Below are 72089 nucleotides of genomic sequence, written 5' to 3'. Positions count from 1 at the left end.
GACCAGGAAGCAATATGAATTAAAGCAAAATTTTATCATGCAGAAAGAAAATGCTAAATCAAAACAAGGCACGTAAGCAAATAAGCTTCCATACCTTTGGATTAGATAATCGTATGCATAAATTAAGCATTAGAGGAAACAACCTATTTATCATTGGATCCTGAATGCCTCATTTAGTACAGTTCTACAACAGGATATCAGCAAAGGAAGTACATTGTGTTTCAAGTGTTTTGAACTTGTAGTCTCTCATGGAAAAACATTTGAAACAAGAAACCTAGATGGACAGAAGCATTAATATTGAACAGTACTAAATTAGCAGTGACTGGGATACTCAGAATAAAGTCTAAAAGTTCTACTACTGTCAGGAGAAGAAAATAGTCAATCTCTTAGATTTCCAATCATTATATTGCTTGCATCCTGTGTAGCACTGTACTTAACAACTTGAAGTATACAACATCTATTGCAGTCATCAATCACTTTCATTACTTGATTAATCTAAATGGAAGTTCAGACATTCTTATAGCACTGTTTTCACGAAGAACATCTATCGCATAAGGCATTCAACTATGTTACTGGTTTTCATGGGTTGAGATCTTGAAAATCACCACCAATGGTGATTTTACCAATATCCACCCTCATCATGGTGGTACGGAGCACCACATGGGGAGTCCTTTTAGGATCCTCTCGAGGGCATTTGGTACCACCTTTTGGGCTCCCACAAGGGCATTTTAGTAACCACCAGGGCATTTTGGTGGTACAAACATGCCTCCGTACAGGATGTGTGGTGGATATTGAAAATCACTAGTTGTGATTTTCACTATCACCTGATCCCAACCAGGTTTTAATAAGAAAACAATACATTATTATGTAATCTCAGTAAAAAGGGGGGGACAATTTTTTGTTGCCACATCTAAAGTATTTGCTGACTCTTACCAAAAGCGCTTTATTTTATTTTTATATTGCCCTGCATACCCATGGCAATGCACACATGGTAGCATCAAAGTTGTCTGTAGCCGTTATGCTCTCATCACAAATGTACCAATGCACTTGCTCATGGTAGCAGTCCTACAGAAATCTGATTGAGGTGAACTACCATGTGATGCCCATGGGTAATCCTAAGGGACTGAAACTCGTTTGGTTTCTCTTCTTTCTGTTCACCAGCTTAGTCACAAACTTGCACCTTGATTGGGCGTTTGATAGCTTCGGTTCTCAAATCCAAGGGAGATCCTAATTGGAGAAAAAATGATCTCTGGAGTGCAACATGACAAATTTGCATCTCAAATCCTTAAAAATTGAGGATTTGAGATATCACTGTTCCAAAGCTTCGGATCTTTGTGGTTCCCGCACCACATCAGCATCTCCTCACACCACCTCAGATCCTTGGATCTGGGATCTGAGGCCTTTAAACACATCCTAAATAATGTATAATTGGAACCAGATTCATGAAGTGGTTTTCATCTGGTTCAGTATGCAGAACTGCAGCCAACATAATAAGTAGGGAAGCGTTTGGAGGTCAATTACACCCACTTACCCAAGCTGGGACGTAGTATTATGCTCCATTAGCAATATCCTAGCTTGTCCCATTTATCTAGATAAGAGTAAATTCATACATACCAATGAATGTGGCAGGCAATGCAGGAAGTCCATTGACTAACACTGCGGCAAACTTATGGCAAAATGGGGAAAAAAAAGAAGGAAAGGCAGAGACAAACATCTATCAAATTCCTCTGTTATACACAACTAAACGATGAAGCTCAGCAACACGATAGAAGTGAAAATCAAACTGTTCAAGCATCAGACATGAAAAAAGGGTAGCAAAATTCCAAATCTATAGCCAATGAAGATGGTAGATTGTACCGTAAAGCCCTCCAAAACCTCGAAACCTTCCGATTTCTGCTCAAAAATTCCAAAAACCATCAGAAGCCCGAATGGAAGCAAACTCTTACACATGAAAAACATGAATAAAAATTCATACATTGGTACCAATGGATCCGCATTTTCCCGCACAAAATCATCAACCCTGCAAATGACCAACATGTTGGCTCAAACCCAAAAAATAACTCCACATCACTAAAAAACAGAAGCTAAAGATCAGAATACATAAACCGAAATAAGCATATACTCTTTGCAGCATCGAGAAGCAGGCGGAAGTCCGCCCATCGACAACAGATCCTCCTACACAAACCAAATCCTTTTCACACAACATGAAACTAAAAGAAAGAAAAAAACCAAGAAAAATAAAAACCAAAGCATCGAAACTCTAGAAAGAATAACCGCTGAAACCAATAACAGAAAACAAGAAACACTAAGAATGGGATGACCTCCAGAAAACTGATCTCGCGGCTCAGCACCTGAACCTGCTTCTGCAACCGGTATTTTCCGTACAGTTCAGGGTGGGAGGGTGGCGACCTGGGTCGCGGCGGCGGCAGGGAAAGGGAGGCGGAGGAGGGAGGAGATAATACGGCGATTTCTTCCGAACCAACCACCATTTTCGCCGCTCCCCTCCCCTTATCCACCGAGAACAAGAAACACTAAGAAAATCACAAAATAAAAGGGGCAGAAGCAAGAAGAACAAGGGTGGAGAAGACGATGATGATGGCAAAAGAGAAGGTTGTTGAACTTTGAAAGGCAGTGTAGGATGATTGCTGCAAAATCAAAGGCTGCCACGTCTGCAGCTGCGGTTGCAGGACTGACTGTTGCCTGCTGGGACAGGACGCATTTGCCGTCATTCGAAACGTTCACGAGAAAAGAAAACCTCCAAAACCAAAACCCTGGGATTGCCCTGAACGGTTTCTGTTCTCTAATGACTCCGAGCGATGCTTTGTGTTCTAGCATCGTTGAAACCCAAACAAGCAGCACAACTTTTTCTTTTCCGAAAAACTCTCAGCTCCGTACGGCCGAAAAGTCTAGGTCTGAGGGGAGGAGCAGAAGGAGAGGCTGATTCTCGTTCTGTTTCACTTTCTGTGCCAACACGCACTCTCCAGTGCATGGCTATGTGGGGTTTCGTGCAGTATGTTCATTTATGGGTCGGAACTGTTTAGCACCTATCATTTAGCATATTTCAACACCTACCAATTAATCATATAGAGTAAGAGAATAGATTTTTCAGGTTTTTTATTTTCGTTTCATTTTTTAAATTCTGACATGTGATCTATGTACTTGACTTTGTAGTGATAAGCTCTTGAAGTGTCCGATTTCGATACATAGGTGGATTTTTATAATGTTCTAAAAATCAACAGTATCTTTGTAAAATACATGATCTAGGTGTGAATTTCTCGATCATGCCCAACACATTTAGAAAACCCTATTTAACACATCATTTATCATATTTAATTTAGCACCTACCTATTACTCTATATAAATAGATAAATGGCTAGGTGTGAACGTGTTTTCGGAGTTTTGATCACATAATATATTGGGCATGGTCAATTTATGAGAAATTGGCACCTCGATCATGTGTTTTTGATGAAAAAAATGATATTTGGAGCCTCAAAAATTTACAAAGAATTTGAACTTTTGGTTTTTAGAACCTTATAAAAACCCACCCATGTGTTGGAATCCAATACTTCAAGAGCTGATCCTTATTAAATCAAGTACATAAATCACATTTGTACCATGGAAATTTAAAAACAAAACCAAAAAAGTCCTAAACAAACTTATTTAGCATGTATCATTGAACACCTATAGTTTGACACACCCATATAGTGATTGGTAGCTACAAAATTTGTAGTCAAACCCATTGACCATCCATTGCGTGCGTTTATGGATGGCCAGCGCAAAACAAAACAAAAAATCATGTTTTTGATGAGTTTGTCTGTCAAAGAAGCATTAGAGGCGATAAAATTATTGCCGCTAATGCTCTAGGCAGAAAAATGAGCATTAGCAGTGACAAAAATCACCGACAATGACCTTTAGCGGTGATTTTTGTCACTGCTAGTGCTCGTTTGAGTATTAGCAGCGACAATTTTGTTGCCGCTAATGCTTCTTTAACAGAAAAACTCGATGTTTTTTTTTTTGCGTGTGACCATTCATCAACATGCATGTTGGACTGCCTGCACGATTCACCGATTTAGTACCTAAGCATTTTACATTTACCAATTTTTCTATATATATATATAGAGAGAGAGCGCTGGTGTTCCCGTAAGGCTTAATGAAGTTGTTCCTTATTGATAGCGGATCGTGTTAGGGTTGTCCCTATGGCAGCACCGTCAAGATGGTTGGATGTTGTTCATTTTAAAATTAACTGGATCCAAGATGATATGAGTAGAGTAAGGATGGTGATAGATTTAGGATCAGGGTGAGCTCAGGGAAGACATGAGGAGCGGAGGAGTGAGAATTGATTAACGGTCTGCTTCAGGAGAGTTCCTTGATAGGCATATCGAGACCTCTTGTATATTTTGCAGAGGCAGGGGCTGAAAAATTTAACCTCTCTTGAGTAGTCATTATCCAGCTCTAACTGTTTGAAAATCCAATGTGTAATGGGCTTCACTATTATCCTGGTAGTGCATATCTCAATGGCCCACTAAGTGGGTCATTGAATTCAATGTTAAACCCATTTGACCACACTGAATCCATATTAGTATCCAACATATAGATCTCACTTGAATTTTCAGTCCACGGGGGCTCCACTCATTTGGCAAAGGTGACTTTTGAATGTTTATCGATTGTTGCCAGAATCAAATCCATCGGTTTGAATCAGCCGATTTCAATAGTTTCTTTGGTGATTTTTTTTTAATATTTAGTTGAATCAATTTTTTTTTATATTAATTATAATTTTGTTAGGTGTATGATTGTTCAGACATTAAATACATATTTTAGTATTTGATTCAACTTATAAGTTATTGTTTGCTTTTTTTGTATTTTAATGATTATTTTTTATTTTAAATCTAACAATTTAAAAACGCCAATTCAAAGGAATTCTGAAATGACCATTATATGAATCATTTTGAAATACTATTCGATAGAAACCAATTTTGACAACATTGGTCACGAGTTTGAAAATTGCAGAGATGCATCCCATGCAACCAGGCCGTTACATTCAATCCTAACCATCCAACAAAACCCTCTAGCTGTTGATTGGATAGCTACAATTGAATGAATGATGAAACCCATCCTATTTCAAATGATGGGATCCGTGTTCCATCTAAGGGTTCCACCCCATGACTTGATCTGCTCTCTCCCCTCTTCATCGAGATCTCGCCCTTGAAAAGAAGAAAAGGAACTGGGCATAAGTTTTCGGGAAAATGACCCGACACCTATCGTACCAATCCTGTTTCCCACTTTTGCTTGTCATAATTCGTAGTTCTCCTCGTGTTATTATTTTTAAATACTAAGCAGTGGTGGGGCCACCCAACCGAACCGTTAGTAGGGGGGCCAAACGGGTGAGATTGAATTCGGATCATGTTAAATCTGGATCATAATCCGAATAGTGGACAGGAAACACGAATAGGGATCAGTACCGCAAGTAGATATGATATAATAGAGTTGGGTATGGATTGATTTTAGATAACACTGCTAGATCTGATAAAAAAAGGTTGAGAACAAGGGGAGTGCAAACTGGAATTATTTGGTTTGGATATGAATTAGACCCGAGTGCCAATCTCAACATGAGCCCGCATCTGAATCCATAAAGTGGGAAATAGGAACTTCATGTTTCACCCAAATCATGTAAGTCTCTCTCTCTTTATATATATATATATATATATATATTATATATATATAAAGAAAAGGAAAATTGTCCAACTAAAGAAGGTCCAAAATCTACAACCAACGATTATAGTACATCTCCATTTCTCCGATGCATGTTTTTCGAAATGCATGTTTTCCGAAATGTGAAAAAAATGGATGGCTCAATGCATTTAAAACTTTGCAGTACAAAGTATTGTGTGCCTTTGATTTTAAGGCTAAATGATAAAATTACAGTATATAAAATCTGATCGATGAAAAACTAGATCGTTAAAGGAGAAACGCCACGAATATCATCGATTGTACATTTTTGGACCTTCCTTTGGTTGGAAGGTCACCATTTTCTATATATACATATATAATCACTAGAATATGAGAATTGAAAACATGAGAACTAATGTGTGAACAGTGAATTTCATGATTTTTTTGTTCTTTTCTCTTGAATATAACCACACAGTGTGATATGCAAGATTGGTTTTGTAAGAACCCACTCTTGAATCGTCCTATTTTGATGCATAAACTAGATTTTTTTAAGCCTTTAAAATCAATAGCTCATAATCTTCATAAATATTCGCATTCAAAAATCACATTTTCATCCCAAATACAGGATCCAATAGTTGATTCCTACCAAGTTCACCATGCCAGGCAAAAGAAGTGTTGAAATGCTCATATTTTTAGTTCTCATGCTTTATATATATATATATATATAGAGAGAGAGAGAGAGAGAGAGAGAGATGAACATATTAGGCCTCATTTCTCATTTTGCCGCATTCTTCCTCATAGGTTTTAAGTGTTTTTTGATATATTTGAACCACTAGATGTGTTTAGCATGCTCAATTTAGAGGGAATCTACTCTTGGATCATGTTTTTTTGATAAAAAAATATATTTTTATAAGCAAGAAAAAATTGGTGCCTTCATGGCCATTGATTTTGGATCACCTAAAAAACTTGTATGCTGGTCATATTTCGGTGATCCAAAAGCCAGTTTTCACTAAACAAAACCTATAGATCACATCTACGGTGTTAGATGTGAGAAAAATATTTGAAACTATGATTTTCGAATGGGCCTAAGAGACATAGCGAAAAAGGGGGCTTAAGGAACGCATTATATATATATATATATATATATATATATATATATATATATATATATATATATATATATATATATATATATATATATATATATATATATAGCCACAAAATATGAGAACTAAAAATATGAGCATTTTTAAGTTTTTTTTTGCAAATCCAATAACGTAGATGTGCTTGGCATGGTGAACTTGGTAGGAATCAACAATTAGATAGTGTCTTTTCAATGAAAAAATACTATTTTTGAATGTTTGAATATTTATAAAGATTATGAGCCATTGATTTTAAAGCCTTAAAAAATCTAGTTCTTATAAATCTAAGTATGTAGATTACATCCGTACAGTTAGATTCAAGAGAAAATAACAAAAAATCCATGAAAATCATGGTTATATATATAGATAGAGTAACCCGTATCATCAAACGGATAAAGTGTCCAACACAAATCAGACACTTTTTGCGCTGCTGCTGTGCATACGACCTTGTTTGACGCCTCTGGCTGATGATACATTGTTTTGTGTGTATATATATATATATATATATATATATATATATATATATATATATATATATATATATATATATAATGTTACTAATGAAGGTAAGGAATTAAAGAATAGCAATCACTTTTTTCTTCAAAATTTTTCAATTTTTTTATGTCAAATGTTAGAGAACATGGTATGTTTAGTAGGAAACTTGTTTTGAATCATGTGATTATGACAAGTAATTAGGTTTTTTAAAGGTATCCAAATATCAACGGCCCACAATGTGCCAAAATTTCATAACTCTAAATATCATATTTTTACATCCCAAAAGTCTGATCCAAGCTGAACGCATTTATGAGGTTAGATTGAGTCTATACAACTTCCTATGATTTTCTAGCAAATTTATTCCTTCGTTAGTAGCAAAAAAAAAAAAAATATATATATATATATATATATATATATTCTGATTTCACTTCAAGTTTCATATCTATGAATAATGTGTTTGATTCAGTTTTGAGGTCCAACTGAATCCTATCCATTTGATCTCTCTCTCTCTCTCTCTCTCTTATGTACTTTGAATGAGTAAGTGGGTCTCAAAAAGTCCGGATATGGATGCCTTTTGAGTCACTTGGCTTCCACATTCACATAAAAGTGACGGACACGGTACAGTTTGGTTATAAGTTGGATGTATGTAAGTTAACCCGTCCCCACTTTAATATCTATATTCTTTCAATACAATACACGTGTTGTAATGTAATTGAATAGGATTGGAATTTTAGTGTGGATTTGACTAGCATTTCTATACGACTATATCCACATCCATTTCTAACTGGGTTTTACTTCACAAGTATAAAATAATAAAAAATGTTGTTAATGTAATAAAATCCCAACATTGTGATTTTTTAATATATTACGATAAAATCAAGATATTTCCAAAATGTTTTTTTATCTTTGTCACTACGGCTCTACATTGGCATGCTCATGTGCACTCCTATAAACCTTCCATTTTGTCACAAGTGTAAAATAATAAAAATTGTTGTTAACGTAATAAAATCCCAACATTGTGATTTTTTAATATATTACGATAAAATCAAGATATTTCCAAAATGGTTTTTTTATCTTTGACACTACGGCTCTACATTGGCATGCTCATCTGCACTCCTATAAACCTTCCATTTTGTCACAAGTATAAAATAATAAAAATTGTTGTTAATGTAATAAAATCCCAACATTGTGATTTTTTAATATATTACGATAAAAACAAGATATTTCCAAAATGTTTCTTTTATCTTTGTCACTACGGCTCTACATTGGCATGCTCCTTCCATTTTGTTACAATGGCATGACACAAACTACTCATGACCTCAAGGGTTTTACCAACGAGTGGCCAGCCAATGTGCGGTAGGTAACGGAGACTTTAAAAAAAAAAAGTTAGAAAACTTGTTATGGTAGTTTGGTAAAAAAAAACATAAAAGTTTTCAAATGCTAATTAGCGACGAATTTTTTTTATCGCGACTTAGCGACGGATTAGTGAGAGAAAACTCTTTGTCGCTAACATTCAAAATATTTATGAAATTAGTGACGAAAAACATTCCGCCACTAATCCATCGCTAATTAGCGATGGATTCGCGATAGAAAAACTACGTCTCAAACATCGTCGCAACTTAGCAATGAAAAACTTTCCGTCGCTAAGTAGCGACGGATTAGCGATGGCATTTTTTCATCGCCAAACATTACAAAAAAAATGCTAATTAGCGAGGGAATTTTTCCGTCTCTAATCCGGCCCTAATTAGCGACAAAATTAGCGAGAGAATTTTTTCGTCCCTAATTACCGATGGATTAGCGACAAAATTTTTTCGTCGCTACTTTTTTATTTAAACCAACCCATCTAGGGCGCAAAATTTTCCCTCTCTCTTCGTGCGAAATTTAAACCGACCATTCGATTAAAGCGTCGGACGGCATGCTTCTCTTTCAGATCGTTCGGCTTCCCTCAGAAGCCTCGCAGGTGACTGCCGAAATCTGAGGTCGTCGAGGTTCGTCGGACAGGAGAACTCTCGCCGGAATAACCGGCGATCTGCAGCTCTCCATGGGCTCATCACCGAAGCCGTGAATGTTCCTCAGCTTCAGCAGGGAGGAGGAGGAGGGCTACCATGGCAGTTACGGCGCGTCTATGCGACGCCCTCCATCTCAAGGGCATCTGCACTCTCACGGAAGAATCAAACGGTGGCAGGGAGAGGGCAGAGGGATTGGTCGTCTGCATCCCCGTCATCACTGGATCCTATGCAGATTTAAAGTGGTGCCTCGTAGGTCTGGCCGCGGTCGCACAGTGCGAAAATGCTGTCAATATCCTTCCTGTCTTCTACCGCGTCGATCCTTCCCACGTTCGGTGCCAGAATGAACCCTTTGAAACAGTGTTTCGGGTGCACGAGGTCCGATCCGAAGGGAAGGAGGTGAAGGGTTGGAGGGAGGCGATGAGCGAGATGGGTCAGATCGTCGGATACGTCCTCTCCGATGCCGACGATGAAAGGTGCATGCACCTCTCTCTTTATCTGTGTATCATTATGGATGAGATACAACTTTTGCTTTTCTTTGCAGTGGCGGGCCGGGACGGACAAGTAGGGAACCAGGTCGAGAGGGCGTCGGAGAGCACGCCGAAGAGTGCACCAGTTCTGTGCAGAAGGCTCCACAATGGCTGTGTGGTGAGGTACAAGTCCGGCCTATTACTGTCGGAATACCGTCGGGTAGGGAGCAATTTTTTTTTTAAATTTAGCAATGGCTTGGCGACAAATATTATCTGTCGCTAAAATAGCGATGAATAATGTCCGTCGCAAAACCAAATCTATACTTATTTAGCAACAGACTCACGATGATTCATGTCTGCCGCTAATCTGTCTCAAATTAGTAATGAAATTAGTGACATATAAGTTTTGTCACTAATTAGCGACAAAAAAATTATGATGGATGCTATCCATCGCTAATTCATCATCATTCCGTCGCTAAACAGTTTAACAATGGATTAGCAATGGATAGCGTCTGTCGCTAATCCATGGTTTTCTTGTAGTGTTTTCTTTCAAAAATATTAACCCCTCACTTATGCGGATTAGGTCTGACTGAACAGGGAAAGTGCCCTGCAACCGTTAGAATTGTTCGCAACAAGAGAGGCTATGGATGAGGCACGTGACTGTTTGGCCAAAGCTGTCAAAAGAATGAAGAAGGCAGCTGACTGAAATAGAAGGCCCTTAGAGTTCAAGGAAGGAGACTCGGTGATGCTTAAGTTGACCCCTCAGATTTGGAAGAAAATCAGTAGCAAGTTGGTGCATCATGGCTTAGTTGCGAGATATGATGGACCCTTTAAAGTGCTTAAGAAAATCGACACTATGGCTTATAGGTTGGAGTTACCTTCAAAGATTAAGGCGCACCAAGTTTTTCATGTAAGTTTTTTGAAGCCTTATCATGACGATGGTGAGAAGCCGACACGAGAAGTGTCCAGTCGAGCTTCACAAACATGAGTGTGTAATTTGATCGGTAAGTAGATTGAATCCTTGGCCATAGGTGGAAGGGCAATGGCAAGAAAGCTCAGTTTCGTGAGTTCTTAGTCAAGTGAAAAGGTTTTTCCCGAGACTGAGAATAGTTAGGAGTGTGATGCTACTCTTTGAAAGTTTGAAGAGTTAGTTAATTCCTACCTAACTAGCTCAACAGGGACATCGAGCTCGATGGGTGGGGGAGGCCTGTAAGACCCGAATTAAGAAATAGTAAAAAACCGTAGGGAAGCAGTTTCGGCGATGCACGTTTTGGAGGACTCAGAGTGCGGGAGCAGTTAGTCCCATTCAACGGAAGATGTTGCGGGCAATGGCGCCAAGTCACGTTCAAATGTGACAAACACGTGACCGATCGGTTCATCGGCCATGCCTCCAAAGGAGTCGGAGGGTGGGAGCGGTTAGACCCATGCAGGCAGAAGAAATTCGGTTGAGGCAACATGTGAAAGCCTCTCCCCCGAAGTATGCGGCTTCGGGCGGGAATAATTTGAACGAGGCAAGCAGGCTGGAAGCGAAACTATCAGACGTGTGGCAAGTACTGTGTTGTGGGCGGAACCGTTAGGCGAGCGACAGGTGCACTATGTGTGGAACCGTCAAACACGTGGCAAGAGTGTTGCAGGCGCAACTGTCAAACGTAAGGCAAGTGTGCTGAGTGCGGAACCATCAGATGCACGGCAAGAGTGCTATGGGCAAAACTGTCAGACGTAAGACAAGAGTGCTATGGGCGTAACCGTCAAATGCACGACAAGTGCGATGCGGGTGGAACTGTCAGACGGTTGCAAGCGGGCTTCGTGCGGAATCGCAAGACGTGCGACAATTGGACTTCAAGCGGAAGGAGTTTGAGCGAGGTGAGCGGAGACCTCGCCCCCAAAGCGTGCGGCTTCGGGCGAAACTGCTGCGGCGTGGGGGTAAGTCGGTGTTGAGTGTGGCATGCACGAAGTGCATTCAACCCTTCGGTAAATAGAAGGGTGGGCTTTTTAAAGGAGGCGTCCGTCTCTTCGAAAGGGGAAGAAAAATGGCTTGTAATTGGCTAAGTGTAAAAAGGTTCCCATGAATAGAAAAAGAGGAAAAAACTATCTTTGAGGAAACTTCGATGTATCCTTCTACATTGGTTGAAAATGGTCGTTAAGTCTCTGCAAGGTTCTAGAAGACTTAGATCGTGCAAGCTTAAGTTAAATTTTTTTGCTTGTAACACCTACCATGGTAATGACAGGTGACAGAGAATTAGGGTTCGATTTTGGTGAGGGAGCCTAAAAAACGGCTACCAGATTCAATGAAGTGGTGGGATCTCCAAATTAAGAACATTTCCCGGGCTTATTTGTGTGTGTTGACTACAAGCCAGGTATGTGCGAAAGTGTTATGCAATGTAAGGTCGACTTTACTATGATCTTCTTGCACCCACGCCCTTGTTCTTGGCGCTCAAGGAAAGTTAACAAAAGGATCCAGCTTACAAATTTTTGGGACTCAAGAACTAAGCAAGGAAACAAATATACAAGGCCAAAGAGCGGTTTCGTCTAGCAATAAGCTAGGAATACAAGCTTAAAAGTTTAGGTCTGAAAACCTTATTTACAGATCTTTTTTAGGCCCAAGAATTGATCACACAAAACCTTATAGACACAATATTCAATGCCCAAAATATGAGAACAAACACATGCAAATCGAGTACATGTGTAAATGTGTGGTTCAGTTGGCCGAGCCGCATGCTTGTACGGTGTGCAGGCTATGTGCGGCTGCATGCAGTGCAACGCTGTGCGCAGGGGAGGTTGTGTGCTTACACATCACACACCTCAACCGTGTTGTGCGCGCATCAAATGATCTAAACGATCCTGGGTTGTGAGTTTATCCCTTTCACGGGCTAATTTTTCAAGGCCAAATTTTTTGCCTTTCAAGCCAAGGAACGCCCGTGCGGCACTAGGCCTCATGGCCTAGTCATCCTCACAGCACGTGTTTCCCACACGTAAACTTCTTACCCAGCGGAACGTCAACTTAGCAAACTCTTCTTTTCAAGAAATCCTTCCGAACATGGTCCATCGTGCATCTGATCTTCACTTACGTGCATAACTGTCCCATACCAGCTAGCACATTCAACCGTCGAGTCAAACATGCCTTACTACTCCCACAAGCAAGCGTACGTTGACAAGAGTTGAAACATGCCTTTGCAGCACTACCGACTTAACCAACATCCAACACGGGTCATGAGGAGCATAACACATCCCAAAGCCTTTACCGATGCATGCCATGCCTCCAACCAACATTGCAAGCCACCTTTCCTCAATTTCAGCCATCCGAGCCAACAACGCACGGATGCCTTAGCCTCGCGTGCCATGGAGCATATAGCGGCCCCATGGGCACGCCCCAACCATAACCTCACCACCGAAGGGACAAGGTCTTTCGACCCCCAGTCCGAAGACCAGTTGATGATTCCATGCCATAGCGAAAAGCACCACCCAAACTCATTTGCTGGCGTTGTGCACTCACTTGCACAACCCCGTGCCACCATGCATGGTTGGGACCGCACCACCGCACCAAGAGTCGCCTACCCGCGCACCCAAGGCCTTTGCCTATGTCCTATGGGGGATTTGCACTACACACGGACACCCCCATGTACTCTCAGTGCTGCCCGTGCGATATAGGGGGTGCCTATGCCAAGCGGTTGTAACATGTGTCAGACAACTCAAACAGAAGGTCCCCTATATGGATGTTTTAGGAGCCAGGCCCCTATCAGCAAGAGGAACCCGAATAACACTTGGAGAACCATAAATTTTTCAACTTCCGAATTTTTCAAATCCGCCTTTACCCACGCGTTCCCCATAGTCCATTTACACGGTGAATCTTCGATCTTGACCCCAAACAACTTCAAATGCTCGTTGGATTATTGCCTCAAAGATTGTGCACACAATTGTGCCCACACTGCGCACATTGCTGCACATGCTAAGCCCTTACCAAGCTCACCGCAACCACGTGCCACTGCATGCTGTGCTTCGCACGCCACATGCATCATGCACGACAATGGTCTGTGCAACACGCGACACCACTGTTATGCATGTGCATTGAACTCTGCACACATGGGTTAGGCCTGTTTGCCACAGAGCTGGCCCGACTGCCTCATGCACGCCGCAACCAACCAATCCATCACTCTTGAGGCACTTCCACCGCACTTCACACACGTTCGTGCATCTGTTGCCACATCTGCACTGCACCACACCTGTGCACATGCCACACTCCTTGCACAACCCTGTGCCACACTCCAGCACAGGATACAATTTGTGGCATGCACGCACCTCTTATGAATGTGCACTGCATCCTGCCAGTGCACATGTCACACACTCCTTCCACTGTCCAGTGCCAAGTTCAGGCACATGACGCAATCAGTGACATGCACACACCTTTTCAGCACCTGCGTTGCACCAACCCGTGCATATGCCACACCCCTTTGCACAGCCCAGTGCCAAGCTCAGGCACAGGGTACTATCAGTGGCATGCATACGTCTCTTCAACCCCATGCACCGCACCAAGTCCCATACCTATGGCACGTTGCAAGGCTCTCCGAGATTTCGTGTGCAACAATTCCAATGCCCAAAAGGCATGTTGGCGCCTTGTGTGCAAGCAATGCGAGCTGCACTGCTGTTGTCTGTGCCTTTGAACGGGTATTGGCATGCGGGCTGCTGCTGTGGCGTGCCTGCACCGGTTCTGCTGTGTGCGATGACACACACAGAATGTTGTGATCTGCGGCCTGAGAACCTCCCTCTGGTAGGCACCTCCTGTGTTGTGGGTATTGTTGCCTCCCACCGTACATCCAGTCCGAAATAACAATTTTCGCGTGCGCAGGTCAAGTTCCTCCATGCCTTGAGATTGTTCATGAAACAGTGGGGATAGGGATGACAGTGGACCGGCGTGGGGGCAGGGGACAAGGTGTCCACCCCTGCCCCATCTCAAAATTCTGCCCTCCATCTGTAGAGAAATTAAGATAACAAAAATATGCGGAAGCAATATAGGATCTAACAAAGGCACAATCAAATCACAACACAAGGGTTTACGTGGTTCGGTCAACACGACCTACATCCACGGGGCACGGAGAGAATAATCCACTATAATAAAAGTAGAGAGTACAATGTAGAGAGTACAACGTCCAATAGCTTGCCCAAAGCTAAAGATAATAACAACAAAGAAATGACAGGAAGAAATGAATACAAGATTACCTCTCGGGTGCACAACCCAAGTCAAAGCCCACACCACAACCAACACCTCTCTCTGAGGATCAATGCGTGGTGACGAACCTTCTTCCTTCCTTTACTTCTTTCTACTCTCTCTCTCTTACTCCTCTCTCTGCACACTTCACACAGCCACTCTACCCTTATCCTCTTGCACACAACCTCTACACCCCTATTTATAGATGGCATAGAGTCTTCTAGATATGAACCTCCTAGAAGTGAGCCTTTTAGACTCATTCCAGAAACCGAAGAGGTTTTAACTCTTCAACTTCCTGCATTAATGGGAGTTAGGTGGCTATTCCACTTCCCCACATCATTAAATGAGGGGATAGAGCTAACCCTTCAACTTCTTCTGCATTAATGACAAGTGGGTGGCTAATCCACTTCCTCATACCATTAATGAGGGATAGGGCTGGACCCAACACCATCCCCACCTCCATCGCTGCACGGGTCTTTATTTTAACCTCCATCCCCATTTCATGTCCTCTTTCCCCAGTCCAAACAGGGCGAGATGGGGGCATGGACTTGTTTTTCCTCGGTCCGCTATCATTCGTAAAGAGTATTTTAGCATTTTATTAACAGAGATTGGGGACAAGGTCGGATGGGACAAGGCAGGACTGGAGAAAGTGTAAGTCCATCTATGCCTCCATCCCTGCACGAATTTTGATTTTAGCCTTCATCCCCGTTTCATATCCTCCATCTTCGGTCCAAAAGGGGTGAGGCGGGGCGGGGCCCCGTTTTCCCCCGGTCCACTGCCTTCCCTAAGTGGGGATGATGATGAAAATCTGGTTCAAGGGAAGGAAGTGTTTGGGGGTACTCATCGCTTAGTCAGTCGTGCGCCCATGCAATCTTCAAGGCTTGGCTAGGACAATGTGTAGACTGCAAGAATGATCTGCGGTCATGCTCCAACTGTGGCTCGTTGAAACCTCGACCAATTGCCGGATGTGCAATAAGCTATGATTGCTCTCTCCAAAGTCGTTGAGTTCATCAAGAATCCTATTTGACCCAAAAGAATCAAGAACAAGAGAAAGAACCTCTCCTAAAACCCATAAGGTTTCAATTCATTACTCAAGACTTCAAAAACTCCCTACTACAACATAGAGCTCCTTGGCTTACATGGACCTACCGACGGTTGTTTTGCCAAAAACATTGGCTTCCATAGACTTCAAAACCATTAATGTTAATCTAACTAAATCAAGAACTAACCCAACAAATAGAAAAATCTCTACAACTATGATGTGACAACATACTCAGCATGGCCGGCTCCTCCAACTCAACACCTAAGTGGCACACGACATCTTGTCATGTGTTGCGTTGGTTAGCAAGTGCCCTCAACTGCGTTGCACTTGTGTGTGCAATGCATATGGGTTACATCATTTCACCATGCTTCTCTATCCTTTGTCTTCAAAGATGAAATATGAAATTTTTTTAAGTAAAACTCACCTTCTTCCGTGAACGAAGATCTGATTTTCTCCATTGTTGTCCCATTCAACCCTCAACCTCCTCACAAGTTGTCTTTCTTTTCTTATAATCTTGTTGTATATTATTCTTATGGGTTGCATTCCCTTTTCCAAGGGTACCACCTCCTCTGGTGGCTCCCCAATGTGAAGTTTAAGTGGGGAGACATGAAACCCTTGAATTTTAATGGTAACTTCAACATGTACGCGGCTTGCCCTATTTTGGCTTCAATTAGGAATGACCCATAATATTTTGTTACTAATTTAGAGTGCTTTTGTGAATGCATACTCCTTGTTTTGTGTGCCCAACTTTTCTTAAGCCATACTTATTCACTGATACCAAACTCTCAATCTTGCCTCCCGTTTGTTAAACAGAACCTTCATTATTTTTTGTGCTCGTGCTATGCTACTCTTGAGCAACCTCAAAATTTCGTCCCTCATTTTAAGGCAAAATTGATCTCCTCTAATTATGAACTCCCATGCTCATATGTAATTGGATTGAGAGGTGGATATTTGTAGAGAGCTTCAAAGGGCATCATCCCAATATAAGAATGGTGGATGGTGTTATATGAATAATTGGCCCAATAGAGGAAAAATTATCCAACTTTTTTTGGTTTAGAACTCGAAAAACATTGCAAGTAGATGTCCATCATCTTATTTACCACCTTGACAGATTAAGAGTTCTTTCTTCATTCTATGAGTGGTGATGCATGGCCGTTCTTAGTTAATGGAGCAATTTGTCTAGTTAAGTTTGTTAACAAACGAGACTTCAGCCTGCCAACTAGCTAAGTGGAGGAACCCCTCCACAGCCAGCTTCTTAGAATCAATTCGCTTCAGAGGTGGATGAAAGTTACGGATCCCCACTAAAACATGAGCCTTTTCAATCCCCAGCGAACCAGACTTTTTTTTGGTAATTTTTTTTTTGTTTATTATGATTTTATTGAACTTTTGTAAAAAGAATTGACCGATTCAGCTCAATTTGATTAGAAGATCCTGGATCCATCGATTCTCTGAACTTTTTTGAAAATCGAATTAGTTCAGAAATCGATTCTGACAACATTTTTCTGCACCTCTGCTGTAAAACTTCCAAGAGTTGATATGATAATGGTTTGGTGAAAATGTACAGGAACCCATCCTTACTTCCCAGGTCTGTGTACGGCCAATAGTGTACTCTGTTAAAAATTACTGTAAAAGGGGTTGGGGATAGTGGGTAATTTAATAGTGACAAACTGAACAAGATGCCAAGGGAATTGCACATATCTTGAGACAAACTCAGATTATTTGGAAAGCTGCCCTCCTTCAGTTTTCCAGAATAAGAATACTTGTTAAAAATAAATCAAATGTACTAAAGTAGAAGCACCTTCCAAGAACCATCGTCACTAATAAATCATCAACACTCTCTCTTTCATTTTTTCTTTTATGATGCAGCGGCTTGGCATGCAGCTCCACCACTACTGGCCATCCATGTCAACATTTTTTTTTTAAAGAAACATCTCAACATTTGTCTAGATGGACAATGAACCCATCTCAAGACATGTTAAGATGGATGGTTGTGAGGCAGACTGTTGCATGCCCATCATTTCTTTTTTGGCTATGTCACTGGCACATTTTTTTTTTGCTATGACCAAGAACCCACACCTAAGTGAGGGAAACCCCGGGTGGGGCTCCACGACCACCTTGCCTTATGTGGCCCACCTCTAAAAGCTAGAGACACACCTATGTGCCAGTAAAGTTTGATCCGATGTCTTCATCTCAGCACTCTCACAACCACCCTGCTGCATATAATGGCGAGTCTTTTTTTTTACGACAAGAAACTCTCAAAACGTTGAACTCTAGTTACCAACTGGGGTTCCGCTTGCCTGGCAGGATCTGTTGGTTCACATCACCTTGTGTTGGGATGTTGCAAGTTCGAACCCTAAATGGTATAGTTGTATGACTGGTAGGGGTCTGCGTAACCCCAGCTTCCTCTGTCAAAAAAGAAAAAACAATGAGCTCTAGTTGGCTCCATCATATAGCTTAGACACCATGTGAATGGACTAGCCCGCAATATTGTTCTGTACCTATTGCTGGTTTGATTCTAACGCCACGTGGGAAATTGATACGTGGCATTCAGGGGTCGCGACGCTTGCCCTAACCAACTGGACAACCTGGATATGGAATCCCATTTCACAAATATACTTTCTATTTGGAGTCCAGATCAGGTGCCATACGAGGGCATAAAATTTTGTGCCTTATGCATCTGGTCGCCCTCCATCAGGTCTTGGGCCCCACAACTGACAAGCCCTATCCCCAAGATGGATGGTTATCAGGTGCGTGCGTAAGGCACAAAATTGTGTGCCATCATATGGCACCTGATCCAAACTCTTCTATTTGAGGTGTTAGTTACTACAATTCCACGACTAAAACCTAAGAGGAAGCAACATGAAATTCGCTGGATTGTAATAAATCTCAAACTGCAAGATAGTCCCTATTTTCCCTCCCTCGTTTTCTGTTTTTTTCTCAGTTGTATCTTCCATTTATTTTGCTTCATAGCTATCAAGGAATGCCAGTTTTCTTGCTAAGGGTATCCATATCTTAGTGGCAATACAAATAAATTGCAGAAAGAGAGAGCACTAAGTGCTCCCCCAAAGGGAAGCAGATCAGGTCATGCTGAACATGAGCTTTTTTGCTCATGCCAACATCGTGGCCGTCCGTTTTGTATTTTGAAAAAGTCAAAAAGTCAACAGAACAGTTATATGCTACGTGGCATTCATCCAAAATGCAAACAGACGGCCACGATGTTGGCATGAGCAAAAAAGCTCATGTTCAGCATGACCTGATGTGCTTCCCCCTGAAAGAACATAAGAGGTCAGTCACACTACAGGAAAGATTCGTAAGCCGAAGAAAACCGTAGGTTAAAGCCTTTAATAGTTCCCCCGATAGGGATGTTGGTATAGACCATAGGCCACACTTTCTCCCTTAGCGTAATTAGGGCCTGTTTGGATTCATGGAATCCAATTCCTCTCATTTTCCCATTCTCTTGTTTGGTTTCAATTTTTACAGGTGAAATCAGAATCTATTTCCTTTAAATTCCTGAGAATTTGATTCTCATATTAAAGGAAGCAATTCAATTCTTCAGAATTAAATTATTTCTTCATTAATTGTCATAAAACATGAGCCCCAACTCGTCCCAACCCCTTTTCAAGCACCCGACTCTCAGCCCACAAGCCTTGGCTAAGGAGATTGGCTAGCCTTCAGTGACTGTCGGTGTCTGGTGAACGGAAAAACCAAAGGTAATCTCTCTCACTCTCTCTTTGAACGTAGTTGCCCAAGATGTTGAACAGATTTTATTGGCGTCCGACCCTCTGTTTTTCGGCTTATCACTGAGCTACAAGTCTCTCTATTTCTCATTTTTTGGATCTGACCAATAAGGGGTCTTATTGTCACACAACACTATTATCAGTGAATAAAAAAAATCACACACAAAGAACAATGATTTTACTTGGTTTCACAAGAGTTGCTTACGGCCGGACTAAGTCTTCTATTGAGATTAAGATTGAGATTAGATACACATTACAATTGACGGATTGGCGGCTGGACTAAGTCATTGTACGAGAATCACACCTATGATTTGGTGAAGCCACTTAAAGGGAAGAAGATTTTGAAAAACAAATGGGTCTTCAGACAAAAGATTGATGGGAACAACTCTCAACATAGAATCAAGGCACGACTTGTTGTGAAAGGATTTGATAAGAAAAAGGGAGTTGACTTTGATGAGATCTTTTCACCAGTTATGAAGATGTCCTCCATCCGAACTGTTTTTGGTGTAGCTGCAAGTATGAATTTAGAAGTTGAGCAGCTTGATTTAAAGACTGCATTTTTGCATAGTGACTTAGAAGAAGAAAATCTATATGAAGCAACCTGAGGGATTCATTGAAAAGGGAAAGGATCAGTTAGTTTGCAAAATGAAGAAGAGCTTGTATGGATTGAAACAAGCACAAAGACAGTGATACAAAAAATTTGATTCTTTCATGACTGAGCATGGGTATTCAAGAACCACCACAAACCATTGTGTGTTTGTGAAGAAATTTTGAGATGGTAACTTCGCTATTCTCTTACTTTACGTTGATGATATGTTAATTGTGGGACAAGACACAAGCAAGATTAGCAAGTTGAAGTTTGAGCCGAGTAAGTCTTTTGTCATGAAGGACTTAGGTTCAGCAAGACGGTCCAACAAGATAAATTCTTAAGATGAGAATTGTTAGTGACAGATCACATGAGCTGATTTGGTTATTACAAGAGAATTATATTAAAAATGTTCTTAAGGGGTTCAATATGGATAAAGCAAAGCCTGCTAATTGTCCACTTGCAGGTCATTTCAAACTTAGCTCAAGTTAATATCTTACAAGTGATGAAGAAGAAAATGAGATGCAAAAAATTCCCTATGCTTCAACAGTTGATTCTTTGTTGTATGCCATGGTTTGTACTCGATCGGATATCGCTCATGCAGTTGGGGTTGTTAGTCGTTTTCTGTCAAATTCGGGAAAAGAACACTAGGCAACAGTAAAATAAATTTTGCGGTATTTTCAGGGTACTTCTAAGATAAGTTTGTGTTTTGGAAAAAATGAGTATATTCTTAATGGGTTCACGGATTCTGATATGGTTGGTGATGTTGGTAGTAGGAAATCTACTTTTGGTTATTTGATTACTTTTGCAGGAGAAGCAGTTGCATGGCAATCGAGATCACAGAAATGTGTAGCTCTCTCCACCACAGAAGTTGAATTCATTGTCATCATAGAAGCAAGCAAGAAATTATTATGGTTGAAAAAAATCTTACAAGAGTTGGGCTTAAAACAAGAAAGGTATGTTCTTTATTGTGATAGTCAGAGTGCAATTCACTTGAGCAAAAATTCTTCTTTTCATTCAAGATCAAAACATATTGATGTTAGATACCATTGGATTCAAGATCTCTTGAATGATAAACTGTTACAATTTGAGAAAGTTCACACTGATGACAATACTTCAGATATGATGACTAAGGCATTGCCTAAAGACAAGCATGAGAAGTGTCGACTCTTAGAAGGAATGATCGAAGCCTCCACATAAGTTGGGAGGGAGAGAATTATTGGGTTTCCCTCCTTTGTGGGACCCATTTGCTTACTGAATAACCACCTTTGTTATCTGACTTTTATTGGCATGCTCATTGGAACCACGCATATTCATTATTGCGGGGGTTTCCCAAGCACGACCTTTGATTGTCTCAAGGTTGGTTTTTTGTATTCGCTGGATAGAGATTTGTGGTGAGAGGCAATTCGCTGAATAGCGATTTATGGCTGACGATTCAGCTAGATGTATGGTTGGCCATTTAGCTATATTGTGATTTGTTAACGATATTTCGACTACCACATTAAATGCAAGTCTCATTCTCTGTTTGGTGATATATAAGAGAGAGTGTAGAGAACTTATGGGTGGTGTGCTGCAGACAAGAAGTGTTTTCTCTACTTCTTTCGAGACTACTTCGTGTGGCTGATCCTTCAGAACATTTGTTCTTTTCGGTGAGGTCTTTTCTCTTGTTATTTCTCTACACATTTGTGTGTTTGTAAGACTTATGATTTTTTGCCACTTTGTAATCTCTGTTTGAAGATAGTGGAAGGAACCGACTTATCGATCGTCGTGAACGTACCTCAGTTTGAGGGAACCACGTAAATCTTGTGTGTTTCTTTAATTTCTGTTGATTTATATATTGCTTCCATTGTTTTTCACTTGGGAGAAAGGTTGTTTTTCTCAACAAAAAAAAGGTAAAAAATGAACATCATGGCCCTATTTGGAAACTAGCAGCTGAGATGAGAAGTGGCATTTTAGAAAGTAGCAGCTGCCAAATCTTGGATTTAGCAGCGTGGTAACTGTCAATTCCTTGCTTTAATGTAAGGGTCTGTTTGGGATCGGTAGCTGGAATGGGCGTTGATGGAGTTTATGCATTTGAGGAAGTGACAGCCGCTTTGCCTGGTAGCTGCCAAATCCATCCTTCAGTGTAAATACAAAAGAGAAAGGGCCTCACTTCTCATCCCAAATGCATAAACGCCCATCTTAGTACCCAGATTCCACACAGGACCACCATGGGCGTTTGACCAAGTTTTTGCCTTGGGAACACCAAGTGCATAAATGCCCATGCCAGAGCCCAGATTCCAAACAGGCCCTAAATACAGTGCCACATCCCATCCCAAATGCATTAACTCTCATCCCCAGCTGCCAGTTTCCAAACAGCCACCGGGTGATAGTTTGATCAACTTTTTGCCAAATGCATTAACTCCTATCCCAGTTCTTAGATTTCAGGCCCTGACTTTCTGCTACTTCCCTTATATCATTGTGGTGCCAAATATTCCATGAGTAGATTTTATAGGTTTCTTCTTGTTTACATAAACAGGGTAGGCCCATGTCCATCACATTTGAAAATTATTGCATTTACAGCATAAATTCAATGCTGTCACCATAACAAACCCATGAATTTTTGTTCCTTTTTTTAGTTCCCACCATCTTGAAAAGGTTTACATCAATGTGGTGCCAAATATTCCTTGACTTTATAGGTTTCCTCTTGTTTAGTAGGCCCATGTCCATCACATTTGTAATTTTTGCATTAACAGCATCAATTCAATGCTGTCACAGTAAGAAACACATTTGTTTCTTTTTTCGAGTTTCCACCAACTTGAAAAGGTTTTGTGTTAGAAAGTTACACAGCGGAAACACGAGAGAGAGAGAAGTACACAATGGCACGATTTACGTGGTTTGGCAAAGGGCTTACGTCCACAGGCAGCGGAGGAGCAGAAATTTTCACTGTGTCAAAAAAGGCATTACAAAGGTAGATGATTGCTCTCTGTCACAAAAAACCTAAAGCAGTACAGAATGCTCAAACTCACAAAAATAAATTATCTTAGTAAGAAAACCCTAAAAGAGTATTTATAAGAGACTTCAAAAAAACAATCAATATGGTTTTCTTCAAGTGACATGCTTCTGGTATCAATATTTTGACATGACCCTTTGGTTGCATATCACAACTAAAGCATCTTGGGGCTATTGGTGGAATCCTACTTTATTATTTTGATAGTCAAAGTGAAAACTTTGGTCCCAAGCTTCAAACTGCTCTACAGGTACACCTGCATCCACTTGGCCATTGAATTCTAACCCATGTACCAAATTTCAACATAAGATCTCTTCGTTCAGTTGAAAGCCATTGATTAGTAGCTAAACCCTACTGTTGGTCTTTGCTCTTGTGTGATTGATGTGGAATCCCAGTTTGTCATGCTCACCCAAATTCAAAGGATTCTTCTGTGCTTCCCCTTGACGTGCAAAGTGTTACTGTGTTAGGTTCCCTTTTGGCGTCAAACTGAGCCGACCCCATTCAATAATTGGATGAAATTTATTACTACTACTTTTGGGACGAGATAAAATGACATAGATTGCCCATGATTGGCATTTTTTTCATGTTTGGAAAGCTTCAAGCACTAAACCTGTTCTTTAATTAATAAAATTACTGTTCTTTAAAAAAAATAACAAAATTACTGGACATTCAATTTGAAGACTCCGGTTGAGCCCACACAACTTTTTCAGTTCGCGGTTCTACTCATACTTATGTCATCCCCGTCTTCATAACCCTTATATAGTAATGATAGGGTGCTCTGGGAGAACCTACTCCCACCTAATAGAAGTTTTAGATTGTCAATTTCTTAATTTTTTAAAAATTGATCTGACCTTATAGATATGATCTATAAGCATTATTTAGTAGAAAACAAGTTTTGGATCATGTGATTATAGCATATATGTATGTTTTTTAAGACCTTTAAAAATCAAAGGCTCACACTGTATCAAAATTTCATGACTTAAAAATCTTACTTTTATGTCCAAAAAACATGATCCAAAGCATGATTTCTATCAAATAAACTATGTTCTACATTCATAAGGTTTAATTGAGAAGATACAACCTACAACCATGATTTCTAGTACGTGGGAGCAGGTACTCCCCGAGTAACATTACTGAAACATAGAATGCAAGGTTTTTTATTATACCTAACCCTATAGATAGATTCAGCATGGTGAATTTAATAAGAATTGACCCTTGGAACGTATTTTTTCAATGACAAAATATAATTTTTAAATCACAAAATTTTGTGTTTTGTCAATCATTGATTTTTGAATCTCCAAAAAAAATCTGCAAACATAAAAGTCGGATTTCGAAAATATAAACGACAATCTTAAATAATGTAGATCACATATATGGAGTCCGATTTGATTAAAACAACTTGCATCAATCAAATCTCAAGGAGGGTATGGCTATAGAGATGACTTTGGGGATGATTTTGCAACTTTTTTCTTCACTCGTGAGACCAGAGAGCTGGCTGCTCTGGTCTTAGCTTGCCATATCTACAACCGCTGTCCCAACAGTGTAAAACTCTGTGGCACCCCCCTTCTTTAGAAGTAGCTATTTGCAACATAACAGACTAAAAGAAGAGAAATGACAAGGTATATAGACAAAAAGATGCTTCTCTCTGAATCACTTTCTGGCTAGTGAGTCAAGCTTTCAGTTAAGGCAATAGAGCAGTTTTCAATCATAAATCATTTATTTGGCAAGTTGTGTGGATTTAAACCCCATAATGACGACCATAGTGACAAACGTTTTTATCGGCAATTTCTTGTTTTTCAAAAACTCGTGAGAAATTGAAAAAAATCCATAAATCTTGCATTTTTTTGGCAAAAATCTCGGCAATAAAAAATTTAATTAAAAAATATAAAAATTATTTTTTATAAGAAAATATTAATAAAATTTATTAAAAAATAAAAATACATGATTTTTTCGCGACAAATAGCCATTTAAAACATAAATATCGTGTTTAAATCATGGTATTTATGTTTTGTTCATAATTCTAGCGATATTTTGAAAATCTTGCAAGAAATTGCCGTTTTAAATTTTCAGGCAATTTCGCGCGATATTATCGTGAGATTTTCATAAATCGTGATATTTGTCACTATGATGATGACACAATTAGCTACTTTTGAGAATGAGTACTTTCCTGTATCCATTTTCAAGCCTGTCAATGTTTAACCAGCATATACCTAGGCCTGCACAATGAACTCGGCTCGGTCGGTTAAGCCCAGATTGAAGCTCGTCCGGCAATGTAAATGAGCCAGGCTTGGACACGGCTTTAGGCTGGGTCGAGTAAATGAGCCCGGTCTCGGTTGGCCTACCAAGCTTGGTGAGCTCGAGTAGGCTCAATTAAGCTTGGGTACAATATACGTATAAAATATTATATATAATATATGACATTATTTTTAATATTAACTGTTGATCATAAATGGGTTTTGTGCGTTTCTTCGTTCTTCGCTCCTTGTTGAATGGGAAAACTTTTGTTTAGGATATTTTAATCTGTTGGCTCTTAATCTCTGTTTAGGGTAGGAAGTGTTTGATTGGTGTCTTGTGAATTAGGTTTTTTTTTCTCTGAATTGTTAGGTTTTCTTGATATCATGTTTATTTTTTTTCTGTCGTTCGAAGATTACACCTTTTTTTTTATGTATTAACGTGAGCTCGGTCAGGATGATCTCATTCACCAGCCGAACCAACTCATTAGAATCTCGAACCCGGCTCGTTATGAGTTAATGAACCGGGCCAAGCCAGGCTTGGTACCCGACACGAGTTGGGTTTCCAGTAAACAGGTTCAAGCTCCTACCCAGGCTCAAGCCAAGTCTAAGAATGTCTATTTTCTGACTAGCCAAGTTGGTATAGAAAAGGCTCGGCTAGTGTGCAGGCCTACATATATCCAAGCCAAAGCCTGATCCAGTGATTTGGACCGAATACTTGATCTGCCGCATGCTGCAATGGTGGGAGGATCAGGTGCAATGTGGTTGCAACCTTTCTGTGCTTGATCACCCACCATCTTTGAGATACTGTGGGGCCCAACATCAAATACTGGGGAGAGAGGATCAAGTCCAAGGAGCCTTGGACAGAAAAACCATCCAAGGCACCTGGATGCTATTAATCATGGAAATGAACGGCACCCAGACACATAACAAAAGCATATTTTTTTTGTACGGTTCACAGCCATCCATTTGTCATTGATGTCGTTCATGTACAAAACGAATGACATCAAAAAATTTTGTGTGTTCCATCTAGGTCAAAACCGACCTTTCCAATGGGTTTTGGGTGCCATTTACCTCCGTGATGGATGGCATCCAGGAGACTTGGACAGATTGTCCGTCCAAGGCTCCTCAGGCCTGATCCTCTCTCATGGTGGGTGATCAGGTACGGCAGCACAGGGCGTTTGAATCCCAATCAGTGCCCGTCCGCGAGATGCACCGAGCTCGGACCCCACGTGCGTCCTTGCACCCATGCAAATGTGGGATGCGTGGAAACTGAAATGGTGCGTCCCGCGGATGCCAAAACAGTGTCTGCCACTGCTCCGTGTCCCCACAGAACAGTGGCGGATGGACAGTGACGCACTCACCCCCCCCCCCCCCCAAAAAAAAAAAAACAAATTTGGGGGCCCATGGCCTGCATCCTGTCCTGTCTGCAGATGTGTGCATGGCCCTGTCCACAGGCTTCCACGATTAGCACCCTTAAAGTGTGACCTGATCTCAACTCCTGCGTTGTGTCCTGGGGAAGGGTGGGCCCCAGGTTGCATGCCACCACTCAATCGGGCCGAGTACTGGATCTGCTCTAAATAGGATGGCTGATCAGGTGCAATCACATTGCACACTTTAGTGTGCCGCTGCACCTGATCTGCCCCTCCTGTTGTGCCCCATAGCTGAGGAATTGAGATCATGTGCAACGTATAAATGTGCTGCTGCACTTATCACCCACCATCTGACGTTGGGCCACACAGCCGACAGGTGATATCCCAAAAATGGTGGGTGATTAGGTACAACAGCACCCAAAAAGTGTGCAATCACATTGCACCTGATCTTCCCTCATAGCTGATAGGTTGTACCCCAGAGATGGAGGGCCGTCAGGTGCATCAATGTGATTACACCTGATCCGCCCTCTCTAAATAGCTCTACGAGCCATAATAAGTCATTTATGTTCTCTGTCCATGGTCACCATCTTGGTCCTAATAAGCAGTTCTGGTCAATTCTTCTTTCAATTTAAAACAGTGGATAGCATCAACATGGATACGAGGGTGATACTTACACAAAGAGGGTTCTTTCTCTAAGAGTCTAACAACTGTAGTCATATGTTGGCGCTAACTTTGGTAAAAAAGGTGTTTGTTTTTTCCTTTTCCTGGAAGTAAAAGACTAAAAGGCGTTTTCTAATCGTTTTAAAGCGGAAACTTGCAGTTGTTTTTTAGACAACGCCTTGTGGAACCATCTCTTTTCTATAAATACAATTTGAGACGTCGTTCTATCAATCCAAAGACAGGTCAGAATCAAGGAGAGAGAGAGAGAGAGAGAGAGAGAGAGAGAGAGAGAGAGGCCATGCTTGCACCTGTATTAAGCAAGCAATTTTGCTCCAACTCTCAATTAACTTTTTCCGTGAGGAAGAGGCCTCCCGCGGATAATGGTGGCGGTTTTGTGGTCACCAACTTCAGCCAAGAATTGATCTTTAGGACAGAAGGATGTAAAGCGCTCGGCGTCAATGGAGAGTTGGTTCTCAGAGACTCTAATGGAACAGCCTTGTTCCTCATACGTAAGAAGGTAAGATTATATAGTCATATCGTTACCATCATCATCATTATCATTATATTGTTGAAGACAAAGTTTTGTTTCGAGTTATTGTTCCAATTTTTCAGGGTGGAATTATGCAGGCAGTAAGTTTTCATAAACAGTGGAGGGCATACTCACTGGATTATGAAGGAGCAGAGAAGTTGATCTTCTGCGTGAAAGAGCCAATCTTATGCTTTGCCAAGAAATGCTCACTTAAAGTGCAATTGGCAACGGCAAGGTCGTACAATGATTGGGCTTTTGAGATCAATGGTTCTTTCATTGATAGAGCTTGCACCATAACAGATCGTAGAGGAATGTTAGTGGCCGAGGTAATGACATCGCCTTGTTTGCTATTGACTGAAGGGTGTATTTGTGACGTGTCACATAGGTACATTTAAACTTCTAAAACTATTATACGGTGATGCGGTTGTTATATATTTATGTATTATTTTTTAAGAAAAGATTATATACCCGTTCTGGACCCGACAAAAGGCCTATTATGTTGGATCATTTCCTCCATTCATCATGATTGTTTTCATCCGTTCTTGTATTGCTTATACATATATAATACGTGATTTGTGCTAAATATGGCACGATGTTAAATGAAACGTTTTATCAGATTTTCAGTGTATTTTCGAAATTCTAACCATTCAGATGCATGTGTTTAACATGATTGATTTTCTAGAAATAGACACTTGGATCATGCATTTTGGATGGAAAATGGTATTTGGAGCCTGGAAGTTTTTTTTAAATTATAGGAAGTTGATTTTTTAAACCTTATAAAAACCTATCCATGCATCATAATCAAATCCAATAAGAACTGATCTTTATAAAAACAAGCATATAGATTATAATTGTGCCATCAAAATTTTGAAAAAACACAAAAAATCTGTAAAATGTTTTATTTAGCACCATCGCATATTTAGCATGAATCATGTATATATATATATATATATATATATATATATATATATATATATATATATATATATATATAGAGAGAGAGAGAGAGAGAGAGAGAGAGAGAGAGAGCGAGAGAGAGAGAGAGACAGTTGCTAACCACTTTTGTAGTTCACCGCCTGATAACCGAGCTTTTGAACATTTTTTTTCATGTTTTCTTTAAATCTAACTATACATATGTGTTCTACATGCTTGATTTTACAGGAATTGATTCTTGGATCATCTGATTCTCATATGCAGTAGGTTTTTCTACGGTTTAAAAAAAAATCATAAATATTCAAGGCTTAAACAATCATGTTTTTTTTATCGAAAAGCATGATATAAGTGTCGTTCCCTAGTAAATTGACCATGTTGAACACATCTGTATGGTCAGATTTAAGGAATATATATACAATGATGTAGATGGTTAATCGATAGGTGCTTGAATACCTACTTGATGTTGCTGATTGTCCATCGTGTGCACGATGGATCCTCAGCCTTTTTTTACGCAAAAAACAGATGAAAAAGGGTACTAGCGCCGGTGCTTTTATAGCACCGCTAAAAACATTTTTAATATGCCACAGGTGCTCCTGTGGACCAGCAATTTAGCGTCGCTTCAAAAGCGCTGCTGAAGCCTTACTTCGGGGCAGTCATTTTTTTTTTAGTATTTTTACCATTTTTTCACATTGACCATTCATAGAGTGATTAAGCACGGGTTAAGCACTTATTCATCAAGTACCTACGCATGGGGACAAAACCCTTTTGGAATTATCCATGTTACATCTTTTGTGATATGTTACACTGATATTTTGAAAATGTCATGATTCTTTTGGGATGTTTTCAAAAGCCGATATGATAGTGAAAAGCTTAATCTATTTTCACAATATAACCTATTTCTGAAGTAAGCAGTTAATACTGTGATTAACAAATTAAAAAACAGACTTTGTGATATTTGTATTTGTATTTTTATATATTTTATATGCTTTTATATTTTGGTGTATACTGATATTTTCCCCAGGGTTTTCAAAGAAAAACCAGATTATTGTTCTTATGAGATTTTCACTTGCGGGGAATGAGATTTATGACATTGTTTGCGGCTAAGTTGAATGGTCGAATTTGAGATAGAGAAAAATTTAGCCATATTTTATCGGTTTTTCTGCGATACTAAAGGCCCCTTTCTTTGCAGGTAAGGGGGCAGACTTCTGCTAGCATGATTTTGTGCAGGGACTTGTACTTTGTGATTCTGCAACCCGGGTTCGACCAAGCCTTTGTTTTTGGCATTATAGCCATCCTTGACAACATATACGAAGACTCAACAGGCTGCTGACTGATCTACATCAAAGCTATATCATGTGCATGTTTGGTATCATGTGAAAACGTCACCAACTTCATGAACTTGGTCATGTTTGCATGTATATTCTGCTAGACCAGCCTGACAAAGCCTATCACATGCTAAGTGATCTCTACGTTAATAAATGGTCATGGAATCATTTGTATTATTCTCTGTTTATTGTGAAAGTTGTAGTGCAGCTAGTGCTCATCCCAAAGATGCCTTTATGTCTTGAAAGGACAACAGCTCAGTTCCATGTAGTGACCACGTTCCGGGATGCAACCCATTTTGTGTTTTCTCTTCCTTCCCTCATTTGTCTTTTTCATTTTACACGTCTCTATATTCGTTCTTCATGAAAGGAAACCTAATCTGCTTTACAATAAGGTGCCGTGTATGTTTAGATGGTTTTTAAGATTCGATTTAATCATCTCCCAATGATGTACCAGTTGTGTATGTAATTAAGTTCAACTCTGATTCCTCTGTATACTTAATCACTAAGAAATTCTATTTTTGAAGGAAAAAGCATCTATATCATTGAATCTCTAAGTTTAAACTTGCATTCGCATCAGAACAATTTTATAGCATCGATTTTGGCATCCATTTAAGCTAATGATCCAATTTTTTCAACTTTTTTTAATGGCGAAGGAAAACCCTCACCGAGAACCTGGTCACTTAATGGACCGCGGCCTACCTGCAAGGTAAAACTCCGCGTTGAAGACACGACCCAGCCTTACATGCAGCGCGATTCAATCCTGGGCCTTCAGCTTCACACAGATCAACCTCGCTGACTACATGGGTAACCACCGACGTGAAAAGAAATAACACCAAGTGAGGTGAAGTTGGTTCGTATGCATGGAGAGAGAGAGAGATGTTTTCAGATAAAGCTACGCAAAAGAATTAAAGGGTTCAGAAGAGAATTTCAAGTACATATTCTGTCTTCAGAGGAGAAAACGATTGTCGTATATATATGTATATATATATATATAGAGAGAGAGAGAGAGAGAGAGAATCGTTTTATTCAGAGAAAACAACCTGTAAGGCCAAATCTATTGGTTGCAATCTCCCGCTTATTGGCTCATTAGAGAAAAGAAAAAAAAAGGATCCACTGAGGTGTAAAAGCCTTGCTGCCATAGAAAAGAAAAAAAAGAGGAAGAAAAAAAACATTCAAAAGGACCACCTTTGGTTGAAGCTAAAGATTCACCAAAATAAAAATGGAAAAAAAAACACCGCAGTGGTTATCCATGTGGTCAGTGGGATCCTGTGTCAAGCAAGGCTCAGGATCGAATTCAACTGGCGCTTGGGGAATGCCATTGCTTTATTAGTGAATGTAAGGCCGGGCGGTCGTGTCCTCAATCCAGAATTTTACCTCTCAGTGGGTGGGCACATTCAGTGACCCAGTTCTTGGTGAAGGTTTTACTTAGCCATCCTGAAGAAAATGAAAACAACAAATGGTGGCACTTGAAGGTGGTGCTGCGTGGGCCCCGCTTATGAGTTTGGCCCGATCATGGATGGTGCACACAACCAATAACATGGCATCATTTGATGGGCCCCTCAGCAACAACAGGCCCCATTCAAAATGCTGTCATGTGATTGGGTGTGCACACATAAAAGATGAGCTTGAACGTTGAGTCAAAGGTGGAGCTATATACATGCCTGTGTCAAATAGCCATGACACTTAGCAGCTCTCTGAGTCCCTGCTAGCGGGTTGAGAGAACATATAGGGGTAGATTGAGTGTACTATGGAGAGCAGTTGCGGTCATATTGTATATAACCGATCATCGGCAATATTCAATTCCCACCACACATCTCGCTTGGGAACGGTGAGATATGTGAGAGTGGGGCAAAGTGAAATGTAAGGTGGTAACAGCTCTTGTGGATTTTGGTTAAGGATGCTTTTTCCGGTGACTGAAAATCATATGTGAAACGAGTGTTCTCAGGAGCAGGGATCCAGAGAGCGGCTAAGTGTCATGACTATTCCACACAGCTAATCACGTGACAGCATTTCATGTGGGGCCTGCACTCTGTAGCTGTGGGCTCCATACAATGTTGTCATGTGATTGGATATGGCACTTAGCTGCTCCTTTGATCATGTCTCGTGTTCTCAGCCTTGCATTCTGATTCCCATGCATATGGCTCCTTGTTTGTTTGGTCTATCATGGGAAGTGGTGGCGTCATGAGGGCCATTGCTTAATTGGTGCATGGTAAAGTGCTCGGGCTGCCAGTGAGAGATCATGGGTTCCAATCCTGATGCAGCCACTTCTTGCAAAAGGCAGAAAGTCAGGACCTTATTCGGTCTGCTCAGGGAATATGGGACCACTCTAAGTATGGGCAGCATCGCACTAAAAATGTGCAATCACATTGCACCTGATCCTCCCTTGTATAAACTTGCTCCATGTTTTACTGGACATAAAAGATGTGTTTACCTCTTTTCAATCAGGTGTCTTCCGCATTTTTCTCGCAGCACTACGCAATTCATGGCAGTTCTATGAAAGATGGAAAAGAAAATTGAATAGTTCAACAGCCATAGTGTTTTAGATATGGAGCTTGTCATGTATGAAGTAAACTAGTATGATTCTTGGATTTTTATTTTCCATAACAGAGATGAGACAATTAAGGCTGTCTCTTTTTTACAACAGTTATCCAACTTGCAAACATGGTGACATGCACAAACAGATCCTACCTGACAAGTGAAGCCTCGGTCTCAGTACTTGATCAGAGGAGGGAGAGAGTTAGTGACTGTGGTTGGTAGGTGACATTGCTGATATGTCACCCACCATTTTATACGGTCCGCTCTCCATTGATTACATTTAATTAGTTTTGGATTACCGCTTATAGTTTCAAGCAAATGATACATTTTGCAGAACAAGAAACACCAAGTGGCCCTAAATGTTATGGATTTTGTAGGGCTCTAGGAATACTGAAAAATCTTAACTATCGGGGCTTATGTCTATTTTCACGATTCCATCATATTTAAAGTATTTGAATGAACAAATATTTGATCTAATATCCCATAAAAATGACAATTGTATTTGATATAGATTCATTAAAGTCGTTATCCATTTTATTTCAAAAATAAATAAATAAATAAAATCGTTATCCATGTGTCTGTGTGTATCACTGAAACCACCCAGCGGCCTAAATCATAATTAATGATAGTTTAAAACATAGAGAAGGACAGTCTCCTCCTGCATGGCCAGAAGAGGGGTAATTGTGAAGGTGTTGAGTTGAAGGCCCTCGAACAAACCCTGCTGGTACACAGTTGTGTTCGTAGCTTTCAGAGGTGGGCCAAGTAATTAAGGGCGGTTGTGGAGCCCGGTGAGGATTTCTCATCATAAAAAAAAACATAGAGAAGGACCCTACGAGGGTTCCGCTCCCATATGGTGGGACATCATGACTTTGATATCCACTGGTAGGGTCTGCCTGCCCCTCCCCCCAGCATGCCTATGCGAAAACAAATATAAATATATGATTAATTAACATAGAGAAGAAGAGAAATGCATAGATAATAAAAATTACAATTGACTAGGCCAAGATAACAAACCTATCGTTTCTTCAAAAGTTTGTAAAGTTCAATAAGACAGAAAATCCAAAAACTCATGCTGCTATGTTCCTGAATACTTTTTTTAGACTGCCTTAATCCAATAAGAAGCTTTGTCTTAATTTTTAACTTTAAACATCTGACAAAAAAAAGAACCTTTCATGTAAAGGTGATAGAGATGTTGAGATGTAAAAGTTTGGTAACCGAACTGCGCTACCAAGTACCAATAAAGAAAAAGAAATTAAAAGCATCGAGGGAGGATAAGGTGCAATGTGACACTTTTAGTGTGATGCTGCACCTGATCACCCACCATCTGTGGGCCGGGCCCAACCGTAGATGGTGGGTGATCAGGTGCAGCACTACACTTAATCATTCAGAATGATTCACTTGACTAGCTATCGGTATCGGTTGATTCACTTGAATCTTTGGCCAAACGATATATACAGTTCATTTTTTCACATTTTCATGAAATTTTTGGCCAATAAAGCCTTATGTATATGATCTTATATGGTTTCTTTGGTCATAAAGAAATTTTAGATCCATTGATCTCATTACATAAGTAATTTTTCTAGGTGCATCAAATTTTTACAACTAACAAAATCATATTTTTACGTTGAAGCCATTCAATCCAAGCTGCATTTCCTAGTAAACGGATAACATGCATCTATGAGGTCAAATTGGTCAAATAAAGCTTTCACCTATAAGTTTCAACTAGAGAGTACGCCACTCTAGAGTGCAAACTGATATTTTTCCTTTTCAAATATATCTGCCATTATAAATATTTCTCCTATTTTATTTGTTGCACTGTACCACCATAACCTTATGGTCATATACTCTTGATTTACATATATTTAACTTAGAATAATAACTTTCGAATAATGCTTAGGAGCATGTACCATTTTAAAGTAGAGTAACTAGAATATGAGAACTGAAATATGAGAACTATAAATATGGGTGTTTCCAACACTTTTTTTGCAAATCCAGCCATGTGAATGTGCTTGGCATGGTGAATTTGTTAGGAATCAACCATCGGATCATGTATTTTCGATGAAAAAAATGTGATTTAATTTTGAATGCTTGAATATGTATGAAAATTATGAGTCGTTGATTTTAAAACCCTAAAAAAACACATTTATGCATCAAAATAGGATGATTTAAGAGTGGGTTCTTATAAAATTAAGCATGTAGATCACATTCGTATGGTTAGATTTAAGAGAAAAGAACAAAAAATCCATGAAAATCACATTTCATACATTAGTTCTCATATTCTAGTGATTCTGATTAAGTATTGACAATTATTAAACCTATTAATTAACATGGTAAATATATAAGTCATATTAAACACCAATACAGTTAGGTCCAATATTTGGTGGTTAGAACCATAGTTACTGGAAACTTCTTTCTATATGAGGAAGCAAAGCACTTTTCAAAATCAGGAAACTCTTCCCATCTCCAAATGGAGGGAATTCTCGCTTCTTGTCACAACCTCCTCACTTTTTATGTCATATTAAATTTTTTAAAAAAGTTATAATAAATTTGCTTTGTGGTCTTATATCATCTTGTATCCATTTCATTTCCAGGTAACTATGGTTGTATCGATGAAACAAGAGTGTACCATTGCATGGCATTGTGGTTCAGAACTAGAATACTCTCTCTCTCTCTCTCTCTCTCTCTCTCTCTCTCTCTCTCTATATATATATATATATATATATATATATATATATATATATATATATATATATATATATATATATATATATATATATATGTGTGTGTGTGTGTGTGTGTGTGTGTGTGTGCAAGTTTTTTATATGTATTAATATTTTCTTTGGATTTAAAAAAAAGAATTGCCAATAAATCAGTAGATTTTTTGTCATTGAGATTTTGTTGTGAACAAGATTCATGACATTGATACCACCACAGGACTCACCGGCATGGCTTGCAGGATGGTTGTGAGAGTGCTGAGATCAAGGCACTGGATCAAACCTCATTGGCACACAGGTGTGTTTGTAGCTTTAAGAGGTGGTTCACGTAAGGCAAGGTCGTTGTGGGATCTCACTTGGGGTTTTTCTCGCTTTAATGAGGTTTCCTCATCATAAAAAAAAAAGCATGACATTGATGTATACAGTTCACTATTGGCATGTCCAATAATGATCAAACAAAGGACCCAGGACCATGTAGGTCCAAGCTCAGTCCAAACATCCGAGTCCTCAAGCTTGAGCCATTGTGACAAATATCACAATATTTATGAAAAAATCACAAAAAATCATAAGAAATTCTAAGAATGATAAAAACCGGTCAATTTCTCACAAGATTTTCAAAAAATCTCATGATTTTTTGTTTGTGACAAACTTTCACGATAATATCGAGATATTTTGAAAAAATCGTGATATTAACTGTGGCCTTTTGTTTTGTGTTTTCACTTTGGCTTTTCAACAAAAGACCCCTCCGGCTTCCCACACATGACCCAAGTGCCTAATGCATTTTGCCAAGCCTCCTCCATTCATGGAACCCTAGCCCCCCTATTTGAAGTTCCGATCAATTGCCAGTAAAGAGAAAGAGTTTTATGGCGTCGGCCATAGCGACAAATATGGCGAGATTTATGAAAATCTCGCGATAATATCGCAAGAAATTGCCTAAAAGATTAAAACAGCAATTTCTTGCAAGATTTATGAAAAAACATAAATACCATGATTTAAACACGATATTTATGTTTTAAATGGCTATTTATTGTGAAAAAACTTGTATTTTTATTTTTTAATAATTTGTATTAATATTTTCTTATAAAAAATATATTTTACATTTTTTAATTTTTTTTTATTGCTAAGATTTAGCCAAAAAATGCGGGATTTATGAAAAAAATTTAATTTCTCACGAGTTTTTGAAAACGAGATTTTGCCAAAAAAAAAACAATTGTCACTATGGTGTCGGCAGTGCTGACCGATGAGTCCTCTCTCTCTCTCTCTCTCTCTCTCTCTCTCTCTCTCTCTCTCTCTCTCTCTCTCTCTCTCTCTCTCTCTCTCTCTCTCTCTCTCTCTCTCTCTCTCTCTCTCTCGTGCGCGCGCACGCGCGTGCGCGCGCCTAGCGAAGGATATTAAACTTTGGTTGCAAAGGCGGTCTGTGAGTAAGTTTCACGAGATGGCTGAATGGGAGGCAGAGATCTCATCACTATTCAACCTATTATCTTTCACCGAAGGGTTTTCGGACGCGCAGCTGCAGGGGTTGCAAAGCAGACTTGCTGACAGGACAATGTTATTGAAACGTTGGAGGCTAAAAGAGGAGTTGAAGTGGAAGCAGCGTGCTCGGGTGAAATGGTTGGCAACAGGGGATGAAAATACTCGTTTTTTCCATTCTTTTGCTTCTGATCGGTTTAGACGAAGTATCCTTCAATCGATCACAATTGACGGGGTGTTGTGGGAAGGCCAGAATCTTGTGCCAGCGGTCTCCGACTATTTCGAGAAGTTTTATTCTATTTCGCCAAATACAGGGGGTAATATTGGGCATGAGTTATTTCTTTTCAACCGGATCAGGTCTTAACCTTGCAACGTAGGTTTTCAGAAGCAGAAATCATGAACGCAATTAAGGATTTGTCGGGTTGGAAGGCACCGGGAGTAGATGGTTTCCCTGTAGATTTTTTCAAAGTATTTTGGAGAGTAGTGAAGAGTGATTTATGTACAGTGCTGGATGAGTTTCATCGTAACTCTAGACTGCCTAGGCAGTGTCATGTCAGATTAATCTCTCTTATTCTAAAAGAAAGCGCTGCCACAGATATTATGCGCTTCCATCCCATTTTCATAATGGGAGCCTTGTATCGTATAGTCGCAAAGGTATTAGCCTCAAGACTAAAATTGGTGGCGTCTAATCTTTTTTCTGCTTTTCAGTTTGCTTTTATTCCTAATAGAAGAGTTCAACAAGCATATATTTCGGCTTCAGAGGTCATTCACTCCATGCACGCGAGTCGGACTCCTTACTTCGTGTTGAAGCTTGATTTTAATAAAGCATATGATTCTGTGTACTGGCCTTTTCTGTCGCAAGTGGTGAATCACATGTGATTCGGTAGCCGTTTTTTCAGATGGGTGTTCAATACCAATGCACAAGCCATGGTGTCCATTAACGGGGTAAAGGGTGAGCAATTTTCTTTGCGACGGGGCTTACGGCAGGGATGTCCGCTATCTCCGCTTTTGTTTAATACAGTGGCAGAAGGACTTGCAGTGATTCTTAGACGCGCGCAGACAAGGGGCTTCTTACAGTCATTGGATATCCAAGGCTTTTCTGGTCATATTATACAATATGCAGACGATATGCTAGTTTTTGGAAGGGCTTCAATACAGCAGATGCTCCGCGTTAGGCTTATTCTCATGTTTTTTACAGCGTTGTCTGGGATGAAGCTAAATGAAAATAAGTGTTCGATCACGCTTCTGAATGGCGATCCGACCAGTCAAAATACGGTGGAAAAAATTTTCAACTGCGCAATAGGGTCGTTGCCGATCAAGTACTTGGGCCTCCCCCTACAAGTCAAGTCAACCTCTAAAACATCATGGGCACCCGTTGTTGACAAGGTGTGTCTTAAGCTCCAGTCTTGGCGTGCAAGATATTTGTCTCTTGCGGGCAGAATTACTTTGATGAAGCATGTTTTGTCAGCAATTTCAGAATTTTTCATGTCGGTCTGTGTCATGCCTGTCAATGTTGAGCACCAACTGAAGCGCGTCTTGTCAAAGTTTTTGTGGCGTGGTGTAAATGGACCTTATAAGAGGCACTTGGTGGGATGGGACTCCATCGTTATGCCAAAGACTATGGTTGGCTTAGGAATTTTTGCTTTGCGTAAAAGGAGTGTGGCATTGGCTGTGAAGCAGTGCTGGTTGGCTCATACGTCACAGGATGCATGCGCAAACTTCCTACGGCTAAAATATGGTCTAATCGATTCACTTGCTGTTCGCCGGGGGGCTCGTGGACCATACACATCGCATTTGAGGAAAATGTGGTTTAGGGCATTGCGTTTGTTTCTTGACAGGGATTTGGACGTAGGGGTAGACGGATCTTGGCTTCAATGGGCAGTCTCGAATGCGGGAGTTTTCCAAGTCCACAAGGTCTACCGTTCTCTTCTGCCTCCCGGTCAGGGCTGGATCTTCAACAATGCTTTATGGGCGAAAGGACCATCTCCGAGGACCAAGGTATTGGCTTGGTTGATTCTTCATGATCGGATGCAGACCCATAACAATATCAAGAGGATGGGTTTTCAGTTTCCCAGTTGGTGTGTGCTTTGTCGACAGGCTGAAGAAACTACACAACACCTTTTCTGGTCGTGTGAAGTGTTTCAAGAATTGTTTTCTAAAACTTGGAGGGCTCCATCAGTTGTTGTGCGGGAGGGTTGCTTTGCGTTAGATCTTATCCTCGACCCTGATATAAGTAGACGCGAAAAGAAGTGGAGGACTATTTGGAGAGTTTGGTTATTTACAGTGTGGTGGTTCATATGGATGGCCAGAAATGATGCTACTTTTCGGGATGTCTTGTTCAACCTTAACCGTTTGACCCATAGGGTCTTGGCTGATGTGTATGCTATCTTACGCATATATCTCAAAGACCTCATATAGATGTTTGTGGTCCTCTATGAGTGTTCTGTTTTGTGTTTTTTGGTGTTCTCATGCTATGCTGTTGTGTTTGTGCTTGTGGGTCTCAACGCTTTGTTGAGTTTCACTTTTAAGTAACGTTGATCGCTTTTCGGCTCTCTCTCTCTCTCTCTCTTTCTCATCTACCGGCTACCACCGTTTTAGTACAAAAAATTGACGCAGAGGATGGTGATGATGGGATTGATGAGAAACCCACTTGATATTTGGGTGATTTCGTTGGGTCTGATTTGTGGTCATTGGTATCTGGTGAAAACCCCAAATAGTGTACTTGGGGGCATCGGGCCGGCCTGGTCAATGGCCCCGTGCCGTGCCAAAGGCTCGGTTCATGCCAGCCCGTTGGAAAAACCCTGGCTATTATATCATATCATATATAATGTATATTAATTATAAATATGTTATGTATATTATCTTATATATAATATATATTATGTTATATATAACGTATTTAATATACATATACATGCGCTGAACCGGGTGGGCCAAAAGCCCGGCTCGGGCTGAGCTTGGGCCCAATTTAGGTTGGGCTGGGCCAGACCCGAAGCTCACCCCTACTTGGGGGTTCCAGGTTTAAAGTTGGGAGGTCAGATAACATGACTCACTCAGATGAATCAGGTTGAGAAGTGGAGTGAAATCCTGTGACCTTTTTGAGCGTATGACTCTCCAACTCGAACTTTCATTGAGCTTCAGACTTCAGTTGTTGGTCACTTGGACGACATCACCAATTCTTCTTAGTGTTATTGTGTACATTATGCATGGTGTGCAAAAATAAGGCCTGCGGACTACTACCCATTTGCCATTTCTTGCGAGCGTGGTTGCTGTGAAATAAATTTTTTTTTTTGGACAGAGAAAGCTGGGGTTAGGCAGACCCCTACCAGTTATACATCCGTACCATTTGGGGTTCGAACTTGCAACGTCCCAACACAAGGTGACTGTCAATAACTGCTCTTGCCAGACAAGCAGAGCCCCGGTTGGTTGTTGCTCTAAAATATTGGAATCCATAAGCTCGAGAGTTATTGGAGTTTCCTCATTTCTATTTGGGAGGGTGTCGACGGGTCAGGTTTGGTTTGGACCCAGGTTGGAACCAGAGTTGGATCAGATTTTTGGGTATGGTATCGGATCTAGAACTGGGTCTAATCGGGTCTGTTATAAGAAAGACCATATCCGGACCCAATAAGAACTACATGAACCAAACCCATACCATATCGGATAAAACCATATTTTTTATCATTTTTACATTGAAAAATTACAGGTCTTAATCGGAACTCGGGTCGGGTCTGAGTCTGGTATAAATTTTCACAAACTATACCGTTCTTAATAGGAACTCGGGGGATTCGGTGGCAAAATCGGACCTTCGGATAAGGACCTGGGTCTTAATCGGGTCTTCTTATTTATCACCATACTTGGACCCTATAGGGTTTGGTTCGGGTCGGGTCCGGGTAAACCAGGTCCGTTGACACCCCTAGAGACCAAGCAATTAAAGGTGTTGGTTTATGCTGTTTGTGGGGTGTGAAACTGTTTCATTGAATTTGTTGAAATTCTAATGCTTCTTATTATTTCATTATAGAAGCTTCATTAGTTTATATTTCTTTACCTGTTTTGTTCTCTCATTTGGATATAGATTACAGAATATATCATTATAAAGAGCATTGATACTTTCGGATTGATTACACTATGGCTTATTCTCTTTTATTTACTCTTAGTTTAAATATAAATCGAAATTCTTTGAACCGGGGATGGAGGACATAAAACGGGGATGAAGGCGGGGGTGGAGGTTAAAATCCATCCCCGCCGGGGATGGAGGTTCTAATCTTGAGGCGGGGGTGGAGACCTTGTCCCCCGCCCCACTGCCTTCCCTACCCAAAAGTGAAGTATCAATAAATAAGAATATCATTATTATCAATAATTATTAACCCACATCATTAATATTTCCTTAATTAAGGACACTTGAAAAGCACAAAAGGTAACAAAAAACTCAAATAAAGCAATAATTACAAAAATCAGCTTTCTCCAATTGGGAATATGACAATATGTGTTATTCTCCACCAATCCCCAACTTTTTCAATCAATTATGCCAAAGTCCTTGGGGTCGGGATGGGCCCAGAAATGGGCGAGTAGGCCCACGAGAGGCGCGTTGATGTAGGTCGTGGGCTCGGTCTCCTGGAAGAAGGGCCTTGAGTCAGGGAACACGTCTGTGGAGTTGGGTACGCCAACGACTGCGCCCACCAGCATGTTCGGGTTGGGGTCCAGGCTGAAGAAGTAGCACGAACTGGCCTTACATCCGATCCGATCCAGGTGAGCCGAGGCTGAAGGTATGGAGCTGCCCCTGTGGGGTAAACATAGCGGGTACCGCGGACCGTATCCCACCATGTAGGACATCCTCATAGGGTTGTCCCTCAATATATAATCCACCTACAGAGTCATCACAGATTGACCTTGTGAGTGTTCTATGATTTGAAAAATATTAAAAAAAAAATGAGAATATAAAGTTATAAACTAGTGGCTTGAATGAGGGTGCGGCTTAATGCCTAGGATCTCATATTCATGTTTATGAATTTAACTTGGGTTTTTACGCTAAGAACAGAGGTAAGCAAACAAAATTAAAATCAGTTGAAATTCACGTATTTCTCACCTGATGGATGAGTCATTTTAAAGTTAGGGAGATGTCAACAAATTGGACTTGACAAAGATAGTAGCAGCAGACTACTGATTGGAATCCGATTCGGTTGAGACATGTGAGATTTACATGCAAATTTAATTTTTTTTTATTCTCCAAATCCATTTGTACATAAAACTCGTATCTCATTAGTCGGGCTACCGATACTTGTTTTAATCCTTTAATCTTGAACCCGACTTTCAGACCCGAGCAATCAAACACACATTTAAGGCTATGTTTGGGAGAGTTGAATTGGAGGTTGCGTTGTGATTTCCACCATGCTCTTATACTCTCTTGTTTATGGGAGCAGTGGCATTGCTTAAACAATGTTGCAAGGCCTAACACCACATTTCAACACCTTTCACCACCAGAGGATGTTTTTGGCAACTCCATCTCTCAACATCACACATTAGCCGAACGATATTTTGGCAACATTGAAACAAAACATAGCCTAAGTGTTGGGAGAGCCTTGCATTAAGATGGAAACACCATTTTCATGTGTTACAAAGATATGGTTTTTGCCTAAATGTGGGTCTTGAGAATGGAGTTGTCAAAAACATCCTCTTATATATGGTGTTGAAATGTGGTGCTGAGGTTGAGATTGCTGACTCCATTTTCACTGGGCTGTTTTGGCAACACCATTGATCCCAAACAACAGAGAGCATGAGGGCACTGGGGAAACTGCAACACTCTTCTGATTCAAAGAGAACCTAGACTTGAGACATGAGTGCTAAATGCTCTTAAATTCAAGGGCATAATGGTCATCTTAAAATCCAGAGATAAGGATGGTAATGGATCAGGGAGAAACGGGCCCGTCGTGCCTCACCCTGTGATGGAAGACATGAGACGGGGATGGAGGTTAAAATCAAAACCCTTGCAAGGATGGAGGCAGGGATGGACTTATGTTTTCTATTGCCCTCACCTGTTCTCTGATAGCCCGTTAGTAAACCTTTCTCTCATTCTTTAGGGATGTTCGTGAATAGGGGGGAAACGGGAACCCCCCTCGCCCCGTTTTGGACTGAGGATGAAGGACATGAAATGGGGATGGAGGTTAAAATCAAAACCCGTGCGGGGAGACTTAAGCTTTCCCCTACCTCGCCCTGTTCCCCGTTAGTAAACCTTCCTCTCCTTTAGTGATGGCAGTGGACCGGGGAGAAATAAAGCCCCACCCCGGCTCACCCCATTTGGACCTGGGATGGAGAACATGAAACAGAAATAGAGGCGGGGATGGAGGTTAAAACCAAAACTCGTGTGGGAATGGGGGGCAGAATTTTGAGATGGAGACCTTGTCCCCCTCCCCCACCCTGATCCACTGCCATCCCTATCCAGACATGATTGTAATCCGCAGTACTACAAGACAGGACTTGTTTATGACAAAATTGTCCTTCATAACTAGGGGTGTCAATGGGTTGGGTTTACCTAGATCCGACCCGAACCAAACCATATAAGGTTCAGGTATGGTGACAAATAATAAGACCCGATTAATACTGGATCCCGACTCAAATGTTTGATTAGTACATGGACCCACGTATAGTTTGTGAAATTTTATACCAGACTCAAGCAGGACCTGACAATGTTTTAATGTAAAAATGATAAAAAAAATATTATTTTATCAGGTGTGGTCCTGGTCGAGTTCATGTAGTTCTTATTGGGTCTGGGTATGGTTTATTTTATAGTAGACCCGACTCAACCTGGGGTTCAAACCCAGTACCGTACCCGAAAGTCTGGTTCAAGACTGGTTCCACCTGGGTCCTAACCAAACCCGATCCGTTGACACCCCTACTGATAACTGAGAATTTTCCAACAAAATAAAAAAGGGTTGTCAATGGGTGACTGGTGGGGCTTTAGCTTTTTGCTTACCTGGCGCTTAACTATTTGCTTGAGCTGGGCTGGTGTGGCAGAGACCTTTCCACATGGCACGACGTGATTGGAATGGCTTAAGTAGTTGGAGTAGGTCAGCAGCAAGAAAGACAGTGAGGTTACATGCTGCATGTTGCACCCACCGGTCTTGAAAATTAATCCACCTGTTGCCAAGTTACCACGGTAAAATTAAGTTCATCAAAAGAGTTTCCTTTCATCCGAGCAGTGACCGTAAGTACGGCCAGTATAGCCAGCCCCAATATATATCTGATTAGGACTGTCAACGAGTCGGTTTTGGTTCAGACCCAGGTAAAACTAGATTCAAACCAGATTTGAAGTGATAGTACCGAGTTAGGACTTGGGTCTAATTGGACTCATCATAAGAGAAACCATACCCGGATCCTATATGAACTACATGAACCAAACCCGGACCATAACAAATAAAATAATATCTTTTATCATTTTTACATTGAAATTTTGTGAATCCTAATTGGAACTTAGGTGGGGCCTGGGTCTAGTATAAAATTTCACAAACCATACCTAGCTCCATGTATTAATATGACCTTTCGAGTCTGACCCATATTCTAATCGAGTCTTCTTATTTATCACCAAACCCTGACCTTACAGGGTTCGGTATGGGTCGGGTCTAAATCCAACCAACTTGTTGACACCCCTATCTCTGATCTCGAGGGTAGTTTCCCCTTCCTCATAAGAAAAAAATAAAACGTGTTTGCTCCCTATCAAGAGGCAGCCAAACGAGTTGGGGTCTTGGTTATTTTATTTACCATCAATTTTATCATAGTTGGTAATTGTCACAGACTTACTTTTTTCAATAAGCCAATGTGGCGCGACAGTCCTTTATTACCATCGCAAGCTTTTATATCACTCAGTCACGAGCATAGAATGTTTCGCAAACCCACAATGCACCAAGCTGCCCAAGCTGACCAACCTAATGGCCAAAGGCCGCATACCAACATTTTTTCATGTGCTGAATCATTTTCATTGGCCTTGCTTACCACCCCGTACGCAGTTGCCTAGCAGAAGTTGATCAAGCACATTTCTAAATGCGCATTCCATGTAGTCTATGCCGCTTAGTGCATAGTCTTCCCATATCAGATATCACTTTCGAAAGAGGCACAAACTTTGCCTTAGCCTTACGTGCCATGAAGTGTATTGCAACTTCATGTATACGACATAGCAAAACCTCGTCACTGAATTAAAGAAAAAGACCTTGCGAACCCCAGTTTGAAGACCAGTTGATAATTGAACACAATAGCGAAGATCACCACCCAGACTCATTCGTCGATGCCTAGGCATTCACTTGCCTAGCCCTAAGTCACCATACACTGTTGGAATTACCTAATATGATCCTTGGGGGAATTAGCCCTAACCCACACACACCCTTGTGTGTCCAACCGCTATGCGTGGGATGATATTGTAAGTCGAGAGGTCCTTAACCAAATCTTCAAAGGCAACATTCTCTTATCCGCTGACACTGCTTAACCGAACAACGCTTCACGTCTGTGCCGCCACACAACGATGCACTAACGATAATATTGATGCCTATCGCATGTCGTGCTACCACCGCACATCACCGATCAAGCGAACACATATCGTGTGTTTCTACACTCGATGAATTTTATACTCAATAGAGTTTCGTACTGCACATGTCCTATTCTGAAAGATCTGTCCAGGACATTCTCCCCCCCCCTCAAAACCATTATTGTCCTCAACAATGCTGATGTAGGTAAGAACACAGTCTTCACTCATATGTCAGTTTCCCTTTATACTTATCTTTGTTTTACTCATTTTCTTCAATCTACTCAACTTATTCTGGTTTATATCTACCATCGTCGTAACATTTAACACGTTTAATTGCATTCCTTAATGTGCCTCTGATCACTTAGACAGTGATCTTCTGCTTTATTAACATCGATCATTCTCTGCTCGTGAGAATCCAGTATAATCTCAAAAACAAATAGGTCATCCTCGCCCGCACGACAAACTTGCCATCTTTATGCTCATGGCTTAGGTGCCTTCCAACCCCAGCAAGGGCAAGTCCAAGCCCTTTGTGGTCCTCACAAAGAAAGATGACCACCAATGCATGTTGCAGGGATATCAACTCTCTTAAGCACCAACTTGCAATTTTCTAACAATCCAAATTAGTCTTCAAGTGGGGGATGCCTTCTTACGTATCACCCTAAAGTGGTCATTCAATACGTCTTCCTAGGCACTCGTCTTCACATGGGCACCTTTGGCCCAATGCTGGAACTCTCCTTCTGAAGCAAGCATGTTGTACTCTTTCTCAGAGTCAGCAAAATATTTTTGCAAGAACCAACGAGCTACGAACAACAACTTTTTCTGCACACACAATCCATTGAGGATTTGTCAACTCAAGAGACCAAAACAACGAGCATTCTGCTCAATGTGGGTACTCCGCTAACCCACAATCTTGGGAGAGTATTTAGAAGTTTAATTAAGTCTCTGTACCCAAATGTGCAAATCCATCCAGCCGAATCTAATATGCATTCTTTGCATGCACAAGACAAACGTCACACTCCACCTATGAGCTTAACACACAACTAGTAGAAATCTTTAGCTTATCTATGTTCTCTTAGTCAACTGAACAACAACCTTACACTTCTGCTTATCATTGACACGATATCTCATACCATCATGTCAGCATCTTGCTTCAGTGCTCAGTCAACCACTCTTCAGCTGCGCAAAATTATGTAACAAAGATAAATCATCATTGTCCTTTTCAATGTCGCACACAATGAAGAATAAGGTCCCCGTGAATCTTTCTGCTTTGATATTAATTTTTCATGAACTTGTTTTTTCTAATAAGCCAGTGTGACGCGACGGTCCTTCCTTACTACCGCAAGCCTTTCTATCGCTCTGTCACGGGTATAGAATGCTTCACAAACCCGCGATGCGTCAAGCTATTTAAGCTGGTCAGCCTAACAACCAAAGGCCGCGTACCAACATCTTTCTATGTGTTGGATCATTTTTATTGGCCCGGTGCACCACCCCGTGCGCAGCTGCCTAGCAAAAGTTGATCAAACGCATCTCCAAATATGCATTCTATGTAGTCCATGCCGCTTAGTACATAGTTGTTTCATACCAACTATCACTTCTGAAAGATGCACAAACTTTGCCTTAGCCTTGTGTGCTATGAAGTGTATTACAGCTCCATGTGCACGACATAGCAAAACCTCGTCACAGAAGGAACAAGACCTTGTGGCCCTCAGTCCGGAGACCAATTGATGATTGAACACCATAGCGAAGAGCACCATCCAGACTCATTCTCCGACGTCTAGGCATTCACTCGCCTAGCCTCGAGTCACCGTACTCGGTTGAAATCACCTAATGTGATCTTTGAAGGAATTAACCCTAACCCACACGCACTCTCGTGCATCTAACCGCTATGCGTGGAACGATCTTGCAAGCTGAGAGGTCCTTAACCAAATCTCCAAAGGCGACATCCTCTGATCTGTTGGCATTGCTTAACCAAACAATGTTCCACGTTTGTGTCGCTACACAGTGATGCACTAACGACGATATTGATGCTTATCGCATGTCGTGCTATCACCGTACGTCACCGATCAAGCAAACCCATACCGCGCGTTCCTACACTCGATGCATTGTTTTACTCAATAGAGCTTCACATTGCACATGTCCTATTTCGAAAGATCGGACCGGGACAAGCCCGGGACAATAACAGTGCTAACATTAAGTCAAAAAACAAGTTAAAATAATTATATAAACCTGGTGAGTACTGAATGTGTGGATGGGATGTCCTCGGCAAGAGTGAGCAAATAAAGTTGTCCGCTTTCAGCTTAAAGAACTCCAAGTAATATGCCTCTCCCATCAAGACTTCCTGTTACAACTTGCAACAAATTTTTATGTAATTAACCGTGGTATGCCCCAAGGGGAGTTGGCGTAGTGGGGTTGGGGTTGGGGTTGGGGTTGTGGCTGCTAGATGGTCTCATGGGCGTCACCTCTTTATAATGTAGCATAGGCCTCAAAAGCCGGGGTCCTAACCTCGGAGTTTTATGTTGCCCGCATGATGACCATAGGTATGGCAGGCTGAACCAGTGCAGCCAGGTCTTCGTGCCGGGTGAGGGTTATTCAAGTTATAAATCCAAAAAAAAAAAAAACATGGTAGCCTAACTATGCCATGTATCAACAAAATCTCCATGAGCCACGGAGGCCCGAAAATAAATGATCATGATTTATCCCGATTTTCTAATTAATCAGGATTTATTAAAAGGTTGATATATACCAAGGATCAAGATTCCCAAGGAGATGCAGGGGACGAGTATGGTTTCAATATCAAAGACATAATAAAACATTTAAACGACTGGCATGAGCTTCATGCTTTTTTTCTTTTCTTTTAGCCATTAAATATAAAGAATGTTGGGTTTGCATTCCCATTTACTAAAAAAAATATCAGCGGCATAATTGTCCTCGTGCTCCTCTTTCCAAAACATGAAATAAAGACATTTCTCTTCCTATACCATGCTTTATATAGATCTGTGCTCAGCTTTACAAGCTCAGACCCAAGTTGGTCAAAAAGCTTGGCTGAGTCCTTGTGGCTCTAACTGTGCTCAGCTTTACAAGCCCAGACCCAAGTTGGTCAAAAGCTTGGCTGAGTCACTCAAAGCTCGAATCTCTAGGCTATGCGGCTTCTGTTCTATGTTGGATAATAAATATATAACAGAATTAGAGGGTGGGTTGGGTACATCACCAGCAGACCACAGGCTAACAGCCTCTCGCTGCTTGCCCTCTTTTATTACCGTGGAGATGAGGACGTTGATCCCTGCATGCTTGTTATCCCAAACAAACTCATTGATTGTCTCGTCCGCACCCCAGTACTATCTCGTTTATCTTGACCTACTCGTGGTAGGCTCGGTCCCTCGACGCCTTGTGCAGCCAGGCCGCAACCCATAGCAACTCGTCCTATTTTAGCATCCCCACCTAAATACTCAGTAGAAGCAAAACCAAGTTGACAGAGAGACCTATAAATGCTACTAAAAACAAGTGCAGAGAGACTGAGAGCTAACGGCGACTAAAAACAAAGGAAACAAAGGGCAGAGAGAGAACTCACGGCGACTAAAAAAGAGTGCAGAGAAAGTGATAAAAACGGCACTAAAACAAAAGGTAGGAAGAGAGAGAGACGCCTAATTGATGGAGACTGAAAACAAGAAAGAGAGAGACGCCTAACAGACGGAGACTGAAAACAATAGAGAGAGAGAGAGAGAGAGAACTGTAACTATCCTTAGAGAGAGAGTGCTAATTAACTGCGAGTAAAGGCAAGTACAGAATAATGTGTCGATGCTAAACCCATTTGATGCTAAACCGCGTGCTAAATAGGTTTTTCAACTTCTTCGGTCAGAATTTAAAAATAAAATAAAAAAAGATCAAAAAACATATTTAGCGTGTGGTTTAACACCAAATGGGTTTAGAACAGACTCATTACTCAAGCCCATATAAACCCCAACCCTCTCCCATTTCTCTCAACCTGAGCTTTCTCCTCTCCCCTCTCTCTCAAGTGCTTTCTCTCCCTCTTTCACGAGCTCTGCTTTGCTCTTTCTCTCCTCTTTGGTTTCAAAGTTGCAATTGAGATTCAGATTCTGTTTCAGTTTGGATCTAAAACTGATATCCAAATCTCATTATAATTTGAATCTAAATCTAGTTATTATTTGAAACAAGATCCAGTTGCTATTCAGATCCAAATCTAATTGTTATTCAGAACCAGATTCGGTTGCTATTATGATCTAAATTCATCTGCTATACAGATCTAGTTGCAGTTTGAATCCCTATCCAAAATCCAGATCTAGTGGTTGTTTGGTTCCCTATTTAGGATCCAGATCTAGTTGTTCAAATCTCTATTCAGGATCTAGATTTAGTTATTGTTTGGATCACTATCTAGGATTCAGATCTGATTGTTGAGCAGACCTATATTCAGTTGTTCAGATCTTGATTAAGTTGCTATTTGAATCCCAATCTAGCTGCTATTCAAATTTAGATTCATTTTTTATCTAGACTCAATTGATGGTCAGATCCATTACTAAGACCCCAAAACAGTTGTTATTCGGATTCATGCCCACTTGCATTTTGAATTTATACATATATCCAAACCTAGGATTCATACCCAATTCAAACCTAGATCTTCATATCCTAGTCAAGAGGTTGTTTAAGGTGGTTTATGTCGAGGTTATCGGTCTCATCTAATGTAGAGCATGAACCAATTTTTTATGAGTAGGCAAAAGCTTGGTTATAACTTGAAAGCATAGTTGCATTAGTACCCATTGCACCGAGAACTTGACCTTAAGTGGAGCAACTATCACTTGAAAGACAACGCGTTTATGCATGCTTCCGAGCTCATTGGTTCAATCTCAATTGCCTGACCCACTAAGTTAAAGTAAAATTTTCAACACAATCATTATAATCAAAAGGAGATCCATAACATCAACCACAAAATGGGTTGGTTTGCTCGCATAGCTAACCTTAACTCTCATTTGGATCATTGGATTTTGATCCCTATTACTCGCCCGCTGCACCATGCATGACCCGAACTGCACTTTGAACATCTCCATGATTGTCATGAATTTCTTCTCCATCGCATCAAACGGTTGATTCAATTCAACAATCTTTTGTTCAGTAATCAAGCCCCTTTCTTAGATGCAATCAAATATTTTCTGCAGATTTTGAACATTTTGATCGAGACGATCAACGCATCAAGAGATTCTTTGAGTTTGCTCTTCGAGATGTGTGTCACCATGATTGTCGAGTGGACAATCCCAAGCTTTGATATACATTTATATTGAAAAAGAGAACTCCAATACTACAACAGACTTAGGATGCATCCAAAATCCAAATGCAATTCAAATAAGATGCAAAACTAAAATGGACCTATCTAGATTCAAATTGAAAGGTTAATACTCCTCCAGCTCCTTCTAGCCTTTCTTCTTCTTCCTGGAACTGCCCGGATCCATCTCTACCTCTGCATTAGACTCCCAACAGGTATGTGGGTTTCACGGGTAAGTGACCCCACCTAGAGATTACTTGATTTGGTGGGGGACTTCATCATCAAAAAAACAATCTCATTCTCGAGAAAAGGTTTGTGGTATTTTGAAAATATTGGTTGTTCTTGGGGAAACGAGGGAGCATATGGGCACAAATAAAAATATGAAAGATATATATAACAGTATAAATAAAATATAATGATGTACAAAATACTAGAAAAACAGATTTTAACGTATTAATATCATGGTAAAGGTGTGATATTTTCACAATATATATGCTATATTTTATAGATATCATATATTTTGGGTATCATGTCTTCATTTGGAAATATGCATATTTGTGAGAGAGTATAGATCGAACACAATAAAGGAGGACCTAGACAGACCCGAAGAAATTAAGAAAATCGGGTGGTCGAGCTTGACCCAACACTGGATCTGAATTTTGATTAGCAGGTTCAATTATGGATTTGGATTTTTCTTGGATCTCATGTTGGGTTTTCATATCTGGTTATGGAAACTTAATTAAAAAGGGTTCGGTTAGTCCCATGGCATACCAAAGTTCGGATATATGCCATCTGGGTCTGGTAATATGCTTCAAATCTGGTTTGGACCATGCATGGTCTGATATGTGGCCCATTGGCATCTCTAGCAAGCCTAATTGTGAAATGGGTTCATCTAGTCAACCTATATCAAAAGTCATTTTGGATCTAGACTCCATTTGAGTAGTGACCGCGCCCAAGACTCACTCATTCTTACATTTAATCTTTTTACAGATGAATTCAAATGCTAAAATGATAACATTTTTTTTTTTTATTTATCTTGTAAATAGTCCAAAGGAAACCCCTATACCCCCATTAAATCACCAAGACATCAACCACACATTGTCTGGCCTCCCATCGGTAAAACCCAACCCTTGAGGTCTCCTCTGCCCACCGAGGAGAAGACTTAGCTTCAACCGAACTTGTGGCAATACGGTTGAAACTTGTGACGTCCCATCAACTTGTTGACATTCACAAGTTACCACATCGGACCTTCACTTGACCTGGCTGCATCCGAACCAGATCTGACTTCCAAGTGATGGTACCGGGTTTGGATCAGGGTCTGACCGTACATGCCATCTAAAAACCATACCCTTCCTACACAGAGTATAAAGCAGACTCAGTTCATACCCAGTAAAATAGTTTTTTACGTTTTTGAATTACATCATGTTGGACGTAGGTCTGATAAGAAATTCACAAGCCATACCCGGCTTCACATACTAATCGGACATTATAAGTCCAATCCTAATTGTTAACCGGACCTCCTCTAGCATCAAACCAGGAATCCTACAGGATCCGGAATCCTAACGGATCCAGTAGGGTTGGGATTGAGTGGTACCCTACTCGTTGACACCCCTAGATGCAGCCAATTCTGTCTTCCTAATGTCGACTAAGCCTAGTAGTCACCTTCATGATGATGAATGTGGTTCTCTTTCCCTCTCTTTTTTTATTATTTATTTTTTTTCCTTTCTATTTTGTCAACAATGTAAACGTTTTAAAGTTTATTATCATTTTCTTGATTTGAAACGAGCATTATTGGAACTACTAATAATTCTTAAAAAAATAATTTAATTTGCAAACAGGTATCTAATTCATCAACTATTTAAAAAGCTGTCCAATACTCCATATATTACATTTAAATGCTTCCTTTATTTCAATACCTTTTTAGGTGTAAAATAGCATTTTTTTTTTATTGGAAGGAATAACTCACCTTATGCTCTTTCGTTAAACGAATCAATTTAACGAGAGCATGTCAGTCTTTTTGTTTTACTAAACGAAGGTCAAGCCAATGATTTGTTACCTTGTGTTGGGAGGTTGCAGGTTCAAAACCCAATGGTATAGTTGTATAACTGGTAGGGGTATGCGTAACCCCAGCTTGCCGGAAAGTAAAATGTGCAAATAGATCAATTCATTTGGAGGAAAAATATTATCTTATCAATTTGAGAATAATTTATGGTTGACTTGAAACATCTTCTCCCGCAAAAAAAAGCATGAAAGAAGCATGAGATATTATTACCTGACTGTTTTTTTTTTGTAAATGTCACCAAAAATTAATTTCTCTAATTTTTTTTTAAAAATTTAATTTATTTATTTTACTTCTATTTGTACAAATTGATTTTTATTTTAAATTTAATTATTTTTCCTTTTTTGTCAAAATTTACAAGATCTAAAAAAAAATCAAAAGCTCGCGAGATTTTGGCTGGCTGCCGATATTTATAAAAAAAAAAATGGTTTGTCACTATGGTGAAGCTATTCTTTTTTTATGCCGAGCATCTCGTCTTTGAAACATAAATGAAAAAAAACAGGCAGCGTAGAGTAATAACTGAAACGTTTAGGTAGTTTTCATAAATTGCTGATAATGCGGCTTTTGGTAAATAAATTATTTGTTGTATTGTGCAAAGTGGTACGAATGGTGTAGACCCCAGTTGGGATCCACATGAAACAGTGCAAGCCACTGTGTGTGCCTCTCCAACCGGGCATGCAATCACTTTCCTAACAACTCTATTCGTCGCTAAATAATTAAGTCAAACTGTACCCTTTTTCAGTATTTACATGGAGAAACTGCTCCCGGAAAATCGACCTAACCGACCTAACCGCATTGGCTTTGCCTGTTGTACTTACGGTCACTGTCCTAGCAGCGCAAAACTCCGTGGGCTTACCCTTTGCCCCTATAGAGTCGCCACGCTTTGGCTTGCGCAAGGCGGGGTGATGCGGATGGTATCTGAACCTAGAGTGTCTACCTAGTGGCTTAGTCCCCCATCCCACTAGGCCAAATCCCTTTGGGGGCAGTCAAAATTTGTACATCCAAATTTGGTTTTTCAACTCAGAGAAAACTATGAAGGGTGTGTTTGAATGCCTTGATCTCAAATTTTGAAGATTTGAAGTCCGACCCCTTCCCCGCCGAGTTTCACTTCACATCCATGACACTCTCTTTTATATCTCACAAAAAAATGAGTTCTCAACACTCTCTTTTTATATCTCACAAAAAAATGAGATCTCAAATCCGAGCTTGCCTCAAATTTGAGATATAGCATTTGCAAAACCCAGGATTTTACTGTCACGCCAGCACGATGTCAGCATGCTAGTGCCACAATCAGATCCGAGGCATTCCACAGAAATAAATTGTATATATTATCTGACTAGAGAACATTAATTAAGCCAGGTAAAAGGACTCCATGAGCATAGTGACAAATATCGCTAGATTTACTAAAATCTCGGGAGAAATTGCCTGAAAGTTTAAAACAGCAATTTCTTTGCGAGGTTTTCAAAATATCGTGAGATTTTATAAAAAAACATAAATATCATGATTTAAATGTGATATTTATGTTTTAAAGTTATTTATTGTGAAAGAACCGTGTATTTTTATTTTTAAATATTTTTTATTAATATCTTCTTATAAAAATATTTTTTTATTGACAAGATTTTGCCAAAAAAACATGAGATTTATGAAAAAAATTTAATTTCTTGCAAGTTTTTTGAAAAACGAGATTTTCCGATAAAAACGTTTGTCACTATGTCCATGAGATACTCTGATACCATCTTAGGAAATAACTATCAAGAAGAGTGCAATTCATCAGTCCACTTGCCATATTCTAAGGAAAAGGTCCGTTTCTCATAGTTGGAAAATAACTCCTCATAATGCGTGCATTCTTTTCAACGAGTTTACAATTTATAACAATTAATGTTGTCAGCATAGGTATGGGCCCAAAAATAATTAAAAATTATTTTGTGTCAATTATAACATGACACTTGTTAAAACCATTAAAATAATTTTAAATTAATATTAAAAAATAATTTTTTTGTATTTTTATATTTATTTAAAAATAAGCTATTCAGGCTTGCAGCAAATTTCTGTCGATATGATACGCACCAATACTGATAACATTGATTTATAATCACTTTAGGATAGGGATGTCAACAGGTTGGGTTTGGTTCGGACTCAGGTGAAACCAGATTTAGACCTGATTTTTGGGTATGGTATCCAGTCCACTAGAAGAGAAACCATACCCAGACCCGATAAGAACTACATGAACCAGACCCGATAAAATAATGATTTTATTATTATTTTTACATTGAAAATTTGTGGGTCTTAATCGGAACTCGGGTCGGGCCCGGATCTGGTATAAAATTCCACAAACTATACCCAGATTCATGTATTAATCGGAACTTTAGGTCCGAACACGAGTCTTAATTAGGCCTTTTTTTTTATTACCATACCCAGACCTTATAGGGTTTGGTCCAGGTCAGGTCCGGGTAAACCCGAACCGTTGACACCTCTATTTTAGGATCTCTCTCTCCACATTAATGCATGCATCTCTCTCTCACGGGTGACTCACTCGGATCCAACCCAATCACACACAAACAATTCTCTAGTGTTGAGACCTGAGGCTAAGATATTCCTTGTCTGCAGCCTTTGGGACCAATGGGCTGATCCGCTCATCTAGTGGGAGCAGTTAGTGCATATCACCATGTGTTGAGATCATGTCACAAATTAATATATTGGCAACTTATCGGGCCATTCATATCGCATATGGCTATATATAGCCTATATTTTTAATTTATCGTCAATCAAGTTGCTATTAAACATATAAGGAAAAAAATTAAATTCAGGAATTAACTCAGTGAATTAGCTATAATCTTCAAATTTTCTTAAAAAAAAATATGAAAAAATCAATGCAATTATATATTAACACACACTACATTTGGATTATTCAAACCTACAAAGCAATTAAAAAAGATTAACCATGTGGATTGAGGAATCAATCTCTCTTATTTTTATGTATTGAATCCCTCTAGAATCTCTAGTTTTGCTCATCTACATCATTAAAGGTTAAATTTTTAAAAGAATAAAAACTTGTTTTTTTTTCTCAACACATATCGTTGTGATACCTGTTTTTTTGAAAAAAAAATAGGATTTGGATTGAATGGTGATACATCGTGTTATATAGGTTATATATGGCCGATATTGTTACAATGGTTAAAATATTGCAAGTCAGAATCTCATTGGTACTTAGGTGGTTGCATAACTATGTAAAAAGAGAGGGGCCTTGATTCCCCTAGCCCTCTTGTAGGCAAAAAAATGTACACTTAGGGCGCGTTTGAAAGCAAGAAAGATGTAAGAAAAGTGATGCAAAATGAAAAAATCAGTTTGAATTTTTTGACCCTTTCAAACTAGAGAATTTTTTGCTGAGAGAGTTTTTCTAAAAAATATAGTTTTTTGATAGGAAACATTCCTCTATTGAGAGGGTGGAGGAATGTTTCCTACCAAGAGAATTTATTTTTACTCTCTCCACTATCCACCATCTCACCACCACCGCCCTCCTCCTCTCTCATTTTTTCACATTTTCTTACTCTGTTTTTCTAATGCTACACAAAGAAGTAGTGAAAAACTTTCTTTTGAAAAACTTTTCATATAAAAAACTCTCATAGGCAGAACTTTCTTTTCCTATGAGAGTTTCTCTCTTCTAAATGTGCCCTTAAGGCATGTTTGGTTTGATCACATGAGATTCAGTTTCTCATTTGAATGAGAAAGTGAATCTCATTTGTATGAGCAACCAAACATAAAAAGGTAAGCTGTGAGAAAGTTAATCTCATTTGAGGCAAATGAGATCCCTTTTTAATTTGCGTGAGATATCAAATTACATGAGAAAATCACATGTGATCTCAAATCATTTTTGAAAGGTGCTGCCAAACATAAGACTTAGATATGGTATCTAAGAATCTAGACTCCTATAGAACAAATCTACAAATTTCTGTTCTGCCCCCTCTTTCCTAGGGATGTACCGGGATCTCGAGATCAGGAACAGCTAAATACATGGAGAGTCGTAAGCAGACAGAATCTGAAACAGCTAAAAATTGCAAAACCTAGATCAGACACATTTGCATCCCTACTCTCTCCCCCCTTCCAGCAGGTCACAAATTGAAAGATCTTAAATATTTTTTTTAGGGTCTACCGGCGAGGCTTTTACTGGTGCAAAGATTGTGCCAGTTAACACAAAAACTGCACCAGTAAAACTTGAATTTCTTGTAGTGCAACCTGAAAGGTCAGATCCGCCATGGGCCCTATGCTAGTTCCAACCTTGATTGATGAATATGTGATATTTAAATGCAGACTAAAGTATTCATCACAATTATTAGATCTCCATATTGGAACAAAACGTCTAGTCGATCATCCATCATAAAATCTTTCCAACTGTTTTTGTGAATCTCGCTTAATATATATTGACTTGTACAAAACCAAATGACAACCAAGCTTGTCTTAACTATTTATCTATCAAACTTTTCTCTTTTTTTAAATGCCCCACAAACTTTGTGACAGGAAAAAAGCAAGTTAACCCCCATGAGGTAACTACCACTTCATGTATTTATTGAAATGATTAACATATGAGGGGAGTTTTTCAAAAAAACACACCAAAGTATCAATAATAATGAAAGACACGCCTAAGTTTCAAAAAATTTTATGAACGCACCTAAAATTTGTTATGATTAATTAAAAAATCCCAGTGCTTGAGTTAACTGTGCATTGAAAATTGCCATTTTACCATGAGAAAAGTGGCAAAGGCCCTTCTAAGATGCAGGTCTCTAATCTTTTAAATAATAATATTTTTATTACATTAAAAATGGTCACAATGGTTAATAGTTTTTTTATCGGGCGGGGGGGGGGGGGGGGGATTGCGGTGTCAAGGGGCTTGGTTTACCTAGACCCAACCAGAACCAAACTCTATAGGGTTCGGTTACGGTGATAAATAAGAAGACCCGATTAAGATCTGAGTTGGACTCGAAGGTCCAATTAATACATGGACCTGGGTATAGTTTGTGAAATTTTATACCAGACTCTGACTCAACCCGAGTTTGGATTAAGACCCCCAATTTTTTAATGTAAAAATGATAAAAAAAATATGATTTTTACCGGATATGGTTAGGGTTTGATTCATGTAATTATTTTCGGATCTGGTATGATTTTTTAGAGTGAACCTAATTAGACCTGAGTCTGGACCTGATATCATACCCGAAAATCTGGTCGGGGCCGAAGGATCCGAACCAAATCCGACCGGTTGACAACTCATGTGGGACCGTGGGAGTGTGACGGTAGAAACCAGAACGTGAACGTGAAGTAACGGACGCGTTGCAATTACCCGCGCAAATCCAAAAAGAAAACGGCACACGTATCCGACGCATCGCCACGCGCCAATGATTAGCAGAGAGAGAGAAAGGGAGGGAGGAAGGAGAGAAAGGGAGGGTTTGGGGAGCCGGTCCAGTCGGCGACCCTAAACCCTCCCTCCCCATCTGTCTCTCTCTCGCCGGCGAGGGATCGAGGGGATGGCGATCGTGACGGGCGATCGGTACCTGGAGTCGCTGGTGCGGTTCGTGGGGAGGCAGGCGGGCCCGCTCCTCGACGGCAGCATCGTGCTGAAGCTCAACCCCGCTGGCCTCCACTATGTGCAGTCGCGGATCGAGGCGCTGGGCGAGCTGGAGGGCCTGCTAGCCTCCGCGCCCGTCGACTACCTCCGCGCCTACGTCTCCGACCTCGGCGACCACCGGTCCCTGGAGCGGCTCCGACGGATCCTGCTCCTCCTCACCTCCCTCAGGGTCGTCTCCGTCCTGGCCCCTCCCGCCAGGGACCCCACCCCTCTATCCCTCCTCCCCTTCGGCAGGCTTAGGGTTCTCGAGCTCCGTGGCTGCGATCTCTCCACCTCCGCCGCCCGCGGCCTCCTCGACCTCCGCCCTACCCTCGAGAAGATCATCTGCCACAACTCCACAGTACTCTTCTTCTTCTTCTTTGTTGTCGTCGTCATCTGCTGCTTCTTCTTATTCGTTGGCGTCTGCTGCTTCTTCTTCTTCTTCGTCGCCGTCATCATCTGCTTCATCAACATCATCATCATCATCATCATCATCATCTTCTTCTTCTTCTTCTTCTTCTTCTTCTTCTGTGTGTGTGTGTGTTTGCAAAGACTTGAGATTGCATGGCAAGAATTTTGATTTTAAGTAGGAAGAAAGAGTTTTTGGCTTGGATTTTTTGTTCAATTTAGGAAGAAAATTACTTCTGTTGTTTGCAAAGAGTTAAGATTGCATTCTGCAAGAATCTTGATCTTAAACTGGTAAATGAAGATATTGACTCAAATTTTGGTTCTATTCGGGACAAAAATGCTTAGTGTCTTTTTTCTTTTTATTTTAAGTAGGAAGAAAGAGTTTTTGGCTGGGATTTTTTGTTCAATTTAGGAGGAAAATTACCTCCGTTATTTGCAAAAGAGTTAAGATTGCATTCGGCAAGAATCTTGATCTTAAACTGGTAAGGAAGATATTGACTCGATTTTTTTGTTCGATACGGGTTCCATTTGCGATGAAAATGCTGAGTGTCTTTTTCCTTTAAATAATTATGTAACTCCGGTTTCCTTTTTCTCTTTATTTCAGTTCGATTTGATTTAGAGTGAAGAAAAGGAATTGCATGATGAGTTTATACTTCTGTTTTCTCCATGAGTTTAGGGTTTTCCCCTTATTCATTTGAAATCTTGTCTTTGAGTCTTAAGTTTTTAGGCTAGGAAAGAAGTGTTTGTTTCTGGAGAATTCGGATTCCATTTGTTTCTTGTGTTGTCTCTCTAAGAAGTTCGTGTGCGTTTTTTTAGCAGTTTATTCCGTTTTGTTTTATTCTGCTGTTTCGGGGGAAAAAGAAGTATATTTCGAGCAACCTTTATTACAAAATTTGTTCTATTGTATAAATTCCTTATTCAGATTTATGAATTCATTTGTGCTACAGAACTTGAGCATGAGGAATATCAAATAGCTCAATTGTTTCAGTTTGATTTTTTTCCCTGCGTTTCGTTTCAATTGCAAGACTGTAAATATGCTTTGTTTCTCTTTTTAGGATGCTCTGAGGCATGTATTTGCGGATAGGATTGCAGAGATTCGGAAATGTGCTCCCTGGAATCGGTTATCATTTGTTTCGTGTGCTTGTAACGGTCTTGTTCTCATGGACGAGTCTTTGCATTTGCTTCCGGCGGCTGAGACACTGGATCTGAGTAGGAATCAATTTGCAAAAGTAGATAATATTCGTGAGTGCAAAAAATTGAAGTACCTGGATCTTGGGTTCAATCATTTGAGGACGATCACTTCTCTCATTGAGGTAGCCTTCACTAGAAACACCCTTCTTCTTCCTCTTCCTATTGTTGTCCAGTTGGTTTTTCTTTGTATTTCATGGACAATGATCACAAGGGATTCACATTCTACTATAGGTGGCATGCCCCATTGTTAAGCTTGTTCTTAGGAACAATGCATTGACAAATTTGCACGGAATTGAGAATTTGAAGACATTAGAAGGGCTTGATCTTTCATACAATATCATTTCAGACTTTAAAGGGATTGAGCTCCTTGGAGGCCTACCATGCCTTCACGACCTGTTATTGGAAGGAAATCCTATCTGCTATGCACGTTGGTACCGACCCCAAGTTTTTAGCTATTTTAACACTCCTGAAAGAGTAAGTTATGCCCTCTTGATTTTCTGTTAATCTATGTTGCTGTTACCAACATTGTTTGCAGTGTCATCTTTTAATGGATTAATTGGATAGATAATCTTACTGGTAGTTTCTGGTCTCGCTCATGTTTCATTTATCCAATGAATGATCTAGTTAAAACTAGATGAAAGAGGAATCAGCAAAAGAGATTTCTGGAAGGTGAAGATAATTTGTTCTGGCAGGCAGAAAAAACCTCCTGGATATGGATTTTACTCTCCTGCAGTAGAAGAAGCTGAACCAGATGGATGTTCTGGTGTAAAAAGGGTAGGTTGTTTACTTCAGATTCTTGGCAATTTCTTGACTTGTTCTTTTGCATAGCACGCATATACACATGCATATTCATACATTTATCTAGAATGCTTGTTGGTTACTTCTTTCTTTGGAAACAGAGCAAAGAATTTATGCTTCATCTTCATCAGTTTAGGACAAAGCATTGGTGAATGGTTCATGTTTAAATATTTTTTTTTTGTTTGTTTGTTTATGTACTTTCAGAAAAAGTTGTCACGCATTGCACATATTGAAGATGCAGAACAGATGCAAGTTTCTGGTTCAGAAACTGTTGATCAGGAGTTGCAATCGTGCAACACTGAGGATCTTAAAAGAGATGAGGTAGGTAAATCTGAGGGCGAATCAAAATTGTTGGATTTGAGTAGAGCTGAGTTCATGAAAAGAGAGAAATCAGTTCTTCGGTTGAAACAGCTTAGAGATTCCTTGGACCAGACCACAGAAGACCTGGCGGAGCATGGGAAAAAGCCAACATTGATTTCTAGGAAAGAGAAATACATGAAAACTAGGAACAAGTATAAGCAACAAGGACGAAGCACCAGATATAGTGGTTTGGATTATGTACGAGATTCAGGAGATGAAGATAGTATTGACATCCTAGGTTCGGATGTTTTCTTACCTAGTAATCCTAGTGAACATATAATTCACCAGTCTTTTGGTTCTAGTATTGAAGTTAACTCTGCAAATATTAGGCATGGCGCTATAAATCCAGAGAGCAGTTCAATGCATCCTGATGATTCAATGGCAGCACTCGGAGGTGATAGGAACAGTAGGCAAGAAAGTTTCTTGTCATTGACAGGTATTGATGAGATAATGGAATCACGGTATTCCTCTGTTCTTCCTGGTTCACCACCACATTATCGAGAGGACATATTGTATCTGCGACAGAACTTAGAGGAAGAATTTATGCAGCTGTCTGCTGGGTCTTATTCTGTAGTATCATCAGATAGTGATACCAGTACCAGTGACAGCAATTGCTGCATGGAGGACAGCTTGTTCCCCATCTCTGATAGGTTAGAAAATGGTGAAACTCTGAAGGTGAATATGACTGAACACTCCAGTGATGAACTCTTTGACGAAGCCTATTATCGAGGATGGCATGGAGACCCATGTGCGAGAAAAAAACAACAAACTACAAGTATAGTATTATCCTGAACCTACTTCCGGTATTGTGAAAGTGCTGAAACCTGGTCATGCCAAGCCTCCTGTACGGATAATATTCTGGCAGATGCAGGATGTGGCAATCCAAGCGTAGGGCAAGATGCAGAGTATTTGTCGAAAATAAGAAGCAAGAGGGTACCAAAGAGAAAAAAAATCACCGTCTGATGGGAATCTTCTAGAATGGAGCAGTGAACTTCTGATGCAGAAGCTAAACGGTGTTCTAGATGATTCTGGGGTCAACGTGGAGGAAGATTATACCCTGGGTCCTATTGCTAGACAGAATGATTGTTTCAAGTCCCGTGAAGGAATTGATGAGAAACATGCTTGGAGGAGTGAGCTTGGACATTTATCCATATGCAAATGTAGTAGCTCAGGATCAGGAATCAGTACTGATGGTATTTCTACCTTAGTTTCTAATGATTTCATAAGGAGCTCAGCTACTTCAATCTGAATGTTGCAGAACATCAAGTTTCTGAGACTTGTCAAGGCTATGTCTTTTGTTCTTGAGTACAATTATGCCACCAAAGCTCATCTGAAAGGTGCTCTCCTCCCTGTCTTTTGTAATTAATATAATTCATTGATTAACTAGGTCAATGTAGTTTTTTTTCTTTATTACTTCAACCTTGCATGAATACATCAAATCCAATCTGAATCCCCTAAAATGCAAAACTTAGAAAAAAACAAGAAAAAAATAGTGTCTAGATAACTCTTTTCTTCTTTAGGTTTTTATGGCACTTGAGACACACCTTCTTTAGTAACTATTATCAGTGATTGATTCCATTAGTTGTTTCTTTTTTTTCTTCCTAATCCAACAGATAACCTATATCTTTTTCCTTTTAATGCTTTGATTGGAGAGAAAAGGGAATAGTTATTGTAAGTTTCTTGTCTTCTGCTTCAATTGTTTCTTTTGTTTGGTGCAAGTACTACAAGCTTTATTATCTTATGTTCATAGCAGAAATCCATACAAGAAAATGAAAGAATCAATATAGGATGAATCATAGTCAACGATATCACTGATATTTTGAAAATAGCACGATGATAACGATATTTCAAGGTCAGACAATATTTTTGCGAGAATTTCAAAATATTGCTACAACTTAAAATATTGATATTTTCTTTAGACATTCCCAAGATTTTTAAAAACCCATATTTTTTGTTTCTCTCAAGGTTGTAAGGATCATATAGTTACCTGTATCAGTCGGGTCCAAAATAAGATACGTATTGTATCGTAAAAAATCATAATTTTTAATAAAAAATTTAAAAAATCTATAAAAAATCATGAAAAATTAGAAAAAACTAATAAAAATTGTAAAAAAATCATAACACATGAAACAATGATTAATTGCACAAAATACAACCATAAATCACATATGAAGCATTTATGTCTCTATGAGCTGCATAAGACATCATCAAACACCAAGTATCTCACAATAACAATGCAAAATATTAAATATCTTGCAATTAAGAACATGACACAAGACTCATACTTTCATATTACATAAACAAAAATATTATGGCAATAGTTGCACTCGATTTTCAATTGGTTTTCATTCATTACTTGAGTGCCCCATTGCCATGCTCGATCATCTTATGTCATCTTTGTTACCTTGATATAAATCTCTAATTTTGGAGGATCCAACTTCGTGTAAGTTGCCGGGGGCAGCGCCACCTGAGGTAGATTTTTTTTAGTAGTTTTGTAATTTTACTTATAATAAAGATTTTTTACCTTAGCTCACTTCCTTGAGTCAAAAAACTAATGGAAATGCACTTTTACTTTAGCAAACTGCAAAAGTTTTCTCCTTTGTGCACGGATCGGCCCTCAAATCACTCTTACAAGTTCTAGGGTATGTGTATACCTCTCTAATGGCTTCTACACAAATGAGGGAGTTGGCCCTCAAGTATTTAAAACCCAAAACTGAAAAATTACTATTCAACCCCTTTTTAAGTGTGTAAACCATGTATCGTACAATACATAAGATATGCACTCGTATCGCGATACAATTGTGTATCGTATTGATATTTTTTTATAGTAACGTACTGTATCGTACAATGCGGTATGATACATACAACATTATTAAAACCTATTATTCCTTATCTTTTTATTCTTGACTATATTTTTTTGAATTTTAAAACTTTTGATATTCTCCTGGGATTTTTCCGAGAAAAACAACTATTGGAAAAACTCATGAGAAAAACCTTGCTGAGAATAAAAAAAATGAAAAAAAGGGCCACTTTACCCTTTCACTGAGCTACCTCTAGGTGGAAAAGCTCCTTATGCTGCCAGATGCTATCTTCCAGCCATGTCATGTCACTTCTAGATGTTACCACTCAGTTTTATATGAAGGAAAGAAAATGTAGAACTATGGATAATTGAAAAATAAAAAAGAGCTGCAGAGTTTGACTGGGGACTTTTTGACCAAGCAGAATTGATTAAAATACTAATATGCTATTATGTTTGCTTGCCGGCATGTATCATCTATTTTTTTTTCGAATAGCAGATCTCCACATAGTCGGCATAGACAATCGGTATGACTGCACCTTGTCAATGAATTTATCCTCTGCATGATAACAAGTTGCAAGCGTCCGATGCACCAAGCTTCTTTAATCTCGGGAGTTGGATGCCCATTGTTCTCTCTCTCTCTCTCACACACACACACACACACACCTATTGAGCATCTTTTGTTAAAATTCCCATAAAACTATGCTTTCACTGTTATGCGAGTTATTTTTCCCATGATCAAGACATGAGGAATCTTTACTTAAAAGGATCCTATAGTCTGTCACATGGATACTTTATTTTATGCCCATGTCATGTTCCCTTATATACTATTCTTAATGGGAAATTGCATAAAAATGTTTGTCCTGTGCCCTTTTCAGTGTGTCCATGTGACATAGCCTATAGGTAACACTAGGGGATGCAAACGGATTGGGTCGGAACAGCCAAAAATCATAAAACTTCCATAATATACCTGGTTCGTTTGCATCCGTACTAACACTATTGTGTTTGTGACGTATCAAACTTAGGCTTGCTAAACGTCTATGCCTCTTTGAATTCTTTATATATTTCCATAATGCTGTTCAATGTTAAATTGTATAATTAGATCATTTTAGTTCCAGATGTTCTTTTAGGTCCATGGTGAGCAAAGAGTTTCCTGATGAAAACTGCTTGTACCATATTTTCAGTGAGGTATCTGTAATATTGAGCAGTGAAAATAAACTGTACGTGCTCCTCATATCTGCAGCAGACCATGAGACAGGTTAGGATACATATGTTGTTATACTGTCAAGTTTGCTTTATTTCTATGATTTTGTTTAAAGGCTACTTCAGTCAGTTGGCTCCATGATTGTTGTCGTCCATTTAATTTTCATTCACAGAAGTAACTTTGGAAGTGGCAACCTGCCATAGGTCGGAAGACATCAAGGAAATTGTTGTTGGAATTGGATTGCTGGTCATCAGGTTGGTATATCGAACTGTTGTGTTGAGAGGACAAAATAGTTACTCTATTATTTAACTAAATGTCTTGGTGATAGAGTGCACATTGCGGGTAATAAAACATACTTATTTATGACGAAGACTATTGAGAAATCAAGGGCATTGCTAGGCCTATTGTTAATCTGTGAATCCAACAGGGCAGCTAATAGATCTTAAGAAGGTATCTTTTCCTTGATAGTCTTTTTCTGTCAATGAAATGCTTTTGCCATACTACAGTGTCTACTCATGTGGTTTGACTGTTTATTTGTTTAATTTTTAATCTTTCTTATGGCTTGGCTGATTCAAAGTGGTTTCAAAATGGCAGTTGGGAACAGGTCCAGGTGAATTTGTTTGATGAACATACTTCTCTACTCAACACTCCTATTTTGGCATGAAAATGACAAAGGTGTGGTCTCACTGCCCTAAAGCATTAAAATCTTATATGCTCTGTGCATTGCTTCTATATTTGTTTTCTGGCGTATGCATGACAGTTACTGATTTCCATAGTATCAACCACTGTCACCGATATTGGCGATATTTTGAAGATATTGCGAGAAATACCGATATTTTAAGGTAGCCGATATTAAAGGTAATATCTAGCGATATTTTCAAAATATCATGATATTATCGTGATAATATCATGATATTTTTGGGAAAAACAATTTTTTATTTTAAGTTTGCATTTCCTGTTTTTTGTTTCTTTTATATTTTAAAACCTTAAAAACATGTTTCTTTATATTTTTTGAAGAAAATAATGCAAAACTTATTATTTTCTTAGTTTTTTTGTTGTTATTTATATTTTTTCAGTTTTTTTAACTCCTGAGATATTCCCGAGATTTATCAACTTTTGAAAATCTCTCCGAGAAATACCCTCACCGAGAAATCACCTTTACAGATACTGGTCTATGGTATCAACTTTGAAATATGTAGAAAAAGATGTTCAGTGAAAAAGAATCCTAACTTTATATCCTAGTCTCTAGATGGCTGGCTTGTGCTATATATTGGACGGAACGCTCTCAAACTTGTGCTCAACAACCTGGCCCAGTCGGGGCCTAACTTGTGCTCAACAACCTGGCCCAGTCGGGTGGGTTGCCCATAGATTGCCCACCTACATGAAAATAAAAGTATACGGGTTGAGATTCGTCAGTCCAATCCAGCTCTGTTTTGTGGGTGGGGTAGCAGCTTGATCAGCTCCTTGATGAGCCATGGGCTGGTCAAACCCAGCCCGATCCAGGTCTAATCCCAGTCAAGGCCAATTGATCGGCTCCTTGATGAGCCATGGGCTGGTCAAACCCAGCCCGATCCAGGTCTAATCCCAGTCAAGGCCAATTGATCGGCTCCTTGATGAGCCATGGGCTGGTCAAACCCAGCCCGATCCAGGTCTAAGCCCAGTCAAGGCCGAACGGTGGCTCAAAAACCTGTCCCATGCCTGGGCCGCTATCCACCCTACTTGTATGTGGACCAGATATTGTTTACGCTTAACTTTAATCGTCTACTGTGATGTTGCCTGTACGGATTACACCCACTGAATCTTGTATTGTTTGATAGGAGAGTCATGGATTTCAAGATCCGTGTTCCTTGTTGAAGGCTACATCTTTATTTGCATAGAGGACCTTCTACAGTTTGGCTCACTTGATCCTGGAGCACCAAGAGCAGATTTTTCCCTTGATGCCTGCTGCGCTGTCTATGCCATATCTGAGATGGTATCTTTCTCTACTCGTTGTAATCTCTTTGCCAAATGAATGCTATTTTCTTCGCCTTCTTTATTGATGTAGACATGTGGGATCTTTAAAGGTTGTGAGACTTCAAATAGCTTAGAATTTGAATGGTATCAGGTAATCGAGCGTAGGGGAAGCAGTTGCATAACCTTAATCCTGGACCATGTTACTCCTGAAAAGATATGCTTCTCGGGAGAGATTGAGAAGGGGGAACAGCTGAAAAAGGGCAATGGTTCCATCCTTTCCTGGAGATTCAAGTGGTTCTGTGAAGAAACCATGCTCAAGTTTGTAGCGGTGTGCGGGGATGACCTCATCTCCACTAACTGTAAAATATGTGGCTTAGATCTTGTAAATTGCTCTAGCGTTCATTTGATTCATTTTTGTGAGTAGATATTTCCCTTGCGTTTTCTGTTCAACTTCCTTCTTCATGTTTTTCTTTACGTTTGATTCATTTTTTGTGAGTAGATATTTCCCTTGCATTTTCTGTTCAGCTTCTTTCTTCATGTTAATTTTTCGTGTTTTTCTTTATTTTTCTTTCATATGAAAGGGCTTGTGTATTAAGAATGTTCTTCAATCAGTCATTAATAAATAATAAATATATATATTTTTGCACGTTCTGTTGTGTGTGTGGGCACCCGTGGGCATTGGTAAGGTTGGTTTCGCTTTTTTTTTATTTCTACTCAACCGTGCTGGCTCAGCCTGCCGTGCTTACGATCTCTGTACAGGTCAGCATAAAACTCTGAGGGCTTACCCTTCAACCCCGGGGAGTCGCCAAGCTTTGGCTTACATGGGGTGATGCCCATGGGATTTCAACCTAGTTTGCCCCAAACGGTCTATGTAAGGTTTGGTTTCACGTTTTGGGTTTTGCATAAAGTATATGCAGTTTTGTGGGTATAAAAAAATAAGCGCAATTTTGACCGCAAGTTCGTGGTCCATCGCAAGGTTGTTAAATGCGATGAGGCGAAGCGAGGTGTTGAGCATGTTATGAAGCGAGGCGTAAGCCTCGAGGCGTTGAAGGGTAAGCTTCATGATCAAAATATTATAATATATAATATTAATAAAATAGCCCTGGTAAATGGTTTTTTAATATAAATATACATATATGAGTTTGTTATATACATATCTGAGTTTGTTTGATGGTTGATTTAGTAAATGTAAGGTTTTTGAAGGACTTGAAAAATAAATAGCTCCCAATTTTTTTAAATTATAACCTTCAATTTGTTTCCATCAAAAACGGCCTAAACAAAAAAAAAAATCTTAGTGATGCATATGAATATTTTTTTGCATAATCGAGAAACTATAGTTTTTCAGCAATGCACTTTTGCGCACATCTCTTATTTATATACAGGTATATATGTAAATTTAAGCTAGTTATACTAATGCAAGTTTTTGAGTGGTTTACCACCACTCAATTAATCGGGAGCCATTAATGCTATTGAAACTTGCATCAAACATTTAGCTGAAATCATAGTGAGGGCAATCCAAACAGTGTTATATTTGAAATTATTTTAGATAATTATGTATGCAAAGCAATTTCAGAACCCTTCAGGTACTGAGGGTGCCCTCAGTACCTTGAGCGTGCGCCTCGCCTGTGAGGTGTACGCTTCAAGTACTGAAGCGTACGCCTCTCACAACACTGGTCCATTGCACTGTGAATATCGAATGACAGCCTTTCAGGTAAAGGTGCCTGGAGATCACAATCTTTATCACTTTTTTTTTGTGAAAGGCAAGCTGGGGTTAGTCATAACCCCCTTACCAGTTATACAAGGATACCATTGGGATTTGAACTTGCAACGTCCCAACACAAGCTGACGTGCACTAGATGCTCCTACCAGACAAGTGGAGCCCCTGTTGGTACAAGCTGTCACTTTAATCTAGTGCAACCGTATAAAAAATGTATCCAGATCATAGAAATCAAACCAAAATATACCACAAATCATTGGATTTCCTAACCATATAAAACATTATCAAACCATAATAATAATAATAATGTTTTTTTGACATGATCTCGGTTTGAAAATTACACAAACAATAACAGCAAACAATTTAATCGTAGATCGCAAAACAAACACCTAGATTGATAAAAATCGAACCAGATAAAACCACATTTAACCATCGCTTCATCGTTTCTCTTCTATCTTTCAAAATCTGCCTCTAATTTGTTGCTAATAATTGAACCTTGCGTTCTTGCAAAAGTTAATCCCTATGATTAGGGGTGGCCATCGGCTTCAGCCTAATCTGAGGTCCATCAAGGCCCAACAACCCTGAAACAATTATCGGGTCGAGCTTGGCCCCAAATTTTTCGGACTCTGGTATTAAGAGTGAGCATGAAACCTGCCCAATATATATAGTAACCCTTAAGTGTTTGATGGTGTGATTGGCGCTTCATCTTTTTTTTTTTGTGCTCACAAGATTTAGCAGTGGTTTCTGGGCAGAAAAAATGAGAACTAGTGGTGGTTCAAAACTCTAATTCTCAATTAAAAAAAAAAGCACGCAGCACTGCACGTCAGAAGGAAAACCTGTGCATTCAACCGTGTTTGAAGGAAAACCTGTTCGAACATACGGGTTTCCATATATATATATATATATATATATATATATATATATATATATATATATATATATATATATATATATATATATATATATATATATATATATATATATATATATGTGTGTGTGTGTCACGGGCCTATTTCCTTCAATGGGCCAGCGCGGCGCGACGGTCCTTTCTCACCGCCGCAAGCCTATTAGTCAGATCGTTTGCCGATCGCGGAAGCTTGTAATCAGAGTGCAAGAGAGAAAAAGAGAATAGAGGGAGAGAAATTGCAATCACAAGAAGCAATCACAACGAGGGTGAACAAAAGAAAGTTCAACGCATTTACTTCATTCACAATTTTGCCCGCAGGCTATTACAGTTCAAGTATACGGGCTGCCCCTTCGGGGTATTGATTCACCTGAACCGTGCAGCTTACATCAAACTCAACAAAAGCAAAACAGACTCTAAGCGCAACTGTACAATGTACGTCACAAGGGAACATGCTCCCTCCTTCAAATCATGCACCGTCCTCGGCGCCATCTGTTTCGTGTTAAGCTCTGACTTCTTCCGGGTAGCGGTTGTTCATTCGAAATGCAGGCTCCCACGTTGGTTCTACTGTTTCCTTCCACTGCACCAAGTATTTCTTCGCCTCCCCCAAGTAGTTGACTTTGTGGCGAAGGATCTGACTGAGGTGCTTTTCGACCCGTTGTGCTGCCGGGGCCCTCTGCATAATGGGACACTGTTGTGGCACGCTGCGTTCCGGGTCTCCATCATCCGGATGAAACTGCTTGAGGTTGCACACGTGAAACACCGGGTTCACCTTGAAGTCTGGGGGCAACTCCAGATTGTATGCCAGCTTGCCCACCTTCTTTGTGATGGGGAAGGGTTTTTCATACTTTCTGAGCAGTCTGCGGTATAGCCCGCAGAAGATGCCTGTACGACCATGATATAGCTTCACCAACACTTGGTCCCCAACTTGGAACCTCGCAGGCCGACGATGCTTGTCCGACCACTTCTTCATTCTCTTTGTCGCCTTGAGTAAGAATGCATTTGCCAACTCATTCTACTCGTGTCAGTCGCGAAAAAACTGATAGGCGAAGGATAACCTTCCCTTTTCTTGTGCGGCAAGAGTGTGCGGGGTCAGTGGCTGCTGCCTCATGGCTATCTCAAACGGGCTGTGGCCTGAAGACTCGCTTTTCTGCAGATTGTAACAAAACTGTGCCACATCAAGGAGCTTCACCCAATTTTTCTGATTGGCACTAACAAAGTGCCTAAAGTACTGCTCAAGTATCCCGTTGATGCGCTCTGTTTGCCTATTTGTCTGCGGATGGAAGCTTGTTGAAAATAGCAAATCAGAGCCAAGTAGCCGAAATACTTCACGCTAGAACTTACTCGTAAAGCGATCATCGCGATCACTCACAATGTTCTTTGGTATGCCACAGTGCTTCACCACATGCTTTACGAACAACTCTGTAGTCTTCTCTATAGGACACTCCTTAGAAGCTGGGATGAAGGTGACATACTTTGAGAAACGATCCACCATAACCAAAATAGAACTGAGGCCCTCTACCTTCGGCAGACTAACAATAAAGTCCATGGAGATGCTATCCCAAGGATGTTCTGAAATCGGTAGAGACTCAAGGAGACTGACAGCCTTCTGGTTTGTTCTCTTATCATGTTGGCAGATGAGGCATGTCCTCACATACCTCTCAATGTCGTCTCTCATCTACGGTCAATAGTAGTCACGCTCAAGGAGTGCTAAGGTCCGCTCCTGACCAGAATGGCCGGCCCATAGTGTATCATGGCACTCCTTAAGTAGTTCTCTGCGAAGGCTTCCCCACCGTGGCACGAAGACGCATCTCCTTTTTGTTACGAGGAGGCCATCCTGTAGCCAAAATCGTCGAGTCTTTCCTATTTGTGCCAGAGAAACAAGGTGGTGTGCAGTCAGATCCTGCTGCGTACCTTCGCGGATGCAGCTCAACAATGTGCTCTCCAAGTGCACTTTTGAAGGCTTCGCACGCACAACTGCCAGTTCAGCCCTACGGCTCAGAGCATCCACCACAACATTGATCTTTTCAACCTTGTACTCCAAGACAAAGTCGAACTCAGCCAAAAACATTTGTCATCGAGCTTGTTTAGGCGTTAACTTCTTCTGCGTCTGAAAATAGTTCGTATCCACATTGTCCGTCTTGACGATAAACTCAGCACCCAAAAGATAGTGCCGCCAGGTCCTGAGGCAATACACAATGACGGTCATCTCAC

At 40.0% G+C, this 72089-nt stretch overlaps 2 protein-coding genes across 2 annotated transcripts; one reads left to right on the top strand and one right to left on the bottom strand.

Annotated features, from left to right (window-relative positions):
- Positions 1 to 41619: 41619 nt before the first annotated feature.
- Positions 41620 to 50700, bottom strand: LOC149841451 (endoglucanase 8-like). The gene is given in 6 exon segments (XM_090005270.1): positions 41620 to 41970; positions 44075 to 44238; positions 47843 to 47954; positions 48874 to 48945; positions 48947 to 49036; positions 50587 to 50700. Coding segments are annotated over 6 exon segments (903 nt in total).
- A 7615-nt stretch (positions 50701 to 58315) lies between these two features.
- On the top strand, positions 58316 to 67681 carry LOC149841450 (uncharacterized). Its single transcript, XM_090005269.1, has 8 exons — positions 58316 to 58904; positions 60007 to 60264; positions 60374 to 60616; positions 60767 to 60916; positions 61145 to 62086; positions 62304 to 62493; positions 67119 to 67273; positions 67406 to 67681. The coding sequence occupies exons 1-8, from the start codon at positions 58464 to 58466 to the stop codon at positions 67676 to 67678; spliced, it is 2652 nt and encodes an 883-aa protein (XP_089861395.1). The 5' UTR covers positions 58316 to 58463; the 3' UTR covers positions 67679 to 67681.
- Positions 67682 to 72089: the final 4408 nt, after the last annotated feature.

Source organism: Nuphar pumila, chromosome 4 (genome assembly GCF_984573655.1).
Source record: "Nuphar pumila chromosome 4, dmNupPumi1.hap1.1, whole genome shotgun sequence".
NCBI classification, from domain to species: Eukaryota; Viridiplantae; Streptophyta; class Magnoliopsida; order Nymphaeales; family Nymphaeaceae; genus Nuphar; species Nuphar pumila.
Note: the sequence above shows the minus strand (reverse complement) of the source record. Positions and strands in the feature narration are given on the sequence as shown.

Coding starts and splice junctions, on each gene's coding strand:
- LOC149841450 (XM_090005269.1), top strand. CDS start 58,464: ATGGCGATCGTGACGGGCGATCGGTACCTGGAGTCGCTGGTGCGGTTC. Junction 62,087..62,303: donor AAACTACAAGTATAGTATTA/TCCTGAACCTAC, acceptor CTTCTGATGCAG/AAGCTAAACGGTGTTCTAGA. Junction 67,274..67,405: donor TCTATGCCATATCTGAGATG/GTATCTTTCTCT, acceptor GAATGGTATCAG/GTAATCGAGCGTAGGGGAAG.